The sequence below is a fragment of the Nelumbo nucifera genome, chromosome 5 (assembly GCF_055504915.1).
Source record: "Nelumbo nucifera cultivar China Antique chromosome 5, China Antique-T2T, whole genome shotgun sequence".
NCBI lineage: Eukaryota > Viridiplantae > Streptophyta > Magnoliopsida > Proteales > Nelumbonaceae > Nelumbo > Nelumbo nucifera.
In genome coordinates, this window is record NC_142653.1 from 27,625,995 (window position 1) to 27,678,065 (window position 52,071).

Below are 52,071 nucleotides of genomic sequence, written 5' to 3' on the forward strand. Positions count from 1 at the left end.
ATTATGTCAATCATGTCTGGGTATCTGTACCACGTTTATCCTCGGGACGGTGACCAGGACGACGATGCTCCCTCAAGCTCAGGGGGAGCTTGGGAGCAGGCTTTGGAGGCTCAGGAGGCCTCCAACAATGTGGCTTCTATTTCTCGAGGCAGAGAGCCTAACACCTTCGGTCCCTCCTCAATGACGATGGGAAGACTCAGATCTTTAGTCCACCATTTTCACCTTCCCGGGGACCTTATCTACGGTCTCCCCTCTAGTAATTTTCCCTGGGAGCATGGTCCCAATGATATAATAATTTTCCAAGAACAGCTTGAGGCTGGCTTGCGTCTTCCTCTGCACCCCCTAATAGTGGAGGTGTTGAATCATTTTAACGTCACCATTGACCAGCTCCATCCCAACGCCATCTAGAATGTAGTTGGGACCATTTCCCTGTGCTATGAGTATTGCCTACCCCTTGATCTCAATATCTTTTCTTCCATTCTCTGTATTAAGAATGCCACTCCCGGAGCACCTCCGAAAAGGCGTTCTTATTACTTTTCTCTCCGCCGCGGCTTTAAGCTTCTGCACAACCTGCCGAACAGGGTTCCCGCCTGGAAGCGAGACTATTTTGTGGTCCGTAACCCCGAGGGTGGCCCTTCCCAACTTCTTGGAGGGGCGCCATCCAGGACCCTGGGGCTGAGTTGGACTCTGAAACTCGAAAAACGCTGTTGTCCCGGGCAGGTGTAGGCCTTCTCTGTTTAGATTACTTGACCGAGGAGAAGCTCGCACAGGCTGGCCTGAGTCCAGGTAGGTTGCCTTTTAAGTCGCGTAGTGCCTTGTAAAAATATATCATACGTGTATACATATATTTTCTTTTTTACTGGACTAATACCTAGTGGTTCTTTGGCAGCCATCATGTCTGGTGTTGACACGCACCGCCTTCTTTCCAGCAACCAGAAGCGTAAGGCTGAGAGGTCGCGTCCTGATCGAACTCCCACTTCTGGGGGCACTGAGTTCGAGTCTGCTGAGCCAGACTTTGTTTCTCCACCGCCTGAAGTTCCACCGGCCCCATCTGAAGGAGGCACCGGAGAAGGTGGCCTCGAGGAGGGCGAGCTCCCGAGGCAAGGGGTGATTCCTCCTGGTCCTTCCCGCCCATTCCCCTACCCGCAGTTCCCGGTAGAGAACTGGGAGGGTGTCAATGACTACATCATGGCTGGGTGGAAGAGCCGAAGGGCAATCTGCCACAAGGAGGTCGCTAGGTGGGGGGGAGATGAAGCCCAAGGCGCTCGTTGCGTTTGCCGCCTCCCACTGTATGGTGGTAAGTGGTCTTTTCTTATTCTTCTTGTTTTTTCCCTTCTTTTGTTGTTCTCTGTCCTTAGTCTCTTGTTGGTAGGTGAACACCGCCATCCATGCCATGGCCCTCCAAACCAACATCCACTTCGGCGACGCTCGCAATCAGAAGGTCCTCATTCAGAAGCTCCAGGGCGAGCTCGACCAAGCCCGAGGTGAGCTCCTTTAGACTCGCAAGGAGAGCGAGGCCCAAGAGCTACTCACTCGTGACCAGGAGGCGCAAATCGCCAGGCTTTCTGAGGAGAGCGCGCGCTACAGGGTGGAGTCGTCGAGGGTGGTAGCGGAGAGGGAGCTCCTTCGCCAGCAGGTTCGAGACCTAGAGTCTACACTTTTGAACCGAAGTCAAAACTTTGACACCTTGGTGGAGGCCGAGCGGGCTAAGGCAGTCTAGGACTTCAAGGACTCCCAGGAGTATCATGACCTCCAAGTGGAGTATGGATCGAGCTCGTACTGCTCCGGATTCAAGCTCTGTCGCTGGTTGGTCTGAAAGAAGTTCACTGGGCTTAACCTCGACGACATCACAATGAATGGCCTGGCTCCCGAAACGGTGGACCAGGCGGAGGAGGACGAGCCTGACTCCCCGGAGGACGAGGACGAGGTGGACCCTTGAGGCTAGCGGCCCTGTTTTTCCGTTTTTCTGACTGACTTCTGGTGGTTCCTAAGTGCCAGAACCCGGTTTTCAAGAAATCTTCTTCTTGGGCAGTTGTGCCCTTTTTACTTTTTGTTGGACTTTCCCGAGCTTTTGTAGCTCGGTTTTAATTTATTAGTAATGAAATTTCTTTTTCTGCTAAGTATGGTGTGCTCTTTTATTTTTTGCCAAAGCGATCTCATCACTCGAGCTATTAGAGCTACATACCCAAAGTAGGATTTTTCGATAATCGTTATCCCGTGCTATCCCTTAATGTTTTAGGCATCTTTATAGTATAACGCGAAGTAGTTACCATGTATGCCTGAACTGTATGTTTGTAGGTTGTACCTAGTACAACCGGTGTATTAGACGAGCTATGCTTCGTAGGGTTTAGACCCGAGCTGCTTGCGCCTCTAATGCTTCATACTTTGCCTTCGCTGGCAGAGCAACTAAGTCTTTCGTCGTGCCGAGGTCTTGGTTAGCTCGGTGTTCTAGCCCTTAGGGTGAGGGGGTGACTTGTAGTCCGCCCTTGGAGTTTGCCCATGCCATGGATGCGACTGGGTCTCATTGCGCCGAGATCGTGTTAGCTCGGCATTTCGGTCCTTAGGCTTTGGGAGTGACTCGTGGTCTACTCAATAGTTACAGGTAATACTGCCTTAAGTTGACAATATTCCATGTCCGAGGTACTTGTTTCCCTTCAAGGGTCTCGAGCTCGTATGTTCCTTCCCCGAGCACTTGTTTCACTCAGTAGGGTCCTTCCCAATTTGGTCCGATCTTGCCAACGCTGGGCTCAAGTACCATAACTTTACAAAGGACCAGGTCGCCAACGCGGAGGTTTCGCTTCTTGACCCTGGCGTTATAGTACCGAGCTACTCTTTGCTGGTAAGCTGCGGTCCTGATATATGCGAGGTCCCTTATCTCGTCGAGTAGGTCGAGGTTGGTACATATCTCGTCTTCATTTGCCTTGTCGTCATATGCTTCCAGTCGTAGCGAGGGAACCTCGATCTCAACTGGGATGACTGCCTCGGTGCCGTAGGTGAGGTTGAAGGGAGTCTCTCCTGTTGCGGTCTTCTCGGTGGTTTGGTAAGCCCACTGAACACTGGGTAGGTCGTCTGCCCATAGTCCTTTAGCTCGGTCTAACCGTGCCTTTAGTTCGCGGAGGATAGCTCTGTTCGTGACTTCTGCTTGACCGTTTGCTTGAGGGCGTGCGACTGAAGTGAAGTTCTGTCGGATCCCCATATCTTGGCACCAGTTATGGAATTTGATGTCCTCGAACTATTTACCGTTATCAGAAATCAATACCCGAGGTAACCCGAAGTGGCACACTATATTCTTCCAAAAGAAGTTTTGGACGTTTCGGGCTGTGATCGTTACAAGAGATTCGACTTCTACGCACTTGGTGAAATAATCCACTGCTACCACTAGAAACTTCCTCTGGCCTATCGCTGGTGGAAATAGTCCAAGTATATCGATGCCCCATTGTGCGAAAGGTCACGGGCTGGTGGTGGAAATTTTCATTATTCTAGCACTTGTCGCACTTTCTAACGAACTCCATAGCGTCTTCTTTCATTGTTGGCCAGTAGTATCCCTGTCGTAGTGCTTTTTGGGCAAGGGCCCTGCCCCTCAAGTGTCTGCTGCACAGACCCTCATGAGTGTCGCGGAGTACGAGCTCGGCTTCAGAATGTCGCAAGCAGCACAGGTAGGGGAGCGTGTAGGATCTTCGGTACAGTCGTTCGTCTATCATGACGTATTTGGCCGCCAGACGCTCTACCCTTCTGACAGCATTACGATCTGCAGGGAGGGTCCCGTGTAGCAAGAAGCTCGCGAGCGGGTCAATCTAGTTTGGCTCTGCTTGAACGACAGGAGCGACCTCCTCTGCCCCCCCCCCGAGAATGCTACGCCGAGGCAAGTTCTCTATGTACACGGTTCTCATGGTGTTATCAGTGGTGCTGGCTAACCGGGACAGGGCGTCGGCCTTAGCGTTCTCCGACCTCGGGACTTGCCTGATGAAGTGTGACTGAAAGTTGAGCAGAGCCTCTCTTACTTTAGCTAAGTAGGCAATCATAGTCGGTTCGCGAGCGTCGTATTCGCCTGTAACCTGATTGACCACGAGTTGGGAATCGCTGCAGATGATATTGTGCTTGCCTTTCATTTCTTTGGCTAGAGCTAGTCCGGCTACCAATGCTTCGTACTCTGCTTCATTGTTGGATGCCGCGAACTCGAAGCATAGTGCGTACTCCAGTTTCGTGCCACTTGGGTCGTGCAAAACTATTCCGGCTCCGTTGCTCTACTAGTTCGAGGAGCCATCTACGTGAAGGATCCATGGCTCCTTATCCCAGTTCGCGCTTGGCCTAACTAGGAGAGATGCCGCGCTGGCTGCTACCTCACGGTTCTCGGACTCAACCGGCCTGGGAGCTCCGGGATCGCCCGAACTGGGGGCCTCGTGCTCACCGGCCTGGGGGCTTCGGAGCTGAAAGTGCACTCCGCGACGAAGTCTGCTAAGGCTTGGGCTTTGATAGCAGTTCGTGGCTTGTATTGGAGGTCGTACTTGCTGAGCTCAATGACCCACTTTGTTAGTCGACCAGAGACCTCAGGCTTGAGTAGTACTTGCCTCAGAGGTTTGTTGGTGAGGGCGATAATAGTATGAGCTTGAAAGTACGGACGAAGCACTTTACTTGTCTCTGCTCCCTGCAACACTTTACTAACATAGTAGATAGGTCATTGGACCCGATCTACTTCTTTTATTAGTACCGAGCTGACCACTTCGTCACTTGCCGAGAGGTACAACTCTAAAACATCGCCCTCTTCAGGCCGGGTTAAGACTAGTATGCTAGCGAGGTATTTTTTGAGCTCGTCAAACGCGAGCTGACAATCATGGGTTCATTCAAACCCTTTGCTTTTAATTGCTTTAAAGAAAGGTAGGCAGCGATCTGCCGACTTGGACATGAAGTGGCTCAGGGCGGCTATTCGCCCATTCAGCCTCTGATCCTCCTTCACTTTTCGGGGTGGTCTCATATTTAGGATGGCCTTTATTTTGTCCGGGTTGGCTTCAATGCCGCGTCGGTTTACGATGTATCCCATAAATTTACCCGAGGTGACACCAAAGATCCACTTATTCGGGTTTAGCTTCATATTGAATCTATGCAAGATTTCAAAAACTAAATTCAAGTCTTGTATTAAGTCACATGAGAACTGGATTTTGACGACCATGTCATCTACATAAACATTCTACTTTTTGACCAATCAATGGCTCAAACAGTTTATTTATAAGTCTTTGAAAGGTTGCCCCAGCATTTTTTTGCCCAAAGGGCATGACCTTGTAGCAGTACAGGCCAAGCTCGGTTGTGAATGCAGTCTTTTCTTCATTTGTCGGGTCCATCCTGATCTGGCTGTAACCCGAATAGGCGTCTAGAAAGCTCAACAACTCGTGCCTTGAGGTCGCGTCCACCAGATGGTCGATCCCGGGGAGTGGGAAGCAGTCCTTTGGGCAAGCTCGATTCAGGTCGATGTAGTCGACGCACATGTGCCATTTACCATTAGCTTTTTTCACCAGAACGGGGTTGGCCACCCAGCTCGGGTAATGGATTTCCCTGATAAAATCGGCTGCAAGGAGCTTCCCAACCTCCTCGTCGGCTGCCCTCCATCGCTTTGGGGTTAGGTTGCGTTTCTACTATCTAACGGGCCTAACTATAGGATCAGTATTAAGCTTATGAGTTATGATGCTAGAGTCTATACCGGACATTTTTGCCGTAGACCATGCAAAAACATCTAAATTTTCAAGCAAAAAGCGTATCAGTTTAGATCGCAGAGGCTCCTCGATGGAAACACCGATCTGAAGAGTTCGGGCTGGGTCCTCCATCGAGGCTGGGATGGAGACAGTCTCTTCTGTGAGCACAGCTCGCTCCTCGCTCTACTCCGTAGGTCGCTCCAGCTTGAGGTCATCGGCCACCTTGGCTTTCCCTTTAAGGGCGGCGACGTAGCACTTGCGGGACTCAAGCTGGTCACCTCGCGCTATCTCGATTTCGAAGTCTGTGGGAAACTTCATGGCCAAGTAGTAGGTAGACTCCACAGCCCGTAAGGCATGGGTAATCGACCGACCTACTATGGCGTTATACGGGGAGGGGGGGTTGCGACCACTAAGAAATCGTGGTTGAGCCTCACTATGCTAGGCCAAGTGCCGACCTCCACGAGTACTGTAATCCTTCCCAAGGGCCTGACTTCCTCTCTGCTGAAGCCTACCTGGGGAGTGTTCGCGGGATTTAGGTCGCTCTCTTAGAGCTGCAGTTGGTCGAAGGCTGCTTTGAAGAGGATGTTCGCTGAGCTGCTTGAGTCGACGAGGACGCGCCTGGCCCGTTCGATTTGAATGGTCAAACCGGTGAGCCATGACCCCAATGCAAAAGTAGTTCAGCCTCCAGATTGATTTTTAAAACATTGATTTAAGGAGCAGTGATATTAAGGTTGTGTTTGGTTGGAAGAAAAAGGAAGAGAAATGAAGGGAAAGTCAAGAAAACCAAAAACCTATATAAGGTTTGTAGATCTTCCCTTGCTTTCCTTTCGCTACTTTTTCCTTGATTCCTTCAAACCAAATATAGCATGTAGCATAAGGGACTCAATAGCTGTACTTTCAGTCCAAACACACACATACACTCTTAGAAATGAAGTCCAGCCGTTTGCAGTTTTTTCATCGGTTATCTGGAATGGTTGCTTGAAAGATGGAGAATGATGTTGACGCGGTATTAGCACATGGACAGGACCAAGGGGAAACCAATAGAAACTGGCCACTTGGCGAGATTCCTTGTTTATTTTGGCATCCTATATGGATGAGAAGGACTAGGAAGGAGACAGAGCGACGAGAGTGAATCTGGCCACTTGGCGAGATTCCTTGTTTATTTTGGCATCCTATATGGATGAGAAGAACTGGGAAGGAGACAGAGCGACGAGAGTGAATTGGGATCTGCTCCTCTCCAAGCGCCCTTTATATCAACCTCACAGTCGCATTCCACCTTGGATTCGGAACATCTTACCATAAATAATAAATACAAGTATGAAAAATGTTTTCGATGTACGGTCAGACAAGCTGTGAGGTCAGTGTGCGGCGCACTTTGTCAAGGGCTGATCCGGACTCGACGAGAGTGATGAATTGATGGGAGCGCTCTCGTCAAGTGATCTATGAGAACCCTAGGTTGTCTAATCCAACAATACGTCAAAACCCATCATCCATTGCCCATTTATTACCAAAAATAAAAAAATCATCCATTGCCCATTGATGCTGTAACACTCTTCATCGTCTTACGATCTCGACCCCACTTACGTTCTTCTCTTGTCGTTTTGACTTCGAATTTTGCAGACAGGAGCAGAGTTACCAGACCCTTTTGTATAGATCAGAGTCTGTGCGAGCGTGCAAGGGAGAAAAAGAGACGGACCTTCTGGTCTCTTCTGAAAGGGAAAAGAGAGGAAGGTCTCGCATTCTCAAACCTTGAAATTCTGAGATTTTTAGGTCGATGATGGACTTAGATCCTCGGCAGTACGAGCACGTTGTAAGTTTTCTTTTCTTTTCAATCCTTTGGGGTTTTCTCGGAAAAGTCCATTATAAATACTTGACCTTACTCGTTTGTTTCCCAACAAAAAAAAAGAAAAGGTCTCGAATTGCGTTGGGAACACATTTAGGTCTTGTAAACCATTTGATCTTTGATTGATTACAATCGAATTGGTTTCTCTTAATTTCAGCTGCTCAAGTTTAATCATCGAAACCGTCGTTTGCATTTGGAACTTAAATTCTTCTTCTCTACCTTCTTTTGAAATGATTAACAGTGTGGAGAAGTTAATGTAGTTAAAAATTGTATGAGTAGGGGGATCTTATCATCTTAGAGCGGCATGGTTCAAGGATTAGAACTTGTTGTGTTGAGATGTTTATAATTGAAGAAATTGTGGTTGAGTTGTTAAATAATGAGAGGGTGTTTTTTTTTTTTAATACAAAATGCTTTAATTAGGGTTTTTAATCTTTTTGGGGATTCGTTCAACTGGGTTCTTATAAATGGTGAACCCAAGCTAACATTTTTAGAGCGAACGTAGTCTCAGTATGGTCATTGGTGTCCAAGTCTGTAGAAGGTGAATTTGGGCGTAATGAAATTTAGAAGTTTCAACAGATGACTCAGTATGGTTATTGGGGTCCAAGCCTCTAGGATGCGAGTTTGGCTTTAGTGGAATTTAAAAGAGTCTGAAATGTGAACTGGCCATTGGGTTTACATGGTTCTTGTATATATAGAAATAAAAGGTTCCAGTTCCCCATTTCCTCTGTTACAAAGACCGAAAGGATTTAGTTTAAGAGTTAGGATATTAGTTAATTTAGTTGAGGTAAGTTTGCAAAGAACAAACAACAATCTGCAGTGCATGGGTCAAGGACTAAAGAAAGATGACTATAATCTGGCAGAAGCTTTGCTTTTAAGACTTGGGCATGGGGGTCCTCCTCCAATGAAAATTTTATTACGAGATAAGGATGAATTTCAAATCTCCTCTAGCTCAATTCTTGGTGACACAGATACATATACTAAATTCGATTGCCATTTTGTTGGAAGAAAAGTGGTTGAAAAGGAGATTCATGCTTTATGGTTGACTACTGGCCATGGCAGCCACTTATATATTGCCATTTTCTCAGGGGAAAATAATGGTTGGAAAGAAAATTTTATGTTTTATGAGTAATTTCATAAATAATGGCTGGCCATGGCAGCCGCTGCACATGGTAGCTTATGCTCTTGAGGGATGAGTGTTGCATGTTGTTCTTGACATGATGGTATGATGGTCATCCATTTACTAGCCTTCAATTAGAGTGTCCCGTGATATGCTCACCATTTATTTCATGTCAACTGGGCATCCCCGCTCTCAATACACACACACACACAAAGAAAAGAAAATAATAAAAAGATAATCAACATGTGGATAAAATTTGAAATTTGGACACCAAGCATTTCTAGGAGAGGATTCCAATGCACAATGAGGCATAAAACTGAATGTGCAATCCAGAGATCCATGCTAGGAGGTTCTAGAATGTGTGTGGATAACTGTCGCCTCACCCCAATTTTATCATTCTGTTCAGGACTCTTTTCCTTCAGCATCTCCCCTCCATATCATGTAAACCAAAGAACATAATGTTGTTTATCTGTGGGATTGGCCTTTCATTTCATAGGAGCCTAATTTCTAGGTGTACAAAGTTGTGATGATTAACCCTACTTATCTACAAATTTGTTATCCTTGTTTCCTCAAAAGAAGCCCCTAGGTTACTATGTTTTTGATAATCAATGTAACCTGTGAGCCAAAAGTATCATCATCCATTAAGTATAATTTCTAAAATATTTTTATCAGTATATGATTTTCAAAATCTTAATCAAGTTTAGCCCAATATTATTTGGGGCATTCCAGTCATAAACTTTAAGCTGAAGTATTGTGAAATCCAAGGTGCAATAATGAGTATGACCTACTTTTGAAGCATGACTAAGTGCATGAATCATGAGTGATTTACTCTTTCTTTTTTCAAGAGCTGAAACTTATTGATCAGATTATCAAATATGATCTGATTTTGGCCCTTAATTCCTTTTAATGCTTCAAGTCAATGTTTGAGCCTTATGAACATGCTTGTTGGCTTTTAAGAAAAAATAATTGACAAAGAAAATGTTGAAATATTCTATTATTGCTTAATTTTAAGTCTTCTAACCAGGATGTATGTCAGTTTACCCTAGTTGGCCCAATGGTACAAGAAAAACAGATGAAAGCACACAAAAATGTATTTAATGTATCGTACATTTTTACTTATTTATTAAAAAACATGCATACAAAGGCTATACGTTATGCTTTAGAGAAGTGAAATGTTTCATCTTATACTGCAATGTTTCATATAAAACCACTGCAGAGTGCAGACCTTTAGCAATAAATACCAGTTATACCTGTAGCTAATTGGTGTATTGATACATACTCAGTTTTCTCAATAGAAATAAAGAGTTCTCTATCATTTTTTCCTGCCACTTTCCTTGGTACCCCTTTCACTGTCTCGCCCCCCATGAAAAAAAGAAGAAAAAAAGAGGGTCACTGAGATAGAATCTTCCACTGGTGCATGTTATTTATTTTACTCCCCCAGCTTTCTTTCTCCACAGAATTGAGGGAATATTGTCTTTTTTTTGTTGTTGGTAGGCTATCAATGACAATGATGTTCGCAACATTGTCCTATCATATCTTGTACACAACTGCTTTAAAGAGACCGCTGAATCATTCATTGCTTGCACTGGGATGAAGCAACCTGATGATTATCCTGTGGATATAGACAAAAGAAAACGTAAGTGGCAGTTATTTTTCCCTTTTGACAGTTATAATGGGATCAACGGCCTCAAGCCCTCAAGGATGACAGAAGAGGTGCCTCCAAATAATCACAACTTGACCCTAATGTGGGTAATATTTTCCTCTGATATAGATAAGAGGGTTTAAACGCAATTTGAAATTCCAATGTGGTGATATGGTTGTAAGCTCATAGTGGTTACTGTGGTTCTGTATATCTTATTCTATACATAGTTACATACAACATGCATAAAGAAGAACTTTCCCTAGTAACATGTAATGTAAAAAATATACATTGGAACATGTACCTCAGGTCATGTTGTGATGACCATGTCTTTTGTATAGACAAGGTTGAAAATTCTATTTGGGCACGTTTACCTTGTTAAGTCCAATATACAACTGGAATTCAAGCAGTTTACAAGGTTGTGTTGATAACCTGGGCTTGATTCTGAGCACTACATCAGTTTTCCAAAAGATAAAAAGAATGTTTCTAAACCATTGCATCCATTATATCAAGTTAAGTGAGTAATTTCTACTTTATGGATCTAGATTTAGTTTTTATTTGAATGAATTTGGAATGAACTAGCTCAACAAGAGGTAAAGTGGAGGAATTTGTATTGGGGACTGGTTGATCAATGCCGAGTGATCCTTCATGTACAAGGGTTGTAAGATGGCTAGCTGAGGCCATCTATCAAAGAAGATGTAAAGCCTTGTTGCATATACCTGCTTCTGTTTGAATAACATTTAACAGTTACTGATACAAAATGAATTTGGAATGAATTACTAATTGTGGTGCTGGTTCTTATTTTTCTTACTTTATATATTAGCAATTTTCCATTTTGCATTGGAGGGAAATGCTCTCAAGGCCATAGAACTGACAGAACAGCTGGCACATGACCTACTTGAGCAAAACAAGGACTTGCATTTTGATCTCTTGAGCCTTCATTTTGTTGAACTTGTTTGCTCTAGGAAATGGTGAGCAGACACTGAAACTGCCTTTTGTACAAAAGTAAGGATTCACTTGAAACTGAACTTAATATTCTCTTGACAGCACAGAAGCTCTGGAGTTTGCTCAGACCAAGTTGACACCATTTGGGAAGGTTCACAAATATGTTGAGAAGCTGGAAGTATGTATCTTCTGACAAATAAACCACCTTAAGCAATTCCATTCTGTGTTTCCCAAAGAAAAGTTGAATAAGCATGTACATTGAAGCACTGCTGCTTTTTGTTTGTATGATCAGATGTGAATTTTGTTTTTTATGCTAAAAGCAAGTTTCCCATTTGTGCAGGATTTTATGGCCTTGCTAGCTTATGAGGAGCCAGAGAAATCCCCAATGTTTCATCTGTTAAGCATGGAGTACAGACAGCAAGTTGCAGATAGTCTAAATCGAGCAATTCTTGGTGTGTTTATGTTGAGCCTTGCTTGTGCTTAGCGATTCTGCTTCCTTATTTTGTACAATTTCCAGATTTTTTATATGTTTTTTTTTTCTCTTTTTAGCATTTTTTTCTACATTTTGAATTTCCATTATCTCCTGATACATTTACTACCATTCTCCGTTTATTGTCTTCTCTTGAACATCTGAACTGATTTCTTTGATTTAACTGATGATTAATTCAGCATATGCTAACCAGCCTAGCTATTCGGCAATGGAAAGGCTGGTACAACAAACTGCAGTGGTCAGGCAATCCTTACATCAAGAATTTGGCAAGGTACATGATTTTATTTTCTTTCTTCTGGGCTCCGTCGAGGGCTACTTGCTCATTAGTCATGTTGACTTCTTTGATCATAGTGGTCAACCCGCTTTCCCACAATATTTCATGGAAAAAGTATCCTTGTCTCCTGAGAAATTATTGGAATTGTTCAATTTAAAGAACCATAACCCAATGCTGCTCCCGGTTTTCTAAGGTCTTAGGAGGAGGGTAAACTGGATGCTCACCTAACCCTGACATTTTTTTTTTCTTTGCATGAAGCAGCCTGTTGGGACCCAAACACTCCCTCCGAACCCAACTATAGGAGTGGAGCAGGCCACCACTGAGCAACATTTCACTAGAAGATAGAGAGGCTAGTGTGACACGCGGCAGAGCCTCCCAGAGTTAGTTACACTGCCACTAGAAGATATTCTCTCCATGATTGCATACATGTAGGCCAGCTATATAAGGCCCTGATCATGTAATAAGTGGCGTGAATGAATATCCCTTTCATCTCTCTCTGAACCATTTTCTTCTTACCTTTCCCCTTTCCCTCCCATCTTCTGTTTCAGGAGGTTAAGCCACCCTCGAAGGGGCTTCCGAGGTGAGCGGTAACTCATCAGATTGGTATCAGAGTCAGGCTATCCAAATCCTAGGCTTCACGATGCTACAAACACGTTCCACTACCATGGATGAAAGGGTCGACCAACTTGAGGTTGGATTTCACCAGGTGTTGAATGAACTCAAGGAACTCAAAGTGGTCGTCTCCAGCTTCGTCTCTCAGCAACAGTTCGGCGAGACCAGTCACCTAGCAGGAGCGGAAGCCTTTGCTTCCAGTAGCCAAAGAACAGGGTATTACCCCACCGGAAAAGTCACTAAGATCAACTTTCCCAACTATTCCGGTGGAGATTCCATTCCTTGGATCTTCCGAGCAGAAAGATATTTCGAATACCACGAAACTCACGCCCACCAGCGTGTTTCCATCGCCTCCATTCATCTAGAAGGAGACGCGATTCTATGGCTCTAGTGGTATCGCCAGAATCATCCCCAGGTAACTTGGGCGGAGTTCACCGAAGCTTTGTGCATCTGCTTTGGGCCGACGACGTTCGTGGACTACGACGAGCTAATCACCCGGTTGAAGCAGACTGGAACGGTAGCAGAGTACCAGCTCGAGTTCGAGCGGATGGCGACCAGGGTACACCGCTGGCCGGAGAAAGCCTTAGTAGGATGTTTTGTGGGAAGTCTCAGAGAGGATATTCGTCTGGAGGTGAGGGCTCTCTGTCCGGCGACTGTCATGGCTACGGTGGGATTGGCTCGCCTGCAAGAAGAAAGAATCGACAACCTTCGTAGAGCTAGCAAACCGACCTACCCGAATTTGAGGACTCCTCCACGGGTCGATCAACAACCCATGAAACCGACTGGGGATCATCAGAAGCCCATATTGCCCCGTCCCACTATGCCCTTCAAACGTCTATCATGGGCTGAGATGCAAGCCCGGCGCGAGAAAGGCCTTTGTTATAACTGTGATGATAAGTTTGGATCGGGCCATAAATGCCGGGTCCAGCGGGTGTTTCTCCTACAAACAAAGGAAGAGCCAGAAGAGACAGACCTAGAGCACTTAAATGACTGTGAACTGATTCCAGACGGACCAGAACCTGACGGGGCCGAGATCTCCTTACACGCCCTCATGGGCCTCAACTCTCTTCAATCCATGTGTGTAGAAGGAAGATTGGTGGGCCGGACCGTGATGATTTTGATTGACAGTGGCTCTACCTTGAATTTCATCACTTGCCGTTTGGCTAAGCAGCTAGGTATGACCATACAACCCACTCTCTTTTCAATCCATGTGGCTAATGGGAGTTAGATGTCGTGCAATGGTGTATGTAAGAAGGGAAAAATCCTCATACAGGGCCATAATTTTGTGGTGGATCTCCACCCATTGGATTTCTTAGGGGTTGATATTATTTTGGGGGTTCATTGGTTGCGTGGCCTGGGCCCTGCTCTATGTGATTGGGCCAAAATGACAATGGATTTTCACCAGGATGGTCAGTCTTGTCATTTACAAGGGGTGCGGCCCCCTAGTCCACAAAGTTACACTTTAGCCTCCATGATACGGGCCTCCAAGGATGCTGGCCAACCCATATTTATGCATTTGGGCATTCGGCCCACAGTCCCAATTCTGGACAACCAGGGCTGTGTTCACCCCACAGAAGCCCAACACAAGTCCTTGCGATCGATACTCGATTAGTTTGGCGATGTATTCAAGGAGCCGAACCAATTACCTCCACCCCGGGCTCGTGATCATCAGATACCTCTCTTACCCGGTTCTAATCCGGCAAATGTGAGGCCATATAGATACCCTTACTTTCAGAAGCTGGAAATTGAGAAGGCAGTGAGAGAACTATTGGAAAAAGGGCATATACAGACCAACACCAGCCCTTTTTCATCTCCTGTACTCTTAGTAAAGAAGAAGGATGGTAGTTGGCGCTTTTGCGTAGATTACTGGGCCTTGAATCAGATTACTGTAAAGGACAAGTTTCCTATACTCATTGACGAACTACTGAATGAGTTAGGAGAGGCACGAGTGTTCTCCATATTAGACCTGCGGTCCGAGTATCATCAGATTCGGGTCCACCAGGCTAACATCCACAAGATGGCCTTTAGGACCCACGATGGCCATTATGAGTTTTTGGTTATGCCTTTTGGACTCACCAACGCCCCCTCCACCTTTCAGGCCCTCATGAATGACATCTTCAGGCCATTTCTAAGGCGATTTATTCTGGTGTTTTTTGATAATATTCTGGTGTACAGCAGGGATTGGGACACATATGGAACATCTGAAACTCACCCTCACAACTCTAAAGGGGCACCAGTTACATGCCAAAATGACAAAGTGTTCCTTTGGACAAGGACAAATTCAGTACTTAGGCCATGTGGTTGCAGCAGGTCGGGTCATGGCAGACCCAGAAAAGGTAGACGCCATCCAGAAGTGGCCCAAGCCCACTATTGTAAAGGCTCTGTGGGGCTTTCTTGGGCTTACCGGATATTATAGGCGCGCTTCATTAAGGGGTATGGGCTTATGGCCACCCCTCTAACGCGTCTATTAAAGAAGGATTTCTTCAGTTGGACTGATAAAGCCCAACGGGCTTTTGAAGACTTGAATACAACAATTTCTAGCCCTCCAGTCCTCACTCTTCTAGACTTCTCTCAGCCCTTTGAGATAGAATGTGATGTGTCGGGTGTAGGAGTAGGGGCCGTCTTGATGCAGAAAGGGTAGCCTATTGCTTATTTCAGCAAGGCTCTCTCAGTAGCTCACCAAAGTCAGTCCACTTATGTCAAATAAATGATGGCTGTGGTAATGGCAGTGCAAAAGTGGCGTGCATACCTATTGGGACGCCAATTTGTTATTAGGACAGACCAACAAAGTTTGAAGTACATAGCAGGGCAAAGGGTGCACACCCCGAAGGAGCAAAAATGGCTTAGTAAACTGATGGGCTTTGACTACCTCATAGAATATAAGCCGGGGCCCGCAAACAGAGTAGCTGATGCCTTGTCACGAGTAGAAGAGTTAGCCCATCTAACCTGCTCTCAGCCCAACTTCCCTTTGTTTGAAGCTATATGGCAAGAAGCCAGGTCTGATCCGCAGTTGCAGGTCATTAAAGATAAGTGGAGGCGAGACCCTTCACAAGTTGCTGGTTACCAAGTTGTGGGGCCTGATCTTTTCTTTAGGGGTCGATTTGTTGTTGCCCAGAATTCGGCTCACAAAGCTGAACTGCTAAGGTTGTTTCATGACTCCGCCTTGGGAGGGCACTCAGGGGTGCTACGGACCCTAAAGAGGCTCAGCAGCCACTATCATTGGGTAGGAATGCGTAAGGATGCATTACAATATGTATCCGAATGCCAAACCTGCCAACAACAGAAATACTCGTCACAGTCTCCCGCTGGCCTTCTACAACCTCTCAAGATTCTAGATCAAGTGTGGGAAGACCTTTCCATGGACTTCATCACGGGTCTTCCTCGTTCTGCAGGAAAGGAGGTTATCATGGTAGTGGTTGACCGTCTCACCAAGTACAACCATTTCTCTGCATTACCTCACCCTTACACCGTAGCAATGGTGGCTGACATCTTCATCTGGGATGTCGCCAAGCTGCATGGAACCCCAAGATCCATTGTCTTATATCGGGACCCTGCTTTCTTGAGTTCATTCTGGAAGGAATATTTTCGGTTGCAAGGAACCCAACTGCACCCCTCCATGAGTTATCACCCGCAGACTGATGGGCAGACTGAAGTTCTTAATCGTTCCTTGGAAGCCTACCTTAGATGTTTCATAGGGGAAAAGCCTCGACAGTGGGCTCACTGGCTTCCGTGGGCAGAATACTGGTACAATTCGACTTATCAGTCGGTTGCCGGAATGACACCCTTCAAAGCTCTATATGGCAGAGAACCTCCTCCCATATTACCTTATGAATATGGGTCATCCAAGGTGGCAGAAGTAGAGACCCGTCTACTTGCGAGAGACGAGATTCTTAGATTGCTTAAGTTCAACTTGACAAAAGCCCAACAACGAATGAAGGCCCGCTATGACACTCACCACCACCCATTAGAATTTCAGGTGGGTGACTTCGTTTACCTTAAGCTCCAACCTTACCGCCAGATCTCGGTAGTAAGACGAGCTTAGCACAAGCTAGCACCCAGGTATTATGGGCCTTATAAGGTTCTGGAGAGAGTGGGCCTTGTTGCTTATCGGTTGGACCTCCCTGCAACCTCAAAGCTTCATCCAATGTTTCACATCTCACTTCTTAAGAAGGCAGTGGGAAATCATACACCTATCTCACCCAACTTACCCCAATTCACTGAAGAAGGGGACATTGACACAGAGCCTATCAGAATTGTGGATTTCCGTTGGGTTCGACGAGGTGGTCAGGTTGTGCTAGAAGCCAAGGTAGAATAGGTTGGGCTTCCTCCAGATGATGCCACTTGGGAACCTTATCTTAGGCTGAATGAGAGGTTTCCAAACCTAGACCTTGAGGGCAAGGTCAATGCTAAGGGGGGAGGAATTGTTGGGACCCAAACACTCCCTCCGAACCCAACTATAGGAGTGGAGCAGGCCACCACCGAGCAGCATTTCACTAGAAGACAGAGAGGCTAGCGTGACACGCGGCAGAGCCTCCCAGAGTTAGTTACACTGCCACCAGAAATATTCTCTCCATGATTGCACACATGTAGGCCAGCTATATAAGGCCCTGATCATGTAATAAGTGGCGTGAATGAATATCCCTTTCATCTCTCTCTCTGAACCATTTTCTTCCTACCTTTCCCCTTTCCCTCCCATCTTCTGTTTCAGGAGGTTAAGCCACCCTCGAAGGGGCTTCCGAGGTGAGCGGTAACTCATCACAGCCACTCTCAGACTTAAACCTGCATTCTCAGACTTGTAAACTTGAAACTATTCGATATGTGCTTTTAATTATTTGTTTCAATCTTTTGCAATTTGATGCTGTTAAATGGAATTGTTTATACCGCAATGAACAAGTAGAAGTTTTATTATACTTGAACAGTTCCAGTCTGATATTTCATACACCTGCTGTGATTATATGAACAAGAGGTATAGATTGCATAACTTATTCCTCTACCTGTGTTTCGGCAGGATGGACCTTCACCATTTTCTTTAAACAAGTTTTTGAAGAGCTGAAACAAGTGGTTGAACTTTGGTTCCAGGAAATCATTTTGGCATGTTGAATTCTACATCAGATCATGCCGGAGTATATGGTTTAAGGTTGCTCAATGGAAGAGCACAAGCCTAAAACCCTGCTCACGTGTAAGCAGGCTATCTATTGTATCCTGTTCTTTTTGGCATTTGGTGGTGTATGCATTTTTCTTTCCGATTGGCCAAAGTGAGAACGTTGATGATGTTTGGTTTTTGTACATCGTGGTTCTTGGATCTTCCAGCAAGGGTGTGGCTGCTGTCTATTGTTTGAAGTTTGAGCTTTAACGCTATCTAATGTTGGGTTTCAGTCTGCCATAACTGATATATCAATGAAGGGAAGAAAACTGGCAATTTCACTTTACATGCCAATTTCACTTATACATTGGCATTTGGTGAGGTATGTTTTTTGTTTTTTTTTTTTCTGTTTCAATGAAGAAAAGAAAATGTTATGCTTGAATAAATAAAGTACACTATATGTCCGATAAATGCAGCTCGATGATCTTAGCCCTGGAAAGTTGTCATCCCGTACAGCTTACTCTAATCTACTCCCTCCCTCTTAGCTAGCAGATCCCCTAGTGATTTCGTGGATCTTTGAACCCAATTGACGAAGACATTCATATTAGACGCCCAAGATAATGAATAAATCAATAATACGTAATCCTCCTGCATCTATTCAATGTCATCTTGCATCTCTAGACTGTTGTAGCCCAGAATGAAGAAGAATGGAGCGGCAAAGTGGGGATCAAAAGAAACAAAAAGGAAGTGGACCAACGGCCAACGGCCTTTATCAGTATCTTTCTCCTTAGTCATCTTTGTACCACTGTAGTCTCAGTGGCAGTGCTTCCCTGTTTGGCGGTTTTATCAGTGGCAGAATGGAGGAAGAAGAGGAGAAAGAAGAGAGAGAGAGAGAGAGAGAGACCTCTAAGTTCTCAATGGTGGCATGATGAATGAAGCCAGATTTATAATTTTAATATCTGTAAAATGTAGCCATGGCTTTGGCATGGCTTTTCTGGAGTCACCCATGAAACAATCACGCTTCTTTCAATGTGATCTCCCTGATTTATGTGAACCTGATTACAAATTAAACAAAGAAAACTTTGTTAATTTTTTCCAATAACAACCGACCAGTAGAGATCTTTGTTAGAGTTAATCCTCAGAAGTTGCAGACCTAACATGAGCAACAGATCCACCATCGAACGACTCCAACCACAACCAACCCCGAACCCTCTAACATGTGCGTATGAGACAGACAGATATCTGATCAGGCTTCATATATTCATTAGATTCTGACCATTCGGCAAAAGTAGATTTTTCCAAACCTATTACTCTGTTCCCATGTAAGAAGTCTTGCTTAAGTACTTAACTACAAATTTACCTTGTTGAAATGGGCATACTAATTAAAAGGGTCATTACCCGACAACGATCCTGGCTATCCAGGTCTTCAGAAGTGTACGTTGAATTTTGGATGAAGTCTTCGGCAAATTCTGAAAACCCAAATTCTCATTCTCCTAAGATCATCAATGGCCCCCTGAAACACAGTTCACATTAATTTAACAGGCTGTGTTTCTTTCGGCCGTGGTTCTCAAAACCGGGCTGGACCGGATGGTTGGACCAGAAAAACCAGGAACCGGCCAGGTGATTGGTTCTGTTTTACCCCAGAACCATTATTTTCCCAAAAACTGTTGATTTGGTCAGCAAATTGCTGATCCGGGTGGTCGAGCTGTTCAAACCGTTGATTTTTATTTTTTAATTTTCTTATTTGTCAGGACAGGTCGTCTGTTTGGTTTGAATGGTTGGACCATTCGACCCGAGAACCAAACCCCTAATCAGTTCGTTGTCCGGTTTGATTTTAAAAACCTTACTTTCAGCATGAAATGGACAGAAAATCTTTCAGGCTGAAATATTTGAGATCCATTTTTCACCCCTTTTAGAATGGAAATTTTGTTTAATAGAGATAGAAATAATAGCTGAAACATTTCAGTCTGAAAAATTTTACATCCATTTTATGAAGCAAATGCAGTTTACTAAAGAGAAGCTCATTAGTAAGAAACTATGACGGCCATAAAACTAAAAGTGCTCGGAGACTAGGAAAAAAGGTTTTTAAAACCGAATCGGACAACGAACCGGTCAGGGGTCCGGTTCCTGAGTCGAATGGTCCGACCATTTGAACCGAACGAATGGTCCATTCTAACAAAATATTTAAAAAAAATTTACAAAATAAAAACCAGTCAAACTGTTGAGCGGTTTGACTGCCCTGGTCAACAGTTTGTTGACCAAATCAACGTTTTTTGGGGAAATAATGATTCTGGGGTAAATTGGAACCGGTCACCTGACCGGTTCCTGGTTTTCTGGTCCAACCGTTCAGTCTGGCCCAGTTTTGAAAACCATGCTAGCAAATTGAACATCAAGATTTCAATCACCAAAATTGTATATATATATAGAGAGAGAGAGAGCACTTACAGATCGTTCATAGAAAACAAGCTCTTGTTAGGAAATATCTCCTTAACATATACATCCAACTTAAGTCAATTACCCCTTTTCTGTGACTTCTAATTCAGACTATTACTTAGACACATACAAAGCTACATACAATAACATATAGTCAGTTTCATATTTTCCTTTTAACACATTATTCATAGTAGCATGGTTTTTAAAACCGATCCGAAGACCGAACCAGTCAGGGATCCGGTTACCGGGTTGAATGGTCGGCCTGTTTTGATTAAAAGAAAAAAATGAAAACCGGTCAAAATCGTTTGAATGTTTTACTGCCTGGGTCAGCGATTTACTGACCAAAATCAACAGTTTTTATGAAAAATCTAGTTTTGAGGAAAACTGGAACCAATCACCTGACCAATTCCCGATTTTTCCAATTTAACCATCCAATCCGGTCCAGTTTTAAGAACCATGCATAATAGTTGAATTCATATCCAGAATATGAAGCCAAGAATATTATGTATGCTGAAGCACGCTTAATTGAGTACCACAATGGAGCAGTACTTTGTGATGCTCTATAAGGCACATGATAACGGTGTGTACAAGGTTTTAAAGGTACTGTTTCACCCTGCAACAAAGTCACCATCATTTGCTTAGTTTAAATTTACTGTTCAAATCACATAAAAGTAAGTTACTACAGCAGGAATTGGTCTAAACTGCAAATTAGCTCTTACATAAATGACAGAAATATTGGTACAAGGATTATAATATTTATGCTCAGTAATAACTATAGATTCCTAAATTTTCAGTTTTCAAGGGGAAGAAATTTGTATAGAGAACTTTTAACTTACTCTGCAAGGTAAATAGGACCTTAAAGTAAATTTATTTGTTCTGTTCTGTTCTGAAGAAAACTATATTGGTTGACTGCTTTTCAGCTGGTTAGAAATTTTATGTCATTTAAATGTTTAATTATTTTTTTTTTCTGTTCTTTTTTCGTTTTGGGCTCTATGGGTCTCCCATAACACCCCCAAAACCCTCACGAAGCGATCCCAAATCTCTATTACAACCCGCTAAAGACCTTACCAAGTAACTAGTTGGTGCCTTGCCATTTAAGTGGTTAAGAATAAAAAGGGAGAATGACCAATCAGTCTATATCAGAATTTTATAGTCCAAAGTACTCGGGGAATGCATCTTGACCGTGAATTGATGTTAAATTTACGGACAGGATGTGGTTTATAGGGGGGAGAGGGCTAGTAGGGCGGGTTGGAATTCAGAATTCTGCATCATGTGTGTCAGTACTTCTCCGGAATAAAAAATAGATGTTTGTTCGTCTTTTTTAAGTTATTATAGAGCATGTTTGGTTCTGTGGTGGCAGCTAAGTGTGGGTGTTTATTGAGGGTTGAATTACTGTTTGGTTCACCCGTTTATTAAAAAAACAGTAAAAAACTGAAACACATAGATTTATGTGCCTGAAGCCATTGGGAGAAGCAATAAATTCTCGCTTCCCCTAACATGGCGTTTCCTGAAACCTGTTGCTGATGTGGCATTGACGTGGATGCCGGCATGGTGGTCCGAGGAGGTTGATCCGATGCATCATGGGCCACGAAGAAGAGAACCCTTTTTCACCCTAATGTGTTTGAAGAAGAGAACTACCACCATCGTTTCGTCTGAAGCTGCTGTTTACTGCTTTCCCGTTCGTTGTTGCCGGTAAAACAACCGTCAACCTGAAACCTTTTACTATTTGACTATTTTTGTTGTTGCTGGTAAGACCACCATCAACTTGAAACTATTGGAGAAAAAGGGGTTACTGTAACTTTGGAGGAGAAGCTTTGAGGCGCGTCTGAAGACACTGTCTTTAGAACGTTATTTGCCCCTACTCAGTTTCACTGAGTTTGCTGTTGGGTTACAGGCAAATTCGTTCCCAGGATACAACAGAGCCTTGGGCGAGAATCTGCAACCAGCAAAGTTGAAGAGTCTCCAAAGAAACCTTCTGTGAGATTATAGCAGACCGGACAAAGAGAGAGAGAGAGAGTGAATTTCGAAATTATGTGTTTTGGAGTCTGATTCATGCTCCTTAAATAATTTGTGAAGACTTATGAAGAAAAGGTAGGTGCTGGTTTAGAGAAGGCACCTTGAATAGTTATAATTTCAAACATTGTGACTGTTTAAAAAGTAGTTAACAGTTAGTGACTGTTAACTTTGAATTGTGCCTCTTGATCACACCCGATCGAATCGTGACCGTTGATCTCATCAACGGTGATCAACAGTCAGCAACGCAGCAAAACCAAAGCCGCCCATCGCGAGTCACGCACGCACCCATACTCTCCTCTACTAATTCTAAGGAGTGTAAATCAGCTCCTATTGAAATACTAAAAACAAAACTTATAATTTTCCAATGTAGGACAAGTTCAAAATTGGGTTTTGTAAGAGAAAAACTCATTTTTCAATCAAGTGTGCAGGTGCAATTTCTCATGTAATTGACCAATCAAACCCATTAGATTTAATCTCTTATGAGATCAAAATCCAACAATCCCCCACATTGATTGATTAATTACATAGTTCTCTCTCAATCCAAACTACTATGACACAATTATGCATACAAAATGTGTTTATCAACTTAAACCTCTTGTTAGTATAGTTATCTCAGAGCCTTGTCAAAGTTATTGGTGGTAAGACCTTAAACCAATTACTCTCAAGACAGACCGGAGACACCTATACACACAAAATCTCCAGTCTCTACAAGAGTTTCAAGTTTTGCTCAACATTGTTATGGCCATGTGCTTCTTTCCTGGTTTTATGAATAATCCCGAGAACAAACCCAAACCCTCATGAGAAGCGGCACCACTTATTTGATGGTTTGGTCCCCACATAAATCTAAAAAAAGAACATGGGATTCTTGATCAAAGGAAACCAAAATCCCATTGACCAACTTTCCCCCTATCAAAATTTGAAAAAAGAACACCCCCTTAATGACAGTAACTAAAAAGAGATTGAATACAAAGAGGATCGACGACTTGGTGCTGGTGGGCATAATGTGTCCCTGAAACAAAAATATTTTGCAAAATTTTTAAGCCTTTGCATTTTGTTTGATGCATCGAAGACCATTAGGAGTTTTTCCCTCTTGGTGAAAAGACGATTCGAATTGGAACGACACAAATATGGGCAGTGTTCTGAATGTTTATAACTTTGTAGTGGGAATTAAAAACCAACATTAGGCCTGTTCATACTTTTCTGTATTTTATTATTTTGGTTTCTATTTCCAAAACAAAAAATTTACCGAAAAAAAGGGGCTTTTTAGATATATCAGCAAATGATGGGGGTGGGATTTTTTTTTATAAATTCTCCTTGTTATTTTATATTTTTACATTGAGTGTCAATTTAGTATTCAAACTTTAAAATGTGACAATCTAGTACTCGAAATTTTATTTTGCAAGAATGTAGTACCTACGTCAATTATGTATATCATATGACCTCATATGCGATTTAAAATTTTTAAAAATATCAAAATTATCCTTTGAAATAAAAAACACTATTCATCGTCTAAACAGAATCCAAAGGACTCGCCGGTGGCTGCTTCTCTCTGCTGGATGCGTCAGATCCCGTGTAGGCGAGCACAAAGGCAGAGCAGAACAGAACTTTTGCTTTTTAATGCTGGAAGTAGTGGTCTTCCATGCGTCGGATCCCATCGGATCTGTCGGATCAAATCCTGCACCATCTCGTATTCTCTCTGCGACAACACAAAAATGCCATAAAACACGAGCACAGAGGCAGAGCAGAACAGAACAAAACAGAACACGAAACCCATGAAATGAAACACAGAGAGTGAATAAACCCAACTTTTGCTTTTTAATGCTCCTCTTCCTCTCTTCACATATCTCTCTCTCTACTTTATCTTTTCTGAAAATTCGAGCTCCCTTTTCTCCTTTCTTTTTAATTTGTTTTGTGAGGATGGTTATTTAAATTATTATTTCGGGGGAGTGGGGGGACTTCGGTACGAGTTCCAGAATGGTTTCCCGATGAAATGGTTGTACTGATGATGTCTCATAATAACAGTAATTGCAGCAAGAACAACAACGACAATAACAGCAAGGAAGAAAAACCAGTTTTCCTTTTCCATGATTTTCTAGGCATGAACTAAAACCGCTGCTGATCCTGGTCAGAGACCACAGTGTTCACGCCGGCGGTCCAACAAAGAGGCGAAGTAGTGGTATCTTTCATTTCAGAAGCGGTTTGATCCATCCGCACCATCTCGTTGGGGTGGCTGGTGGTTTCGGGATCCCATAGAAGAGAAGAGGAGTGCCGCCGCTGTTCAACGAAGGAGACGATGAACAGTGGCGGTGAACAGTTCATCGTCAGATAGTGGTTGATCTAGGGAGTGCAGTACCTGACTTCAGCAGGTACCAAATAGCTGTTCAGTACCTGATGTGCAGCGGTTTGATCCATTCCAGATGGTGCAGGAGAGACTTGCTGGTCGGGGTGTTTGACGATCGTGGTTTGTGCGTGTAGGCGATCATTCTCGAGAGGGACAGAAGCGCTTCTAGATGTCCATTGCTTTGAGGGGGAGTTGCGTACTGTGAAAGACAGTCTTATAGCCAGCCGTCGATTTTGATATCGTTGCGTACGTTGATTGTTCGTTTCAAAAGCAAAAGTTTTGGGATTCATTTGATAAAAGAAAATTAGATGAAGCCTAAGGGACGTTTATGTCTTTTTTCATGACACTTAAGGGTGAATTAACGCCATTAGATTGTCGGCTTGTTGCAAAATGAAAGTTCCAATACTATATTATCATATTTTAAAGTTCGGATACTAAATTGATATTCAGCCTAAAATACAGAATACTTACTGGGAATTTTCCCTTTTTTTCTTAACCTTAAAATCTTCTGTGCCGCTAGCATTGGCTAAGCATTGAAAGAAATCGATCATGTAACCTGTGAGAGAGTAGCAACCTTTTGAACCACAAAACTGGAATAAGGTCGCTGTTACGTCCCACAACTTGGCATGTATCAAGCCTTGTATTGTCCGAGGGGTTCCCTCCACAAAATGTGAATCTATATCAGAGGGAAGAGGGGAAGGGAGGTGAGGGTTATTCCACATCGCTCACAGGAATCTCTTCATTTGCTTTTCAAACATGGGGTTATTTATTTTTTAAATTAAATTATTAAAAATATAAAAAATCATGAATTTTATTTGTCTGTGAGAATCCTACTCTCTTCGTCTTAAAAAGCAAAAATTATTGAGTTAGTTCAAGGGCCAAGTGGCCAACCCAAGACCAACCCTAAATTATGAACCCTAGCCTCACCACAAACTAATGTCAAAAGCTCAAAATCCAAATCCAACTAAATTTGCATGCACGTATTTGCAACCACTCCTTATTATGGCAGGCAGAAAGTGGCACAATTCTCTGTATACATGTCTAAGGCTGTTAATGCCCATAAATCTTCCTTTCGCAATCGGCAAAGAAACACTTTATACAAAAATTCCTTTTTACTCCCTGAGCTAAGTGGCTAGTCGTTTCTTACTTACTTTCTTTAGCATAGGGATAAGCTCTTTAATAGGAATGAATAAATAAAAGAAACATTAAAAAGAACCCAAGAACAGCCTGATCACATTGAAGGCATAGTGTGTAGGATCATGGATTCATGGTCTCCCAGGTATTAATATTAATCCCACTGTATTAATAGGGAAGCGATCTCTTCTTGGGCCAACTACAAGGATAGTAGATCCAGAAATGAAATTTTTCCAGAAAAAGAAAAGAAGAAAAACTAGTTTATAAGGATCAATTCATATAAGCATCTAGAAAAGGTTTGTTCTGTCTGTCTTTCTTTCTTTTCTTTTGTTTTTTAATTGCATTTTATTCTCATTAACAAGATGAAAATATCTAATCGCCAAGCAATCTTCAAATTTTAACCACCACAAGATGTCAAGCATGAAGCTCCTCCACACAGTCAAGCAAGCATTTGTGAATGCATGAAGCTCCTCCACCATCAGAGAGCGCCGAGTGATAGAACAGAACCTAGAAAAGTAGTTTGATATATCAATGAATTGAGTAACTACAGATGCTGGTCTCAACCCTATATTTGATTTGATGATTTGCAGTTAGTCTTACTCAAAAATCATCAAAAGAGTCGCACAAAACAAATCTTTATTTTATTTTATGCCCTGCATTGCAACTGAGAGCAAGCAAGGATTCAATCGTATAAATGTATAAAAATGATAGACCAGAAGATGTTGCCTAGAATTCGATTCGATAAAAATAAAAAACAACATTATAATCGCTCGAAGGTACTCCGTTTATTTACCAGACTTGAAAATAGCAGACAAGTATCCAGATGAAAATTGGCTATTATACATGATAAACGGCGATGAGCCAATGAAAGCAAATCAAGCTACAGATCAAAATTTACATTCTTATAGATTCACTATGCCAGAAATCTATGCACCAGTAACAGTTAATTCTCTTTCTTTTTCTCTGTTTTTTTGGCCGCCGCTACTGACGCTTCATCTCTCGATCTGCTTTTGAAATCCCAAACTTCTTTCTCTCAGTCCCTTCTGCCTTAATTCAAGAAGACGGGAAGACATCTTTAACTGCCGATGCAGCAGTTAAATAATTAAGCGTATTCCTCAAGGTTTCCCTCTCCCTCTTCAATCTGGTCGCCGTATCCTCCAATTCCAACAAGGCTTGCTGTTCCCTGGGCGCCCCTTCGAATGTACTTCCGACGAAGAATGAAAAAGGAGTGGGAAACAGATTCCTCCTCAAATCCTGGGTTTCCTTCTCGGGCTTTCCATTCAATCGGTTAGACAAGCGGATCACGTCCTTCATGCAAGTCTCCACTTCATTTGCCAACCCCTCCAAGTTGCCATCGCCGTCGCCGGAAGGCCGATCCTCCAACCACGTAACCAGGGCAACCAAATAGGGCTTGGTCCGGACAAGATTGACGACGCGGAATCGCTCCTGGCCTTTGCAGATGAGGAAGAATCGGTCGTCAACGAGGCGTTCGTGCTTGATGACCTCGCCCACGCAGCCGACTTCGGCCGTTCCGGTGGCTGAGTCGGAGTAGATGACGCCGAAGCGGAGATCGGTCTGGAGGAGAGTGTGCATCATCATGCGGTATCTGAATTCGAATATTTGCAAGGGAAGGATGGCACCGGGGAAGAGAACGAGAGGGAGAGGGAAGAGGGGGAGTTCAACTAGGTCGTCGGATTTGGGTGAGCCGGTGTAGTGTTTTTCGGAGAAAGAGGAGGTGGAGCAGAGGAGAAGATTAGGTTTCCGGCGATGAGAGGGAGCTAGATTATTTGTTCGTGATTGCGATGGTTTGGCAAGGCGTCTGTATGTAGGGTTTAAGGAAGAATTAGGGCTTAAAGAAAGTCTATAAGTGAGAGTTGAAGATGGGGAAGGTACGAGTTGAGGAATTGCCATTCCCTCTCTTATTATTTGTTTGGATCGGAATCGGATTATCAGTTTAAGAGAGTAAGTACGCTGAGAGATAAAAAGTGCAGAGGAAGAAGAAGAGAGACGAAAGGAGTAATAGGGTACGGAGAGAACAACATTCGTTTGCTTTTCTCGCCACTCGTCAGATGATGTTTCGTTCTCTCTCTCTCCCCCTGCACATAAAAATAAATCAACAAAATCTAGTGGTATCGAAAGGGGAGACGGAGTTTGTGGATAGAGTGAGTGGAAAGGATTGAATAGAGATCAGATATTTTTGATTTTTGAGCCTAACCGTTGGTTTTTGGTTCCGTTTACATTTATTCCGTAAACGTTTTGCACTTGTATGATTGTAAAATTCAAAAAAATAATTAATGAGAACGTTTATAATACAAAATCAAATCACATAAACGGGAGAGATGCATAAAAATCTAATTTTGCTACACACAAATGAAGTTAATAAGGTATTTGCTGATCCTATATGTGACACCATCAATAAAAGTTTATTCAATAAATGTAAATAGAATCAAACATATATAAAATTGATAGTCAATACGGTATCATGTCATTCCTACGGTATAAATGTTACAATTCAATTAATTATAAAGGTAAAAACTAAAAGGGATTATAGCTGTGAAGGGCAAAGGTTGGGCCCTAATATTAATAAAAGTAATATTTTTTATAGAATTTAAAAAATATGTTAACTTTTTAAAAAGGGCAAATCTTTTAAACTATCCCTACTGTTTAGCGTAATGACATGCGGTACCCCTATTGTTTAGCTATTGTCTTGCGGTATCCTTAAGTTTTTTGACAATTGACTAGATCTACCCTTGCAATTAATATCCATTAATGTTCTATCGAAATTCGTATGCACGTGACACCACATGATGTATAATTTTTTTTTCAAAACCCAACTTTGCCCTTCGTCCCTCTCCTTTCTTCTTCACCATCCCTCTCCCCGATGGTAGCTACAGTGAATCGCTCTACAACCATTCCGCTCTCTGTTTCTCCGCCGCCATCACCACCACTGTCGTTGTCTATATCCGACCACTTTCGCCGGTGACTTCTTCAAATTTTCAAAATAAAACAGAGAAAAGGGAAAGAGATGCTGGTTCATTAAAACCCTAACCGTTCAAACCCAAAAGTTTCACTCTGAGGTGAAGACAATGTAGAGAAGCAAAAGAAGAGCAAGAACAAAGGAGCCATGGAAATGGAGGTAGAAATGTTCTTTTCCGCCATTGTTGAGCTCAGCTAGAAGCTCATTTGAGCTGAACTTCCCTCGAGTCCAAAAGGGTCTGAACTCCACTAAATTCAATGGTTTTGAGCGACCGCTAGCTGCACCGCCAGCACTTGCCGTAGAGATCTTTTGGATTTTCTAGTGACAAAAAAATTTATAAAAATATCAAATTGAAGCTAGTGGACGGTGGAGTTGCAGTAAGAACCTTGTCTCCCATGACAGGGTTGTTGCTGTTGGTTTCCATCGATTGTCTCTTCGATGCCTAATCCAACACAGACCTACAGAGAGCAAAGCAGAACCCATGCAACATATAAACGGGGTATGCTGACTGACTCACTCAGTGAGGGGAATCGGCCAGTGAGCCATGCAGAAGGGCAGATACGAAAACAACAAAAACAAGAAGTTGAACAGGAAGAGGATTGATGGCATACAGGAAGAGAGAGGAGAGGGTAGAGGTGGGAGAAGAGGTGAAGCTGGGGATATGTTGTTCAGTGGAGAGCCTGACTAGTAGGAGGAATGAGAGAGGAAGAAGGAGGCTTAAGATGGTGAGGGTGAAGATGTAGAAGGGTTCTGCCAGGATTGATAATGCGTCGAAGTTGAAGAGCTTCTCGTTGCCCATAGAGAGCATACTCAGGAGCCAGATAGCCATGTGTTCCAGCAACTCTGGTGGTGAGATGAGACTCCCCTTCTCTGCTCTGCTTGGCCAGCCCAAAGTCTGCCACCCTTGCTCTCATATCTGCATCCAACAGTATGTTGGTGGCCTTGATGTCTCTGTGATATATTGCAAGCTTCACGCCATAGTGCAGGTAGGCAAGCCCCTTGGCCACAATCCAAGATTATGCTCTTTCTCTGAGGCCAACTGAGAGATTGCCGGCTACTATTGCTATGATCATTGAATGGGTAGAAGAGATGATCATCAAGGTTCCAATTGAGCATGAACTCATACACAAGATACCTCTGTTTTCCTCTCTCTTCATCAGTCTCATTAGCCACACAACAGCCTCTGAGGGGGACCAGATTCTGGTGCTTCAAATTGCTAATGATCTCAACTTCATTGCAGAACTCAGCATCCCCTTGAAAGTTCGATTCTATGATCTTCTTCACAGCAACAGGAGTTTCATCTGATAAGGTCCCCTTGTAAACAACACCGAACCCACCATGTCCAATCAAATTCTTCTGTGAGAAATTATCTGTAGCCTTCTCAAGCTCCCCGATCTTGAACCAGATTGACACAGTGTTGGGTCGCAACCGGTGCTTGGGGCTGGTCTCCTCCAAATTAGCCACATTCCTCCTCCACCGCTTGAACCAGAGATACAAACCCAGAAAGCAAGACATAAGGAAAGTAGCAGTTCCAACACCAGTCAAGGCGAAAACAAGAGCCAAGTGCTTCTTGCTATCTGTAGATATGGCCAGTGGCAGCCCAAATATACAGGCAGCTCGTGTGCTCTCGGGTCCATACTCATGAACAAAGGCAGCAACATAGAGAAGTGTGGAATAGAAGCAATCAACGGAATGGGTTTTATTGCCATCGATGGAAATTAGTCTGGCCTGAACCTTGAACTCAGCAGCGATGCAGGCATCGCAGGCGATGCCGATGCTGAGATCAGATTGGCACGCCGTGTTGAGTGCAGTGGAGGGCCCAAGCTTGTTGAGCCAGTCTTGTTTAGTATTAATACCGGCACAGAGTTGGTGGCTTGCAACGAATTGGCTCGGGCTGAAGCAGACTGAGGCGAGATCAGAAGGGAGAGACAGAGAATCCAGCTTGGACTGGAAGTCAGATATGCAGGAAGAGGAAGTGGGGATGTCGGGGAGCTGGAAGAGGGAGGTCTCCTTGAGGCGTACAGCCAGAGCGATGCCGAAGAGGCTGAGCAGAGTCTGGCAGCAGTTGGTGTTGTTCCTTGGGAAGCTCGAGCACGATGAGGAGTCCCATGGGACTCTTTCCACATAGCCCATGTCCATGGGGCATGTAGAGGTGTTGCTGGCGGCTGAGACTGCATTGTAATTAGTTGCAAAGCACAAAAGTACCGTTGTTAGAAGCAACAGTTCAAACCCCATCTCTCTCTCTCTGTAATTTCTATGAACACCATTGTCGTTGCAGTTGCCACTGCCGCTGCTGGTACCGGCACCGGTCTTGATGGAAATGAAACAGACCTGCTCCATTGAAGAGGAAGAAGAGGGAAAATTTGACATTTCGTTTCCTTCTATTAGCACTTAACGGCAATGACAATTGTTAGAAAACTTAAGGGTACCGCAAGGCAATAGCTAAACAGTAGGAGTACCGCATGTCATTACATTAAACAGTCGGGGTAGTTTAAGAGATTTACCTTTTTAAAAATAATTTCAAATAAGGGCAAAAACACTGTTCATCTTCTTCCTCTTCCAGATCATTCAAGCTATAATCCCTTTTACTTATTTAAAGGCACAGATTGAGCAGCCTTCGGCCACAAACATAGACCATTCAAGCTAAGTCATGGCAACTTCAACATCACCTCTGATGAATCAATTTTTGGTCTTATATCAATCTTTTGGCTAAGTACCTCGTCATTTGGTTTACTTCCAAGTGGCCAATGACTCAGAGGCCGAAGTGGAGCTGCCTGTGAAGTGCCGAGCTAGATTGATGAGCTTCGTTTCTCTTTAGAGACCTGCAAGGAATTAAATGTCAGAGGACCTCAGGTGGCTAACCCAGCGATGTCGCTCTGATGCTTAAGTCAGTACTCTCATAATAGACTACGAGCTAAAAATCACAAAGTATGAGAGCTAGAATTTGCTTATTTGCTTGCTTCCTTCAATGCTTCTGGGGTTGGTGCCTTTATATAGGCATTGTTTGGCGTGGGCTTCACGCACCATATCCGAGATTTCTACAAGGTCGTCTAAGTGGTTTGAAATTCCTGGAGGTAACCGTCATGCACGTTGACCACCCTCCGGATCGTTCGGCACGTGGGCCAACTTCCAAGGATTGTGGGAGTGTTTGGATATGCATGTCGAATTCGTCAGCGAGCACGTCTTGCAAGTCGCCAAGTCGGCGCATGTGCCAGGTCGCCAGGTCGGCGCCTGTGCCAGGCTACCAGGTTGTGCCTGTGCCAGGCCGCCCGGTCGGTGTCTGTGCCAGGCCGCCAGGTTGTGCCTGTGCTAGGCTGCTAGCTCGCGCCAAGGCCAGGTCGCACCTGTACTAGGCCGCCCCTGGGTCGCCAGGTGGGACACCATCAACTTGGCTAAGGCAAGTTGTTGCCAAAGTGGTTCCGGGTGTCACCTATTTGTTCCGAGGTGGCATGTGTCACAATATCATTGGATGGCCAAATCCGCCCTCATCAACCTCTATCCTGCTTTCTTGTCTCGCTGCTACTCTTCCTTGCAACAGCAATACCATGGCCGAAACTGGCGCATGTAGCCGACGGAGGAGGAGGTGGAGGCAAGTGAAAAGGGCGATTGAAGAAGAAGAAAGGATGTAGAGGTGGAGGCTGCAACAGAGTTCCCACGGTTAGCTGGTCACCATCATTTTTTCTCCTCTTTCTTTGGTTTTGTTTCTCTTGGTTCTTGTTCATTTTCAATCGTCACTTGTTTTGTTGACTGCTAATGGATCATGTGTTTTATTCATTCATTGGCAAGGTTCAAAGTATTGACACGTGTTGGTCTGTATTGACTGATACGTATTGTATTGGGAGCACCCTGATACGTGTCCCATATAGGGTATATTGGGGTTCTGACCGGTTCAAAGGGTGGAGGTGTCTTAAATCGGCCTCCTTGAATCGGTTTTGAAAAAAAAAAGTATCATTACGAAAGAAAATTATAAGATAATTGAGTTATAGACTTCCCTGATACGACGGTTGAGAAAGAGAACTCATGGAAGACAAAAAAACAAGATTTTAAAAACCGACTTAAAAATTGAACCGTTTTTGCCACCCATTTCTAGGAAATGGGTTAAAACGGTGAAGGTAAAATTTTAGGTATTTATTGCATCTTGACCATTGGTGGTAGTAAAATTTTAGGCATTTATTGCATCTTGCCACCGATTTCAGGCAATGGACAATAGTACGGCAGAGAAGCCGCCTACGGCAAGAGATGAAGCAGAGCTTGGTGGGGTCGGTGAAGAGGTTGCTGTAGGTGTAGTGGAGTTGTTGGTGCCATTGGTGGTAGTAGAAGCGGCACCGGCGGTGATGGCTAGCTTCATGCCCGCTTGGCAGTGGTTGCTAATAGTGCAGATGTAGTGGTCGCCTGAAGCATTAAGAAGAATCTTCACACGGACTGGTTGAAATGATTTTACCGATGGGTGTCTTGGTGCAGGAATCATAATTAGCTTTTGTCACTTGGGCCATATCGTGCGAGGTGGAGAAATCGAACTCTGGGGAACATAAAAAAGCATAAATTAGGGTAACGATTAATTCTAGATGAATTTGTTGCCGATGAAAGCCTATCTGCTTTAGATTTAAATTCAAGCTGGATTTAATAGAAAACAAAATATTTCTAATGCTGCACGATTTGGGCACTACTAGTTAGCTGTGATTTAAGTTCTGACTAGAACGAACGACACCTGAGAGGAAGGAAAAAGTGAAGGGTTCCCGGAGAGTTGTCTCGGTGGGAACACTCCGATGGTTAAGTTAGAACTGAAGGAAATCTTAAAGAGAGTAAGAGTGCTCAAAGTGCTTAAGCTTCAATACCTTTTTTCTGTGTGGGTTCAGGTTCTTTTATGTTGGAGTCTAGTCATACCTGGCATAACCGCCATCGCCCTTGCCGTTACTGCCAGGGCAGGTGTGGCAGGCGTAGGTTGCCGCCACAAGCTACCATTGCCAGGTACGGGCTTGACAGACGTGTCATGCCTTCCAGAGGAGGCAAACAGAACACCGCCTGGCGAGGGATCAGAGCCCTGCCACTGGGTTCGGTGGGTACGGATGTCAGACAGGGCTCCCCATAGCCTACTGAGCTACCGCGCACCGGACTGTCTAGGGCAGGTTTGTCCCTATACCGAGGTTATGAGGTGCCTGCACTGGGGTGGAGGGAGGACGATGCTGCCCCGATGTGCTCGGGACACTTAACCACGAGCTAGGGTGCCTCCTTTTTGGGAAGGGAGAGCTCTGGGCCCCTTAGAGGGAGCTCGGGACCTTCCACACTTGGCGGAAGTCAAAACTGGCCAGGCGTCAGTCCCCGGGGAGTTGCTTAACTCGCCGAGTGGCCGGCGTTGGACTCGGCGTGTCTCTCTGGTTGAGTTGTGGTCGTGTTGTCAGGTTGAGCTGTACACTGGGCCAGGTCATATACATGTGTCCCCGGGCTACGAGGTCGGGCCAAATTTCATCAATTGATCCCACTCCCCGTGCTGGGGGTGGTGACCCAGTGCGGAGAGTTCATGACACGCTGGGTGGATTTGGCTTAGTTCTCGTGCCGCCCTGTCGGGTGACTCGTTGGCTGGACCGATCCGGCATCCGGTTCGTTCAAAAAGAAAACCTGGGTTGCGTATAGCTTACGTGCGGACGTCACGTGATCTAGACTTCGCGGACACCAAAAAACGTGCTAAATTGATTTTGCCTTGGGAGTCTCACAGCCGATTTTCTTGAGGACCGTTAGATCGCTTTGATCCTAGCCGTTGGCGCCCGGGCCCATCGACTATAAATACCAGGGGACCCTGGTCATTTTCTTTTGCCACTAAGTACCTTTCGTCCACCGTGAGCTCGCGTCTGGGGTCTTTAGCTCGGGTCTCCTAGTCCGGTTGCATCATTTTCTGGTGAGTCCCCGAGCTTCCTTTTCTCATTTTTTCCAAGATCATTCCCTTCGATGTCTAGCAGGGACAATCTTTTTGACGAACCCGAGGTGGGTACCTCGGGTCAGGGTGACCCTGCCACCGCCCGTCCTTCCCACGAGGCTCGGGTGACTTCGGGCAAACTGGCGTCTACCTCTCGTCGAGGTCGAGTGCCGGACCAGTTCGGTCCATCCGTCATGACGTAGGAGAGGCTTCAACACCTCATCCATCAGTTCAACCTACCCCAGGAGTACTCGTATAGTCTTCCCACCGGCAACTTCCCTTGGGAGCACGGTCCAGATGAGATCGTGATCTTCAGGGAACAACTAGTTGGCGGGCTTTGTCTCCCGCTCCACCACCTTTTTCCCAAGGTGTTGAGGCGCTTCAGCATCACGCTGGACCAACTCCACCCCAATTCTATTCGGAACCTGGTTGGGACTATCTCCCTATATTCCGAACAAAACTTCCCTTTAGACGCAGATATCCTTTGCTCCATCCTGCTAATAAAAAAGAGTGCATCTGGCGCTCCACCCGAGCACAGGCAGACCTACTATCTGTCCCCTCGCCTGGGTTTCAAAATTCTACACAAGTTCCCAAGCAAGGTCCCGGCCTGGAACCTTAGTTCGGAGCAGCATGGAGTGGCCATTCCTTACCAATTGGAGGGTGGCCACTCAAGCTCCCAGCATTGCTCTCAACCGGAAGACGTGGGAGACCTTTCATTCATGGGCTCAGGCCGGGTTCAATCACAGGGACTACATTGCTGAAGAAAAGCTCATTCAGGCCGATTTGAGCCCGGGTAGGTCGATTTCCACTTTAACGTTTTGTTCAATCAGCCTAGTGTCTTCGAATTTTACTGACACCGAGCTCTGTTGCAGGTCCTATGGAGGAAGAGAGGATTATCGGTCCGAGGCTCCTCCGTCAGATGAAGAAGAGGAAGAAGCGGGCTGCCAAAAAGGCACGCGTGGAACCCTCAATGACCCCTACCCCTGATCCCGATCTCCCGCAGGTCCCCTCTTCGAGGCCTGAGCTCCCTAATGCCCCTCCCGTGATAGACTTGGAGGGGGACTTACCACCTCGGGGGCCTGAAACGGCGGCAGAGTCGATCGCTGAGCCAGCCGGGGCTGCCGCTGAAGTCCCAAATCGCGCTGGGGCTGCTGTCGAGGTCCCAAATCCTGCCGGGGCTACTGCCGAGGGATCGACCCATCGTGCCGCAGATACGGTGGCATCCAGCTCGGGGACTGAGGAGGTGGCAGAGAGCATCATGAATCCCGATATCAGCCTTGAAAGAAGTAAGGGGGCTGTTATCATCGTAGAGGTTGTAGATTGGGCCGAACTCTCTCCTGGTCAGCTCGGGGCCCGCGCTGCAACCCATGCCATGGTGGTGAGTTCACTCCCTAATAGCCACCTCTCTCTCTCCTTTCTTTCCTTCTTCTTTCTTTAGTACTGACAAACACTTGAGGCGTGCTCTGGCTGCTGAGGAGTCATCTTGCGCGGCTCACAATGAGTTGAGGGCAGCTTGGGGCAAGATTCACCAGTTGGAAAGTGACGCTACCGCCCAAAAGTTTATCGAAGCCCTACTGTTGGAGAAGTCGGAGCTGGCCCACGAGAGGGATAGGCTGAAGTCCGAGGTGAACGGGCTCAGAGCAGGTCAGGAAGCCTTGAAGCTCGAGGCGGAGAGTCTCAAGGCGTGTCAGAGGGCTTCGCAGCTTGAGGTGCAGGGGCTCAAGGTAGCCAAGGGGGCCTTGGAGCACGAGGTGGAGTACCTCAAAGCTGACATCAAGGAGAAGACCGAAATCTTCGATGAAGCTCTCAGAGAGGCGAAGGTCCAGGCCATCATAGACTATGTCAAGTCGTCTAGGTTTGATGACGTGATGTCGCAGGCCTACCGTAGGGGGTTCAAGCTCGGTAGGTGGTGGATGAGGCGCGCATACCCTGATCTTGGCGTAAGCGCCTTCACCACTTATAAAATTACCGACGACATGGCTCGTCAGGCCGCGGAGGACCCAGACTCCGACGATGTGGGCGGCAACGAGGAGGCCGATACTACCGACCCAGCTGACACCCCCAAGGAGGCCCCTGAAGAGGCCCTGAGTAAGGCTGATAAGCCTTCCAAGTAGTTGTGTGTGTCCTTGTTTTTTCTTTTCTTGTTTCCTTGTAATTGGGATTCTGTAATGAAATTACACTCATGCAATGAGAGTATATATGTGTATCTTGTTAAGCGTTTGTGTGATTTATTTCTGCCGGAGTGTTTTCCTTACCCGAGCTGTTGAGTTAGTAAATTCGGTTCCCGATGTGAGCGACCCTTTACCGCTGTCACCCCGAACTGTCTTCCTGTACTTAGTAGGAGTGGTCATCAGATTTTAGCGATGTACGTCGAGGTAGGCATAGTAAGGCACGTGCCCGATCTACCTGCTTGGCTATTTAGGTTGGCGTTGACCTCTAGTAGCGTACATCGAGGTAGGCTAGGAGTCAGAAAGTCTGTTCTCAAGACGCCTTTGGTCTTTGGTGTGCTAGGCCTTTGGTCTTTAGTTAACCAAGCGCGTTGGCCCTTAGGCTGGAGGGAGTGACCCGTGGTCACTCTAAACTGTTTTCCTGGAGTCTGCCCCTACTGGGGGGGGTGACTGGACCTCGTGCTGCCGAGGTTGTCACTTAGTTCGGCGGATTGGCCCTAAGGCTAGAAGGGAGTGGCTCGCGGTTCACTCAGTTCGGTGGTTCACGGGTAATATAGTCTTAGGTTGACGATATTCCACGCCCGAGGTACTTGTTTCCCTTCTAGAGTTTCGAGTTTGTATGTTCCTTCCCAGAGTACTCGCTTTACTCGGTAGGGCCCTTCCTAGTTCGGACCGAGTTTGCCAACGCCGGGCTTAGGCACCATAACCTTGTGGAGAACCAAGTCACCAACACAAAGAGTTCGCTTTTTTACCTTGGCGTTATAGTACCGAGCTATCCTTTGTTGATAGGCCGCGGTCCTAATGTATGCGAGGTCCCGCACTTCGTCTAGCAGGTCGAGGTTGGTACGTAGCTCGTCTTCATTTGCTCTGTCTTCGTATGCCTTCGATCTCAGCGAGGGGACTTCAATCTCGGCTGGGATGACTGCTTTGGTACCGTATGTAAGGTTAAAGGGAGTTTCTCCCGTGGCAGTCCTTTCCGTGGTACAGTAGGCCCAAAGTACACTGGGCAACTCGTCCGTCCACAGTCCCTTAGCTCGGTCCAGGCGTGCTTTCAGTCCTCGAAGGATGGCCCTATTCGTAACTTTCGTTTGGCCATTCGCCTGAGGGTGCGCCAGTAAGGTGAAGTTCTGCTGAATTCCCATGTCTCGACACTAGTTCTGGAACTTGATGTCCTTGAACTGCTTACCATTATTGGAGATCAGTACCCGAGGTAATCCGAAGTGACACACTATGTTCTTCCAAAAGAAGTTCTGCACGTTCCGAGCTGTGATCGTTGTGAGAAGTTCGACTTCGACCCACTTTCTGAAATAGTCCATTGATACCACTAGGAACCTTGTTTGCCCTGTTGCTGGCGGGAATGGCCCTAGTAGGTCGATCCCCCATTGTGCAAATGGCCATGGGCTAGTGAGATATTTCAGATCGGCGGCAGGCCGGTGGTGGATGTTAGCGTGCTTCTGGCACTTGTCACATTTTTTGACAAGTTTGGTCGCATATGCTTTCATGGTTGGCTAGTAATACCCTTGTCGTAGTGCTTTTTGAGCAAGGGCCTTGGCCCCCAAGTGTCCACCGCACAGGCCTTCATGAGTGTCACGTAGGACGAGCTCGGCTTCCGAGGGTCGCAGGCAGCGCAGGTAGGGGAGTGTGTAGGATCTTCGGTACAGCCGTCCGTCTATCACGACGTATTTGGTTGCCTGGCGCTCTACCCTCCTGGCGGCATAGGGCCCCGCGTAACAGAAAGCTTGTGAGTGGATCAATCTAGCTCGGCTCTACTTGAACGATGAGAGCGACCTCCTCTGCCCCCCTGAGAATGCTAGGCCGAGGTAAGTTCTCTATATACACAGTCCACATGGTGTTGTCCCCCGTGCTGGCTAACCGTGACAGGGCATCGGCCTCAGCGTTCTCTGATCTCGGGATTTGCTGGATGAAATGTGACCGGAAGTTGAGCAGAGTCTCTCTCACTTTGGCTAGGTATGCTACCATAGTTGGTTTATGAGCTTCGTACTCACCCAGGACTTGATTTACCACGAGCTGGGAGTCACTGCAGACGACGATGTGCTTGGCTTTCACTTCCTTTGCAAGGGCCAGCCCGGCTAGCAGCGCCTCATATTCTGCTTCGTTGTTGGATGCCATGAACTCAAAGCGTAGCGCGTAGTCCAATTTCACACCGCTTGGTCCGTACAGAACGATCCCAGCTGCCCTGCCCTGCCGATTTGACGAGCCATCTACATGAAGGATCCAGGGTTCTTCATCACAGTTTGGGCTTGGCCTAACTAGGAGAGATGCCGTGCTGGTTGCTACTTCACGGTGCTCGAGTTCAACCGGTCCAGGAACTCTGAGCTCTCCCGTACTGGGGGCCTCGTGTTCTACTGGTCTGGGGACTTCGGAGCTAAAGGTGCATTCTGCAACGAAATCTGACAAGGCTTGGGCCTTGATAGCGGTTCGCGGCTTATACTGGAGCTCATACTCGCTGAGCTCGATGGCCCACTTTGTCAACCTTCCCGAAACCTCGGGCTTGAGCAAAACTTGCCTCAGAGGTTTATTGATAAGGACAACGACGGTGTGAGCTTGGAAGTACGGACGAAGCCTTTGGGCTGCTATAACCAGTTTATACGCTAACTTTTCTATCTCCGGGTATCTCGTCTCTGCTCCCTGCAACATTTTACTAACATAATAGACGGGTCATTGGACCCGATGTACTTCTCTTATTAGTACCAAATTGACCGCCTCGTCGCTTGCCGAGAGGTACAGCTCTAAAACATCGCCCACTTTGGGCCAGGTCAAGACTGGGATGCTGGCGAGGTGCTTTTTGAGCTTGTCGAACGCGAGCTGGCACTCTTCAGTCCATTCAAAGCCTTTGCTTTTTATGGCCTTAAAGAAAGGCAAACAACGATCTGCGAACTTGGATAAAAAGCGACTTAAGGTGGCCAATCGACCATTCAACTTTTGGACCTCTTTTAATTTTCGGGGCAGTCTCATTTCCAGGATGGCCTTGATTTTGTTCAGGTTGGCCTCAATGCCTTGCCAGTTGACGATGAACCCTAGGAATTTACCCGAGCTGACACCAAAGACGCACTTATTCGGATTTAACTTCATATTAAATCTATGCAGAATTTCAAACACTGAGTGTAAATCTTGTATTAATTCATGTGAAACTTGGGTCTTGACAACCATGTCGTCTACATAACACTCTACTTTTGTGCCAACAAGTGGCTCAAACAGCTTATTTATAAGTCTCTGAAAAGTAGCCCCAACGTTATTCAACCCGAAGGGCATGACCTTGTAGTAGTACAGGCCAAATTCGGTTATGAAGGTGATCTTCTCCTCGTATGCTGGGTCCATTTTTATTTGGTTATAGCCTGAATAGGCATCCAAGAAGCTTAGCAACTCGTGCACCGAGGTCGCGTCCACTAAGCGGTCGATCCTGGGAAGTGGGAAGCAGTCTTTTGGGCAAGCCCAGTTCATGTCGGTGTAGTCGACGCACATGCGCCACTTACCGTTTGCCTTTTTTACCAAAACGGGGTTGGCTACCTAGCTCGGGTAATGGACTTCCCTGATAAAATCGGCTGCAAGGAGTTTCCCGACCTCCTCGTCGACTGCCCTCCATCGTTATGGGGCTAGGTTGCGCTTCTTTTGTCTAACGGGCCTAACTGAAGGATCAGTGTTAAGTTTGTGAGTGATAATGTCGGGGTCTATGCCGGGCATTTCTGCCACCGACCATGCAAAAATGTCTAAGTTTTCAAGCAAGAAGCTTACCAGTTGAGACCGCAGGGGCTCCTCGATAGAAGCACCAATTTGGAGTACCCGAGCTGGATCGTCTGCCGAAGTCAGGATGGGGACGGTCTCCTCGGTAGGCGTAGCCCGCTCCACGAGCTGCTCTGTGGGTCATCGCAGTTTGAGGTCGTCAGCTACCTTGGCCTTTCCTTTGAGGGTGGCTACGTAGCATTTGTGGGACTTGAGCTGATCGCCCTGCGCCAGTCCGACTCCGAAGCTCGTAGGGAACTTCATCGCTAGGTAGTAGGTGGAGACTACTGCTCACAAGACGTGGGTGATGGGTCGGCCTATTATCGCGTTGTATGTCGAGGGGGTTGCAACCACTAGGAACTCATGATTGAGCCTTACCACACTAGTACCGACCTCCACCGGCACAGTGACTTCCCTAACGGCCTGACCTCCTCGCCGCTGAATCCCACCAGTGGAGTGCTTGTAGGCTTCAGGTCACCCTCCGGGATTTGAAGCTGGTCGAAGGCTGCCTTGAAAAGGATGTCTGCCGAGCTGCTCGAATCTACCAGGACACGTTTGACTTCGAAGCCGTTGACCTTAATCTTGACGACGAGCGCGTCATCGTGGGGGTAGTGGACTCCTCGCGCGTCGTCTTCAGTGAAGAAGACCGGCTCCTCCACCCTTGGCCGCTTCGGGGGGTTTAACTCTTCTTTGGCGGTTTCGCGGATTGATGACCTAGCTGCTGCCGAGGTGCAGCCCGCAACATTTGATCCTCCAACGATTACGTGGATGGTCCCTCGGACTGGCCTCTCGTTTGGAGGCTGTCCCTGCAGTTGTTCCGCCTGTCTGCTGGACTCGGGGGTTTCTTTATTCTGCCCCTCGTGTCGACCTGCTTTATTATTATTATTGCCATGTTGTACAAAATTTCTCAAGTATCCGCGACAGATGAGTTCTTCTATCTCATCGCGGAGGTTATTACAATTTTCAGTGCTATGACTGTGATCTCTATGGAAGCTACAGTACAAGTTCTTGTTCCTAACACTAGGATCGGCCTTGAGCCGAGGTGGCCACTTTACATACAAGGCGTCCTTGATCGCCATGAGGATCTCGGCCTGTTTCGTGTTGAGGGGCGTAAACACCCTTTTTGTTGCTTGAGTTCAGAAATGCTGTTCTAGCTGTGACCCCCGAGCTTGATCCTTCTTCTTCTTGTAGTCATTAGGAGTCGGGGGTTCCGGTTTCCTCTTTCTTTTTTCGGGGGCATACTCGCCCTTCTAGGTGATCTCCTCCTCTGTTCCTATGAACCGATCTGCGAGCTCGAGGAACTCGGTCACGGTTTTGGGCTGGTTGACGACCACATGCCATCTGAACTCTCTGTGGGTGATACCTCGTTTCGTCGTCGTAAGTCGAATTGCAGGGTCCAGGTCGGGTATCTATAGGCAAGCATCATTAAACCGCTTGATATAGCCCCGGATGGGCTCCCCCTCCCTCTGGACTATGCTGAGGAGGCTTTCTTGGGTCCTTGCGCATCTCTTGCTAGTGACGAAGTGGGAGGTAAAGACCTCCACGAACCGTGCCCAGCTCTTTATCGAGCCTGACGAGTGGTTTTGGTACCAGGTGCGGGCCACCCCTTTGAACGTAGTGGAGAAGGCCACACACATGCAAGATTCGCTTGCCCTGGCTAGATGCATCTAGGACTGGAAGGCGTCGACGTGGTCGTTGGGGTCGAAGGATCCATCGTATTTGTCCAACGGTGGGAGTTTGAAGTCTTTGGGCATGGGGACTACGAGGAGCTCCGGGGACAGAGGAGAGGGGATCAAGAGAAGTGGGGTGGCTCTCACCTCTCCCGAACTTATTTCTATTTTTCCCTTGAGCTTGGGTAGGTTGGGGACGATGGTAGTCCGGCGGGCCCGGCAACGTCTTCGCTGCCTCTTGGCCGGCTCGGCATTGGTGCTGCTGGCCTCCGTATCGTTGAGTTCGATGGGTCCAGCGGGAGGCAGGGATGGCTGCCGGTATCTGCGGACAGAAGGATCTTGCTCCAGGTTGTTGGCTAGCATCTCGAACCGGTTCTCCGCGAGCAGAGGCTCGAGCTGCGAGTGCTGGGGTGACGCCGGCCTAACCGGTTGCTAAGCCCCCGACCTGACTTTGGGCCGCGTGGCGGGGGTAGGGAGTCTTCCCTTCCTTCTGTGAGTTGATGCCAAAGTCTCTCCCCGCCGGGAAGGGGGGTCACTGCGGCGCTGAGGCTTGGTTGGTTGCGCCGCCAGATGTCGGGGAGGGAGTGAGGGGAACTGTTGTTGGTATTGGTACTGAGACACTTGGTGCAGCACTTGCTATTGGTGAAGCTGGAATTGCTGGAACTGCTGCATTTGGGCCTGCATGGTCCGCATGCACTGCATCAAGTCTTCGAGTTGGCCTTGGCCGGTCACCGGAGGGAGGACGGTGGGTTTAACGGAGGTCGTCCCGATTGCAGGGGGCAGCGAGACGGTTACGGGTGCCACCGTTACGGGCATGTTCAGGCTAGGAATCCCATCCGCAAAGAGGGGGACGATGAACTGCCCGATGCAAACGGTGGGTAGTTGGAGTTGGTCCTCCGGGGTGCTCCATTCGAAGTTGCTAGAAGAAGCCATGGGTGTCAATGCTGCTGGTGAGCAAAAGAGGGAAATTTCGCAGAGATTAAAGGGAGGCTTTTCGAAGCGTTACCACAGACGACGCCAAATGATGCTGCACGATTTGGGCACTCCTAGCTAGCTGTGACCTGGGTTCTGACTGGAACGAACGACACCTGAGAGGAAGGAAAAAGTGAAGGGTTCCCGGGGAGTTGTCTCGGTGGGAACACTCTGATGGCTAAGTTAGAACTGAAGGAAATCTCAAAGAGAGTAGAGAGTAAGAGTGCTCAAAGTGCTTAAGCTTCAATACCTTTTCTTTGTGTGGGTTCAGGTTCTTTTATGTTGAAGTCTGGTCATACCTGGCATAACCGCCATCGCCCTTGCCGTTATTGCCAGGGCAGGTGTGGCAGGCGCAGGTTGCCGCCACAAACTGCCATTGCCAGGTATGGGCTTGACAGACGTGTGATGCCTTCCAGAGGAGGCAAACAGAACGCCGCCTGGCGAGGGATCAGAGCCCTGCCATTGGGTTTGGTGGGTACGGATGTCAGATAGGGCTCCCCACAGCCTACCGAGCTATCGCGCACCGGACTGTCTGAGGCAGGTTTGTCCCTATACCGAGGTGCTGAGGTGCCTACACTGAGGGGGAGGGAGGACGATGCTGCCCCTAGGTGCTCGGGACACTTAACCACGAGCCAGGGTGCTTCCTTTTAGGGAAGGGAGAGCTCCGGGCCCCTTAGAGGGAGCTCGGGCCCCTGGGAGAGCTCGGGACCTTCCACACTTGGCGGAAGTCAAAACTGGCCAGGCGTCAGTCCCCGACGAGTTTCTTAACTCGTCGAGTGGCCGGCATTGGACTCGGCGTGTCTCTCTCGTCGAGTTGCGGTCGTGTTGTCAGGTTAAGCTGTACACTGGGCCAGGTCATATACACGTGTCCCTGGGCTAGGAGGTCGGGCCAAATTACCCTTTATCAATTTCTTTGGAAAAAGAGGTGGGTTTAAAAATTGATTGCGCATGTGTTATTGTTGAGCACCTGCACGCACGGAGTGAATTCATAGATAGATTGGATTTTGAAGAATCCTTACCCAAGTGTCGCCAACGGAGAAATTCTGGCTAGGAGCCCAGGTGGTGTAGAAACTGTTGGAAGATCGGCAACCGGTGCTGCCTCCGATGGTGTGCGTTGTCTGTTTAGCTGTACTCTGAAAGAGAACTACTACAACAAGCATGCACCCCATCAAATCCATCATCCTACAAGCCATGTTTCTGTGTTCACCAGGTCGTCCCTGTCTCTCTCTGAACAACGACGAGTTCAACTTGTTTGTGAGTTGTGACAGAGTGGGTGAGAAGACGGTGAAGCAATGCAGATTCGGTTCAGACGTAAGCGGAGAGAATGGTCAAGCGACTCAAGCCATCAAGGAATTAGCGAAGCTTAACTACCCCATCCGTCACCACCGCCGGCCGGCTGCTGTATCTGCTTCAGAGACTTCCGGACTCTGGAGAGGGAGTTGGATCCGAACTCGGGCGGAGGGGAGTAGAACGGGTCAAGGAGTGGGAATGTTGAAATGGAGAGGGTTTTTGGGCTCGTTTTGGGCGAACGGAGGGGAGTAGAACGGGTCAAGGAGTGGGAATGTTGAAATGGAGGGGAGTAGAACGGGGCGGTGGGGCTCGTTTTGGGACGCCCCACCGCGTGGGACAGGACATATGGCAGTCCCACGTTGTGTGGGGTGTTTGTAGGGCGACAGACAATGGCAGCGGTGATGGCAATATTAACATATAGCAGCGGCAAACCGGGCAGATCCGACCTCAGATCTCATCTCAGTTCTCTCTCATGTCTCACTGATCTCATTTCAATCTCTCCCCCATCACTGGATTTGCTCTCTGTTGAGTGTTAACAGTTCAGTAAACCATGAGCCGCTGCCCAGAGGGTCAATGGTTTTTCGTGGTTCGTAGGAGACTTGACCGGTTCCTGATTTTTCTAATTCGATCATCTGATCCGGTTCGATTTTGAAAATATTAACAAAAAATTAAACAGTAAACGCTAACTAGAAAATATTTGAATAGGTCAAGAGGGCATAAATATCCTTCTATGTTTTTTTTTATTTTTGTTTTAAATTAATTTACAGTAATTTTAAATTGCAAGTTGTTAACCACTGCCGGATTGAATGGTTCAATGATGGTTCAATGATTTAACTGTCCAAGTCAGCGGTTTTATGATATTCTCAATGTTTTTTTTAGAAAAAAGTAGACCAATGCGTAACCAGAACTGATCAGTTTCTGGGTCAAAAGGTTTAACCATTCAGATCAACGCTATTTAAACTTTGACCTAAAATGTTTAATAAAATGTTTATATTCCATGTGATACCACTCTACGATATTGGCTCTCATCCAAAGGTCAAATTTAAAACTAATTTTTATTTTTCTAATGATTGACTCATTGTTATACATAAATTACATCCATTTGCAAATCAATGATTCTAAAATCATATAATTAAAAAAAGAAAATTCCCCATTAACCTTGTATTTTGGGCCTAGTGCCACTTTGGTTCTTGAACTTTTAAAATGTGCCAATCCAGTATATATCGTTAATTAACCGTTAAGTGATATGTGAAGAGACACAAATGTCCTTCGGATATCATTTAACTTTCTTTATCAACCATCCAAATGCCCTTCTCAAAACTAAAGCACTGTTCATCATCTTCTTCCTTAACAGTTCTATCTCTTATATCTCTTTTCCCCACAAGCAACCCATGAGAGTATACGACAGCCTATGGAACCTAGACAATTGGGCGATGAGAGGTGAGCTTGTGAAAATTGACTCTCTCTCTCTCTCTCAAGCACTCTCTCTTCAAGATCTGATTTGGGTTATGGAGCACTATTTTAGTTTCAAGGTAGAAGACGATGAACAATGTTTTTAAGGGTAGTTTTGACATTTTAAAAGTTTTAAATCATGCATGTCATCACGCGATACAAATAACTAACAGAGTATTAACGGAAGGTACTAGGTTGGCACATTTTGAAAGTTTGGGTATTGGATTGTCACATTTTAAAGTTCAGGGACCAAAGTGACCACTATGCCCAAAGTACAAAATACTAATTGGGAATTTTCCCTTAAAAAAAACATATATTTTGGAGGTAGGGTATAATTATTTAATATCCATCTTTGCTAGCCCCGAAATGCATTTATAGGTATTTAATTCAAAACAATCTCAACCAAATAAAAAATTGACATAAAAAAATCAAAATGCATAGGTAGCATTGATTGGGTGGCAATGTTTCAAATAGAAACAACCAATGCGCAAACATCATCTCAATCCACTTCATGTTATACTTCTAACGATGATGTTAGATCTAATTAGTTATAAGAAAAATTCCCGATTAGTACCCAGTACTTTGGGCCTAGTGCCATTTTGGTTCCCGAACTATAAAATGCGACAATTCAATACCCGAACTTTCATAACATGACAATATAGTACCTGTTGTTAACCAGTCGTTAAGTGCATTTGAAAAAGACACAAATGCCCTTCGAGTGTCATCTAATTTTCTTTATCAACCATGCAAACTTTGACAAAAAATTAATAGTTTCAAATCCTTGCCTCTTCTATTCAAGAAAGTTGGGGTCACTAGAATGCCCACTCAAACGTGACCCCAACTTTCTTGAATGGAAAAGGCAAAGATTTGGGATTGTTAATGTTTTATCAACGTTTAGATGGTTGATAAAGAAAATTAAATAACATTTGAAGGGCATTTGTGTCTTTTTCAAATGCCACTTAATGACTGGTTAACAGTTAGTTAACATATGGCAGATACTGGATTGTCATATTTTAAAAGTTTGGATATTGAATTGTCGCATTTTAAAGTTTAGGGGACCAAAATGGCACTAGACCGAAAGGGTACTAATCAGGAATTTTCTCTTAATTATTAGTTTATATCATTTTTATCTAAACACATCATGGGCTCGGTAGTTTTACCCATTTGATACTTCAATCCTTAACTAGTTAGAATGAGATGAGATTTCATTGTTAATATTGTTTGGTTGATACTTTTGGCCTATTCCATTTAATAATACCCGTAAGGCTTAGTTTGGGTGGAATACAAATACAAATACGTAGAGTATAAAGTCTTATATTTTGTATGTACTTATACTGTACATATTTGTATTCTTTCCAAATTAAGCTTAAGTAAAAATATCCAAATTGTTTGAAAGACAAAAACGATTTCCAAGTGGTGATAGGGTGTATGGTTCTTCTTTTTCGTAGGTGTATGGTTCAGGAGGCCCTATTGTTTCATCCTCTTGACATCCAAAAATTATTTTCTTTGGCGGTTAGAATGAATACTTCAATTAGACATGTAGATCAGCCAACTCTAGGAGATTGCTTGACAAGATTAGAGCCGAAGAGGTGCTAACCTATTAGCTGCCACAACATGGAGGTTATTAAGTTGGTGGGTTCATTTGACCGCCCTCTAACTTTTGATAACCTGGTTTACTTTTCTTCACCGTGTATTCATCACTTTTTATCATGGCTTTCGAATCATTATTGACTCGAACCGTCAGACCCCTATAAATTGTTCAGAGGACCGGTTTTCAGTTAAGCGGTTCAATTGTCTGGGTCGAATGGTTTGACTCGTAATGTTATAAATAAATTAAAATAAAAAATATATTTATAAATAATAAAAAATAGTATAAAATTAAATAAAAACAGAAAAAAATACAGAAAAAAACAAAAAAAATAAAACTATCTAAATACAAAAATAACAAACTATATAACAAATAGAAAATAAAAAAATATAGAATTGTCCTCTCTCTTCTCCCTTCTTCTTCACTGCGATAAAGAGTAGAGCCGACAGTCTCTCCCCATTGTTCGTGGTGTTGGATCATCCTCATGGACGAGGTGAGGGGCGCAAGAAAGGAGGTAGACCTTCGGTGTCTCCTTGGGGGAAGCCCACCAAAGCTGGATTTTTTTTTGAGAGTTTTTTTTAGAGAGAAGGTCTCTTGGTAACTTCAAATTTATAAACCTTTAGAAATTAATATGTACAAATTCCATGGCAGAAGGAAATAAAACAGAACTTACAAATTAAGGACGGAAAAAAATCATTATATCAGTTGTTAACTGTCGCAGCGAAAGGTTGAGGCTCAGGCCGAAAAGAGCCCATTGATGGTAGCGAGACCCAAATCAGTCTTGGGTTCTAACCCTCTTTGCAAGCTGAAACCTATCCTCCGCAGCTTTCTTCGCCCAGGAGAACGCATCGATCGGCCGTGCCAGAACTGACACACAAGAAACCAAATCAATCTCATCGTCTTTCGAAACCCTGATCCTCCTCTCGTACTCCTCTGCAAGTGGAACGACAATTTCTACCATTTTCTTCCTCAGCGAGACCGAAAACCAAGAAAAAGACACCCCACGAACCTCTGAAGTTGGAGCCAATTCTGTCGATGAACACGTTTGCACACCAAAGCTGGATTTCGGACAGGGGTGGGGAAACACAGAAATTATTCTAAAGATGGAGAAAGTTAAAAAATAATAAAAATAATAAATTAATAAATTAATAAAATAAAAGCAAGAGTATGAGGAAAAATGAGAATGAGAATAAGAATAAGGGAAAATAAGTGGAGAGATTGAGAAAGTTAAAAAACAATAAAATTAATAAATTAATAAAATAAAAATAAGAGTATGAAGGAGAATGAGAATGAGAATAACAACAAGGGAAAATAAATGGAGAGATGGAAAGGGGAGGAGGAGCAGCCACACTTTTCTCCATACTCGCGAAGCAGAGTAGATGTGTTACTTTGAAAACAAAAGGAATAGTTTTGAGAGAACTTATGTAAAATCATTGGCCACCACTTTTCTTGTTGCTCCTTGTTGCTGCTGACGACAGAATGAAGGAAATCCGTCACTGCTCCGTCACTGCTCCTTGTTGCTCACCGCCGTAGATGAAGCCTTTTTGAGTAAGGAAATCCGGATGACAGCTGCCGATCATTGTGATTCACCGTTGGTCAACGTTGGTCGTGGATGCCGGTTATTTCTAAATAACGGTTTAAAGTATAATGGACCCAGGGGCTGAACGGTTACCAGTTTTTCTGGTCTGATCGTACTGTTCGGTCTGGTTTTGAAAATCATGGTTCAAACAATCGATTTACTTTTCTTCACCGTGCACTTGTCACTTTTGGTATCATGGTTTTCAAATCATTATTGATCCGAATGGTCAGACCGTTTGGCCTAGAAATCGTTCAGATATCCAGTTCCATTTCACCTTCACCTATTCCTTGAATCTTTGGCTAAAAACTGTTGACTTGGTTAACAACCTATTGACTCGGGTGGTTGAATCATCTACCTGTTCAACCCAGACAATGCTTTTGGTCATTTTTTGTTTTAATTATTTTTTAAATTGAAATAGATTATCCATTCAAACCAGATGATCGAATCGTTGATCCAGAAACCATATGCCAAAGTGGTTTTGGTTTAGAGTCAATTTATAAACATTGCTTTTGATGATTGTAATAAGGTTTTTGAGTTATCAATTAGGAAAAAATTGTTAATGTTCAATTTGAAAGGAGTTCAAATACAAATATATACAGTGCAAATTCATACAAAATAAAGTAAATTACAAGAACCCCCACACTATGGAGTCAGTGAGAAAGACCCCCTATACTTTATTTTGCGACAAACACCCTCCTGAATTTTTATGTTGGGACAAATACCCTCTCGATCGTTAAATCAGATGACGGAAAGCATTAAGTTACTAAAATACTCTACTAACCTTTCTCTGTTGTTTTTTCATTCTCTCTTAAATCCTAATTGAATGAAAAATATCTTGATTGATTCTCAAAATATTTTTATCATCTCACTGGTGCATTTAAAGGATTATTAGACAATAAACAAAACTAAGATATAAAAAATAGAGTTCCACAGTTGGTCCCACCCCCTTTATTTCATACGATCTTCGATCAGAGTTCGGTAGTTTGTTTTGTCATCTCCCACCAATGCGTTTAAAGGATTATTAGAAATTCTCAATTCTCTAGGATTATTAGAAACTCTCAATTCTCCCCTCTTCATTAATTGCATGGTGGTCATGGACATGGGATAAAGACCGAGTTGGTGTGGCTACTAGTAACGGCTACTAACTACCGGCACTGAGTAATGTGCTCTGCGTTCCAACCTCCAACGAGGAGTTTACAAGTGTAAGAGAAAACTAAAAAACACATCTTCTCATAATGAAATTGGAAATCCAGTTATTAAATGATGATACATGTATACACAAATTCAATTAAAAGATTGAACACGACAAACTATTATTTATTATTAGCTTTAATAGAAATTTGGGAACCAGAAAGAGAGAGACACAACTCCCCCCTCCTCTCTCTCTGCAGCTAAAATCACAATCTCCTCTTTTTTTGTTTTCTTAGTTAAAGACTGAGATTCTCTAGTATTCCTTGAATTACAACATGTGGCAGAAATCACAGTCTCCCCCTTTTTGTTTTCTCAATTAAAAACTGAGATTCTTTAATATTCCTTGAATCACAACATGTGGTAGTCGCTCATCTGTGCATTAAGAGCCTTTGATGAACAAAATAGAGTTTTTGAGGTTACACTACAACGCGAGTTCAAAACCCAAAGATTCTACTCATTCACATTCACAGTAAGTTAGCCAAGAACTAACAGACCTGATTTTCTTTTCTTCCACCAGGAGCTTTAAGTTGATTTCGAGGAGAGTGCATTTTATTTGCTTTTCTTGGAGTTCTTGTATGTAGGAATACAATTGCTCTATGAGTTCTTCCACCTCTCATTCCTCGTTTAAGAATGGAGATTATTGACAGTACCCTTTTCTAAAATAAATTAGAGAATGGTAGTTTAGGCATTTAGAAAACTTTAAATAATTAGATGAGATTTTTTTTTTTTTTTTGAAATTAACTGACTGAATACTAATGAAGGGCGGTCGTTGTCTAATGGCCAAAATTCAGGGGGGGTGTTTGTCATAAAAGAAAGTATTGGGAGGTATTTGCCACTGACCCCCATAGTATAGGAAGGCTCTCATAATTTACACTACAAAATAATACAAAGTTTTGCACTCTGTGTACTCCTTCCAAACTAAGCCTTAAGAACACTAACAGTCTTCAAGTGCTGAGCACACATTGACGTTACTGAGTTAGTCTGGCTCTATGCAAGATCAAGCACACTCCACACATAGGTGGTATTTGGATATTAAGCTTATTGTATTCTTTTGTGCAAACCTCAAGTGCTTAAGCACATATTGAAGTTACCGAGATAGTGCAATTTTGTGCAAGATCAAGCACACACAGGTGGTACTTGGATGCTAAGATAATTGTTTGGTTATTATTTTGCAATTTTGTTGATATTTGGTTTAAGAAGGTCTGCCTTTTTTTTATGGAAAACAATGGAACTACACAAGTCGGGGGTAGCTCTTCCCCACAAATCAGCTAAACAAATGAAGTTAGAATCATTCGAGTTACATATAGACTGTTTTTTTTTTTGGGATTGAAGGAGCATGGCATGTTAACCAATCAGCTGCTTGGTTTGCTTCTCAATACACATACCTAAACGATATAATTAGGTTAAACATGGATGTAAGATTTTGGCACTCCTTGATGGCGTTCTCTAATCTCCATAGGGGCTTAACTAAACCTTTAAGGCAATCAATGACTAACTTTGAATCTCCTTCAATGATGATCCGATTATCCCTGTAGATGCTTGCAATGTTGATCGCTCCCATGCTTCAGCCTAATTGATCATAACACACCCTATACAATACGCCTTGATATCAAAAACATTTCCCCGGTAGTTTCTAGCAATACAACCAATAGTACAACTACCATCACCTCTACGACAAGCATCAAAATTTATATTAATGTAGTTATGATTAGGAATAGAGCATCCTATATGTATGCATTTCTTACTGTTGGAGTGGATTTCACTTAAAACATTACTCTTAATCTCTTGCCAATAGCCCACAACTATAATGGGGAGAAGCAGCATTATCATTAAAACACTTGTCATTCATGTTTTTCCAAATAAAACATGAAAAACATGCAATCTTCTCTCTAAAGTAAGCATTGCAATTTGAGTGATTTAG

The 52,071-nt window shown here is 44.8% G+C and overlaps 1 protein-coding gene, 1 long non-coding RNA gene and 1 pseudogene across 8 annotated transcripts; 1 reads left to right on the top strand and 2 right to left on the bottom strand.

The window, feature by feature from the left end:
- The first annotated feature begins 6,886 nt into the window (after nucleotides 1-6,886).
- LOC104607566 (LisH and RanBPM domains containing protein) lies at nucleotides 6,887-18,158 on the top strand. Of its 7 annotated transcripts, none has more exons than XR_016076302.1 (9): nucleotides 6,893-7,494; nucleotides 10,139-10,280; nucleotides 11,107-11,254; nucleotides 11,331-11,406; nucleotides 11,569-11,680; nucleotides 11,898-11,989; nucleotides 12,254-12,449; nucleotides 12,541-17,143; nucleotides 17,613-18,158. XR_016076302.1 is itself a non-coding variant. In XM_010273231.3 (7 exons), exons 1-7 carry the CDS (start codon nucleotides 7,459-7,461, stop codon nucleotides 17,655-17,657), a joined length of 651 nt encoding a protein of 216 aa, XP_010271533.1. In that variant the 5' UTR covers nucleotides 6,887-7,458; the 3' UTR covers nucleotides 17,658-18,158. The 7 variants fall into 7 exon arrangements, 1 of the variants encoding a protein (XP_010271533.1); XR_016076303.1 differs by having other exon boundaries at nucleotides 12,254-12,420; XR_016076304.1 differs by having other exon boundaries at nucleotides 12,254-12,372.
- Nucleotides 18,159-23,567: 5,409 nt separating this feature from the next.
- On the bottom strand, nucleotides 23,568-25,196 carry LOC148791340 (uncharacterized). Its single transcript, XR_016076623.1, has 2 exons — nucleotides 24,525-25,196; nucleotides 23,568-23,832 (listed from the first exon to the last, which is right to left on the bottom strand). It is a non-coding gene; the product is annotated as an uncharacterized LOC148791340 (long non-coding RNA).
- A 3,106-nt stretch (nucleotides 25,197-28,302) lies between these two features.
- Nucleotides 28,303-32,000, bottom strand: LOC104607620 (putative receptor-like protein kinase At1g11050 pseudogene; annotated as a pseudogene).
- Nucleotides 32,001-52,071: the final 20,071 nt, after the last annotated feature.

Excerpts from the sequence above, each read along its gene's own strand:
- LOC104607566 (XM_010273231.3), top strand. The coding sequence starts at position 7,459 with ATGATGGACTTAGATCCTCGGCAGTACGAGCACGTT. Across the intron at positions 11,407-11,568 it reads AATATGTTGAGAAGCTGGAA|GATTTTATGGCCTTGCTAGC; the intron begins GTATGTATCTTC and ends CCATTTGTGCAG. Across the intron at positions 11,990-17,612 it reads TACATCAAGAATTTGGCAAG|GATGGACCTTCACCATTTTC; the intron begins GTACATGATTTT and ends GTGTTTCGGCAG.